Raw genomic sequence first — 62,910 nt, forward strand, 5'->3', positions numbered from 1 at the left:
GTCCGGAGGAACAAGAAACTCAAATGGGCCATGTCGGGAGGCAAAACTCAAAGCTATTTTGGACAGACTGGATCAACGTGTTGGCAATGAAGTAACTGTGAACCCCAATCCACAAGACAATTACCGTGTGGGTGTGTGGCTCTTTCAGCTGTAAGTGTGCCTGTGTGAACGCTCATTTTGGGGTATTAGGAAACTGTATCTACTTTACTCTGAACTCCTCTAAATATTCCAATCTTCTGTTCTATAATATTCTCCAATTCCTAGTTCCTATCGACGAAATACAAGAATTTTTTAGTGAAAGAAGAGCTTGACTGATAAGCCATGATTGAAAGTACTGTTTGCTGATTTATTTTGAGAGAAAAATACTGATGAATGGCAAGCAGACTCGGCAGATAATTTCAAGCGAACACTACTGAGTGCCATAGTTTGCCATCTATCTCGGGGAAACATATCTGTCTCTAGGGTGTTTAAAAACGGTTGGAAAAGATATATACCCTAGGCAAAACTCGTTGATTCTAGTAATGAACAGATGCTGCCGCTCACACCCATGATGCCAGCGGAGGATAAAGGCCGCTGTCGGTAAGGATGAAAACGGTCGAAAAACTCCTAAATTGTTTTCTACTTTTACATTTGAAATACAAAAACGAAAACGGTAAAGTCGGACACGAAAACGAACGCGAACTTACGAAATATCAAGAATTTCGAAAACGAACCAATTCGAACGGATTTATGTCGAACACGGTCGATATACGAAAACTCAATACGAAATACCAATGTGTAGTACTAAGTGCATAACTAAATATATACACGATCAAGTTTAAGTGCATATAATAATTAAAAAGTGCATGATTCTTGGTCTTAGGTATTTAATACAATAGCCCACACATAAATAAGAACAAGTAATTAATAGCTAACAGGAACATAGCTAGCCACTAGTAGAAAGAACACAGATTACGGTGAGTACTCTGTAATTGGGCTGTGTGACCGTGCAGTTGACTAAATTCGGTTTAAACCAAATTTTGAATTCAAAATATTTCAAATTAAAAGTAGAAAAGTAGAAAACGGTCGAAAAATGTCTAAACCGTTTTCTACTTTTACATTTAAAATACGAAACATCTAAAATACGAAAACGAAAACGAAAACGGTAAAGTCGAACAAGAAAATACGAATTCGATCGGATCTAATATAGAAAACGATTCGATTCGGTTCAGAATATTTCCGTTCCGTTTTCATCCTTAGCTGTTGGTGCCGCGATGGAGCCTTCTGTTTGCCCTCGTGTGGCCGTGTGCTGCGGCGTCTCTGGTCGGCTCGCCAGCCACACGAGCATGCATGGCCGATGGCTCCGCTGGTGATGCGCCCCTCAGCAGTATTTGGATAGATTGTGTTAAAGGTAGTCATGTGCTATTGGGCAGGCGCAAGTTTGACGGTTTGATGATTTACTTCTGGTGGAATCTGTGAAAGGAAAGAAATAGAAGAACATTTCAACACAAAAACTTTCAGCCAAGGAAAGTGGTCTTTCTCTGTAAAGAAGACTCAGGGGACGTTGTTTCCTCTTAATTAGTCAGTAACTCTTAGTGTTTTGTTCTTTAGGTTTTTTTCTCTCTCTTTTGGCATCGTAGGGCCTTTAGGGTGCCAGGGTGGTCGTTAGTAGTGGAGTAGAGTTTTCTTTTCTTCTTGGCCCATCTGGTGTTTTCACCTATTTTTTTGTATTTCTCTCGTCTAATAAAATTCTGGCAAAAGTTTTTTGCCGCCTTTCGAAAAAAAGTCATGTGCTATTGGTTATGGTTTATAGATATAACTACTAGGATTATTTTTCAGTTTATTATGCTTTCGGATTGCAGCAGCGTGCTCCCTTGTATGTTCAAGTTAGCCATAGGAATTAAAGGGGTCTCTTGGAAATCAGAATGTAACTATCATATCCTAGATAATTTATGATAGCTATTGATACATCATACGTGTATGTAAAAAAACTAAATTAAGGATGAAGTTAAGAAACAGACAGTAGATGTATAGGGCCCTGGCATCGACGACATTAATAACTTAATAAGGTGTCGAACGGCAGATGCCAATGACTACTTGTCTACTTCCCTCTAGCAAATTGACTGTATTACCCCTCAAGTCAGGGCTATAATTAGTCTAAGAACGTCCTACACTTAGGGAGTAAGTCTGTCTTTAAGAACCTTCTCAGGTGTATAAAGACCTTGAAAAAAGTGAACTCATTCTACTTACTTGCTAGTGTATTTTATCTCTCTACCACCAATATAGTAGGCTCGGTTAGTTACGTAGTCACCACCCTCTATGTAACAATGTGTTGTTGCTTTGTTGGCTTGTTTAGCAATTTGAGCATGAGAGGTGTTGGGACACGAAGAGTTTATAGATTGTAGAGGTTGTGCTGCCATCAAAGGGGCTGACTCTATTTAGCCCTCGGCCCTTGCTGGCTCACCGAAGAGCGGAGGACGCCCACGTGGACGTAGCCGCGCAACACAAGTGGACGACGGCTGGTGGACATCGCACAATCAGAATTTTAGACATTTTTCACTGGTGTCATGGCCGCTGCCGCGGTGCCGCTTGCCGGCGTTGAAGCCAGAAGCGCCGCAATCGCAAGCCGCCAATGCTTGAGTCTGCCACGCCTGCGTGTGGTATCGTCGTTTATCGAAGCTCGAGGCGGAGTTACGTTTACGAGTCCACGTGCATAGAATGGGATGCGGAACCGAGGCATCGACGTGGCCGCGTGGGATGTCTGCGTAGATGGCTAGATTAGATGCAGTATTCTTCAATTTTTTTAACATAAAAATATATATTATGTATCAATGTATGTCGTGGCCTGTGGGTTCTCCCCAAAACACATTTGTGCGCTAGGGGATGCAATTGTCTTCAGACTTGCAAATAAGCCATTCAGCCGAATCTGCCGACTTTAAGTGGACAACGCTCGGACTTATCAGCCGAATCTGCCAGTCATTCAGCAATATTTTTCTCTCACAATAAATCAGCCAAGAGTACTTTCTGTCATGGCTTCTCAGCCAAACAAACAAGTTAGCCTAAACAAACAGGATGAGCACAGAACCTATGTGAAGACTTGGAATAAATGGGCACTTGGGATGGTCAATATCAGTATCAGAAAGACATTGTTGAGTAAACTGAAGATGTTATAGATAGAGCAGAGAATGTAGACCCTTTTGTGGTGTATGTATTCTTCGGCACAGAAAAGTCCTCGGCGACAGTTGCTCCACACACGGCAGACCTGCCCCTATCATCGCCTGTGCAAGCTGTGCCTCCTTAGACGGGACCCGTTGTGATGGTCGAGGTGGCACCCGTGGCGGGCTCTTCACTGCTGATGGATGATCTGATGACGTTGGGTGAGGCCGCCGCCCCATCTCACCCATCGGTGCCAGAGTCGGCATTGCTGACGCCTCCTCGCGGAGGTCAACTTGACGTCGCGTGTGGGGATGAGATGTCAACGCTGCTCGAGGCCGCTCGGCGCCTTGCAAAGTTTCTTGACGAGGTGGGAGTCGAGCGGGAGCCGCCCCTGATCGCCTCCCCACTCGACAGAGGACGCCTGTCAGGAGGCCCTGCCTATCCGGTCTAGGAACAGTCGGATTACCGCCCAACCGCTGGCGCACATTCCGTCCTCTAAACGGGGCGAGGTTCTCCTAAACAAGCGACTAGGGATCGCTCCGCCGACCGCACCAGTTTCGCCCGCGCTAGGGATACTCGACGCCCAACGTTCTGGGACCTTGTCGTCGTGCGAGGTGGAGGGCCTAGATGCGTTGTTCCTAGCGTTCAACGGGTGCACATGTGAGCTCTTCCGAGAGGACTTGTAGGACGCAACGTCGAGCGCATTTTGGTTGATCCATTTATGTAATATCGGTCCACAGAACTCTTTGCTAGGTCGGTCCAGCTGGTGACCACCTAGCGCGCTTGTTACACGTTGGTTATATTGTAAACTCTTTCTTTTTAATACCATGATACACAGATCAGATTTTCACTTGAGTGCGGGCAAGGCCAACAGATTTACTTTCCATTCCTAATTGGGATCATATAAAAATGAGAGATTTATATGCAAGAAACTTGTGTTGTGGAATCCATTACAGAATAGGTCATCATTATTATCAGGAAACCATCAATACCATAGCTAGCAGATGAGAGGCTGAAACATCTTCGGATCAAGCAACCAAGTGCAACATCGCGAAACACAGAACACAATAGGTAGCACGGTTACAATCACAGATAAGCAGCCATCTCATCATTCTCTACGGATCAGAGACAGGTGACCAGGCTCATTTCTTTCCACTTTTCTTTAAACCCGAGCCTCCAAACTCCAACTGCACCCTTCTGTGCCCAACTCCTTTAGTGCCTATTGGTGCAAAAGCCACATACACACACAATAAATGACAGCAAATTAGGATCATCCACCCAAGTAGAATAGTAGGCCCATTTGTCAGGGTAGTCCTAATTCTAGAAATTACATGTAGTTTTTATATCTATTAATTTATATAGACACTATGTACAGAAACTATGGTATCAATGGATAGTTTCTATAGAATAATTTTTTATCCAATCATATATATTCTCTTTCCATTCTCTATCAATCATATTATTTCATGTCTTGGTTCTCATGTAGATATGATTTCTAACTTAAATCCGGTTTCTATAATTTTTACTCTCTCTTTCCAATAATTATCTTGACATATCAGCGAAATATTTAAGTGACTGTACAATTAAACAAGACAACTGGATCGAGCGAGCTGGACCCAAAAACTTAGGTGCCCTAACTATTGGGCGTTAACTCGTTCTATCTTGCATCTATTAGCCCATCTCCTATCCATTGAAGGGGAACAGACGGGCGTGTACGGTGAATTCACGATCGAAACTGAAACGATGCTGTCATAGTGTCACGCATGCACGCGGTGGAGATGGCGGCGAGACCCAATTCGGCAATCCATATGGATTCGTCTCCTTCGAGCAGCGCCTCAGGGGCAGCAGGGCACTTCGTTCTCTCCTAGTGTGCTGGACCATCTGTGGGACTCTGACTGTCTCCAAGTAAATGCAGCTTGCCTTGCATCATGGCAGTCCTAGTGGTTGAGGCCTTGCTTAGTTTCCAAAAGTTTTTAGATTTGACTACTATAGCATTTTGTTTGTATTTGATAATTATTGTCCAATCATAGACCAACTAGGCTCAAAAGATTCGTCTCGCAAATTACAGACAAACTGTGCAATTAGTTTTTGTTTTCATCTACATTTAATGCTTTATACATGTGTCTAAAGATTTGATGTATGTGACAGAGAATCTTGAAAAGTTTTTAGATTTTGGGTAAAACTAAACAAGGCCTGAAAACATAGAAATTACTCCTCACAATGCAAGTGTCTTGGTCTAATAATGTTATCTTTAATTTGTAGTAGTAAGAGTAGATTGTATCAAAGCAAGTCGTGTACTATTTGGTTATGGTTTGGACTTTGGAGATATAACATGCAAGGTCTTGTTCTCTTGAGTTTATGTATAAAACAATGTTTTCTCTTGTAAAAAATCAGCATCAACATCAATCAACAGCAACCACATAAATCATATTATTTCTTTGAGTTTATACTTTCGGATTGATTGACGACTAAGCAGTCCTCCTCGTATTCAAGTTAGGCATATGAATTAAATAAGTGTAAGTATAATTTATGTTAGCTATTGAATCATGTGTGAAAAAAGTAAATTAAGGATAAAATTAAAATGGAAGTAGGAATGCAGGGCTCGACAGTGATGCCATAGTTGTGAATGGTAGGCGTCGATGCCTGCAGTCAGAGCTATAAATGGCCCAAGGAGGCAAGGACTCGCTAGTCGCTACTCTCCAGGGTAAGTCTGTGTCTTTGAGAACCTTCTCAGGTGTATATAAATAAAAACCGAAAACCTTCTCGAGGTGTATAAATAAAAACACTGAAAGGATGAAGTTATTCTACATATATAGTACTATATTTCTTCTCTCCAATATCAATGCACCGGACCACCGGTCACCGCCATGTCGTTGGCTAGTTTGCCAATTTAGGCATGAGAGGTGTTGGGACATGAGGAGCTGCAGAGGGTAGTGGTGATTCTGCCATTGGAAGGGTTAACTCTAATTAGGCCTAGCGTAGAGCCACTAGTAGCTTGCGATCGACTGCCACAAAAAGCTGTCAATCCACTTACAGAGTTACAACTCGTGTACGATGTCCTCCCCGTCTCTGTCTTTTGTGTAAGCTAGCAAAGACTAATTAGCGATGCCGTTGGGGACACCACGGGTGATCCATCCTCGTACTCGCAAATGACCCGTCACCAACAAGGCATGTATGATCCATGGGTAACAGGATAAGAGACGAAGACATTCCTGAACTCGTTGCCACCTCCGCCTCTGTAGTACACCTGAGAGTCCATAGGAAAGTCCGTTCGCTAATAAAGTTATGATTAAAAGTACTATTTGCTGACTTATCTGAGAGAAAAATACTATTAGCTCATTTGGGGTATTAGAAAACTGTATAAATTTACTCAACTCCTCCAAACATTGCAGTTTGGAACCCCAAATTCATGATCTAATCCTTGATTCTACTCTCTCCATCCCTAAATAACTGCCGCTAAATTTGACTTAATTTGTAAAAAAATATATGCAACATTTATATTTTTAAATAAATTTATAAAAAACTAGATTTAAAAAATTTTCTAATAATACTAATTATGTATCATAAATATTAATATTTTTAATATATATTTAGTCAATGTTATTTTTTGAAAAACACAAATGACTGATATTTAGAAATAAAGAGAGTATAGTAATACTCCTATTCTCCAATTTCTAGTCCTTGCTGTGTGCTGACAGATGCTGCCGCTTCTATCCATGATGCCGACGAAGGATAAGGCTAGTCTCAATACAGGTTTTATGAGAGTATCATGCATATTAAATAGGGTACCACATAGGCAAAATTGCTGACTTGGCAGGGTCATTAAATGAAGGAGTTTCATTAGATAAGAGCATGGTTAATAATAGAGCCAAGTGCTTGGCTATAAGCCAAGTGATTAGAGCTAAGTTATACAATAAGTTGTTTCATACTTGTCTCTAAAACACATTCTCTTTCCTATTCCTTCTCACAATACTTGCTATTTAGACCCACTACTACCTATGCATCCGTGCCCAGCTTGGTGCTTATATAAGAGCCAAGCTATCATCTCTCTCCTCTCTTCTCTCCTCCACATCAGTATTAGCTTGACTATAAGCTCATTATTGTACCTGCTCTAAGAGATAAATTTCATCTACATAAAACTCATATGACTCAGTTATCTAATTTCCACGATGGAGCCTGCTGCTTGCCCCCAGGCTGACCGGAGGGCTGCTGCTCTCTGGTCAGCGAGCCAACCGCACGACCAGACGGCCGATGCCGGATGGCTCCACGGACGATGCCCCTCACGAATATTTGGGTAGATTGTATTAAAGGCAGTCATGTACTATCTGGTCAGAGCAAGTATTAGAGCACTTATAATGCAGACTCTATCATAGAGTCTAAAGTTATTTATTAACTCGAACAATGTGGACTTAGAGTTTAAATAAGACTTAGAGTCTTATTTTTTTCTACCTCTTTCTTCAATAAATATGCCGTCATATCAGGAAAATACTATAAATAATATGTAATTGTCTTAGACTCTGTGATAGAGTCTTGCATTGTGAGTGCAAAATACAATTAATTACATATTATTTATGGTATTTTGCTAATGTGGCAGCATATTGATTGAAGAAAGAGGTAGAAAAAATAAGGCCTTGTTTAGTTCCCCACTCAAAAAAATTTCATCCATCTCATCGAATCTTTGGACACATGCATGGAACATTAAATGTAGATAAAAATAAACTAATTACACAGTTTAGTTGAAAATCGCGAGACGAATCTTTTAAGCATATTTACTTCATGATTAGCTTTAAGTGCTACCGTAACCCACATGTGCTAATGACAGATTAATTATGCTTAATAGATTTGTCTTGCAGTTTCCTGACGAGCTATATAATTTGTTTTTTTATTAGTTTCTAAAAACCTCTTCTAACATCCTTCGACACATCCGATATGACACCTAAAATTTTTTTATCTCTAATCTAAACAGGGCCTAAGACTCCAAGTCTTATTTAGACTTTAAGTCCACATTGTTCGAGGTAATAAATAACTTTAGACTCTATGATAGAGTCTGCATTGTGAGTGCCCTTATAGTACTCTCTCTGTCCCTGAAAGCTTCAACTCCTAGAATCCGTACCGGTCAAATTTTTTTAACTTTGATCAACTTTATAGAAAAGAGCATCAATATCTATGACATAAAATGAGTATCTTATAAAAATATATTATATAATAAATCTAATGGTATTAATTTAGTACTATAAATCTTAGCATTTTTTTCTATAAATTTGGTCAAAGTTTTAAAAGTTTGACTTAAGACAACTCTAGAAGGAGGTGCTCCTCTCAGGGATAGGTTTGTCTTTGAAACCTTCTCCAGTTGTATAAATGCTCTAGAAAAGGATGGTGAACTCATTCTACTATAATGGTGTATATATATTTCTTCTATCCACCTCCAATGCAATAGGATCCGTTAGTCGCGATGCATTAACAACAATGTTGTTGGCTAGTTTGCTAGTTTAGGCATGAGAGGTGCTGTGGGACACCTAGAACTATGAAGAGTCTGGGTGTCACTAGCATCAATGAGGCGAGCTATACTAAGGGATAACGTAGAGGTAGAACCACTTGCGGTTTTCGTACTAATGCAAAGAAGTGGTGTGACGTCACTTGTTACAGAGTTACATCTTCTTTCTCATCTTCTGCCCTGGAAAAAGAACGACATGCTTTGGCTGCATAGAGCACATAACAAAACGGAAGGTCGGAAGTAGTGGATCAGCTTGTTAGGATTAAATAAACGCGAACAGAACCTGATCAAACAGTAGTAGAACTAAACACAAAAAAAGAACAAAAGATTTAAATGCAAACATTAGTGCTTTTATCTTCAGAATTGCAAATAAGCCATTTTAACTAGTGCGGTATACTCTCTCATCGCGTCTCGCCTACAATTTATTATGAGCACTCACAATGTCCATGACTCAACGGAGCCCCTACTGGTGTATGTATTCTCACTTAGTGTGGGCCAGGCCAACAGAGTGACTTTCCATTCAGGTAAAACTACCCAGAAAATGATAGATCTAAATTAAAAAAAACATGTGTTGTGGCATCCATCACAGAATATATCATCATTATGCAAGGCTGAAACATCTTCAGATCAAGCAACCAACTGCAACATTGCAGAGCACAGAACACGATAGGTAGCACTATTACAATCAAATATAATGAAGCACAACACAGATAAGCAGCTCCCTTATCATTCTCTAGGTATTAGAGACAGGTGACCAGGCTCATTTCTTTCCACTTTTCTTCAGTCCCGAGCCTCCAATTGCACCTTTCTAGTGCCTTGGTCTTCAGCTCCTTCAGTGCCTGTTGGTGCAAAAACCATACAATAGATGGCAGCAAATTAGGATCGTCCACCCAAGCAGAATAAGAACAAGATACCAGATAAAATTGACCACGTCTCACCTTCTCCTCCTCATTCTTCTTCTGCAGGAATAATTTCAAGTAGAGATCAATTGTGGACGATCACTGAAGTTGCTCAAATGACACCTTGCTCACTAACTAGTTCTCCAAGAAGGAATTGCGATAATTTTGAAGGCATGGCCATCGTCCAAGTCAGATTTCTCGTTCTGCACCATTACAAACTTCTTGCAGCCCACTCATATAAAGTTTCTTTACAACCTTCTCTACTTGCAGTAAAGACTATCACTTGCATAGGCAATTTACTTCTGCACCATTACATTTACTCCGACATTTGAGATGCAAACTCGAGGCAATTAATTCAAGTATATTCCACCCACAGCTTCAGGCAGCAACATTTTAAGCAAACAATCGGTAACTACTACTAGATAGTAAAAACCAATTCATGTCTCCAGAGGAAGTTTGCACCAGTAACTGGAATACGAAAAATCGTGTGACCAGCGCTTTACAGTACGGAAGAATGGAAAGAAGATGAATAGGTGCAGATTTTTGAAGCTGTCTAGTTGTTTTACTTTTACATGATTATAAACCTGTATCTGCTAATATGTCAAAAAGCACATCAGCGCAAGTACACAAGTTCTGACAGCGCAATTACATTTACTTCGACTTCCCTCATTAGACTGTGTGTATGGCTGGCCTCTTCGCGCCGTGTCTTCTTGGCTGCTGCTGGCGACGCGAGGGCGAGGCCAGCCGTGGCTTTGACTCGTGCTTGTGTGCTCGTGCAGGCCCTGCTCCAACTGTTCCTGAGACCTGTGGTTCGGTTCGCGGCGCGCATGCCCGCGCCGGCGCGCTGCCGAGGATCGGAACAGGGGCCTGGAGCGCCTCGTCCGGGAAGACGCGCTACATGGCCACGATGGCCGGGGCGACGGGCGAGCGCTACATGGCCTCGCCAGGCGCCAGCTTCGTCGGCGGCGTCATGCGCTGCCTCTGCGAGGTGGCCCAAGAAAATGCTGGCCAAGGATGACATGATGACATGCACGTCGCCATGACATGAGCAGGTCGATGTATGTAGATTCGGTTGGCTAGCTAGAGCAGTACTCCCTTATGTTCAAGCTAGGCTTCGAGTTAGGCACAGAAATTAAAGAGGTGTGTACATGGAAATCAGAATGTGACCCACATAATCTATGTTATCTATTGAGCCATCATATACATGTATGTAAAAGAAACTAAGGCCTTGTTTAGATGCAACAAAAAACCCAAAACTTTACAAGATTTTCTCATCACATCGAATCTTGCGGCACATGCATGGAACATTAAATATAGTTAAAAAAGATAACTAATTGCACAGTTTGCCTGTAAATTATGAGACGAATCTTTTAAGCCTAGTTACTTCATGATTGGACAATGTTTGTCAAATAAAAATGAAAGTGCTACAGTATCAAAATTCAAAAAGTTTTTGGATCTAAACAAGGCCTAAATTAAGGATGAAATTAAGAAGCAGGTGGTAGGAGTTTATGGCCCCGGTATTGACAGCATAATAAGGTGTTGCTATGGCAGACGTCAATAACTACTTGTTTACTTCCCTCTAGCAAAGTGGCCCTCTTAGAGGCAAGTCTGTCATTGAGAACCTTCTCATGTATATAAATACCCAAACCCTGGAAAGGGGGGAGGGTCAGCTCATTCTACTTACGCACGTATATTTCTTCTCTTCACCACCAATGTAGTAGGCTCTATCAGTCACCACCATCTATGTAACAATGTGTTGTTGGCTAGATTGGCAGGCTAAGCACATAGCAGCGAACGAAAATTTAAGGTATTATTTTATAACGTGGGGAACATGAACATTCACGTTTCCGAAACGTAGACGTTCCCGGAACGTGGAACGTGAGAATAGGAACGTGAGTTATATTTTTATTCTGCGCATAAGAGGTATTAAGACATGTAGACCTACAAAGAGTCGCACTGACTCTTTCTAGGCCTGGCATAGAGCCACAGAAAGGAGCAGTGACTCTTTTTAGGCCTAGCATAGAGGCACTAATAGCACAGATGTTGGTATGAGCAGTTTTTTTGGAATTGTCAATATACTATTTGAATTAGATCAGAGAAAAGAGTCTTTACTATTTTTCTGTTATGCTTTCATAGGATTTTTTTTAGTTGATGGTTAGGTTAATTCACGCATCATTCCTACCTTTTACCGCAATGTATCTTGCCCAAGTCAGTAATAACGTAGGCCCAAATGTAGCAGGCGGCAACAGCGGTAGGCTCACATTGTTTATGCATCAGTGTAAAATAAAGGTTCGCGCTTGTGTACGATGGTGCGTGCAGAGATCAGAGATGAGCAGAGACGGAAACAATTTTTTTATGCTTCTTACCGGACAGTAACACTACTACGATAGCAACTAACGTCTGCTTTCACTAGTACTAAGCCTTGTTTAGTTCACACCAAAAACAAAAAACTTTTCGAGATTCTCCGTCACATCGAATCTTACGGGTCATACATGGAGCACTAAATATAAACGAAAATAAAAACTAATTGCACAGTTTTCTTGTAAATCGCGAGATGAATCTTTTAAGCCTAGTTATTACATGATTGAACAATGTTAGTCAAATAAAAACGAAAGTGTTACAGTCCCGAAAACCAAAAAAATTTCGGAACTAAACAAGGCCCTATATGATGTCTTTTTCATCACTACTCTCTTCTTTGTACACTAGCCCTGAAAGACGTGCTTCATCTGCAGAGTAGTATATAGCAAACGGAAACACCTTGTTAGGATTATTAGGTAAACACGAACAGAAGTAGACCAAGCAGCTGTAAAACTACCACAAAAGGATTCAAAGATCCAGATGCAAACATCTGTGCCAGACTGCCAGGGATGCAAGCAAGTGATTGCCTTGTTCGTATAGGCTTATCAGTCGAATCTGACAGCTATTTAGCAGTGTTTTTTTTCTCATAATAAATCAGTCAATAGTACTTTCTGCCACGACTTATCAGCCAAACGAACAAGGATGTGTATACTTTGTTTAACATCGCCTACAATCACTAGAGTAAATAGATACACAATTGGGACGGTCACTATCAGAAAGAAATTGTTGTGTAAAGTGAAGATGTTATAGATAGAGCACCGAATTTATCTTGCCCCTGCTGGTGTATGTATTCTTCGGCACTACCACACAGAAAATTGATTCTCACTCGAGTGCAGGCCAGGCCAAAGAGTGACTTCCCATTCCTAGTTGGGATCAAGATAAAACTACCCAGAAACTGAAATATCTAAAAGAAAAAAACTTGTGTTGTAGGCTTGTGGCATCCATCACATAATGTCATCATTATTATCAGGGAACCATCAGTTTCATAGATAGCAGATGCGAGGCTGAAACATTTTCGGATCAAGCAACCAACTGCAACATTGCAATTTGCAAAACACAGAACACAATAGGTAGCACGGTTACAATCACATATAGTGAAGCGCAACACAGATAAGCAGCCACCTTATCATTCTCTAAGTATTAGAGACAGGTGACCAGGCTCATTTCTTTCCACTTTTCTTGAGACCCGAGCCTCCAATTGCGCCCTTCTGTGCCTTGGCCTTCAGCTCCTTCAGTGCCTGTTGGTGTAAAAACCATACAATAAATGGCAGCAAATTAGATCCTCCACCCCAAGCAGAATAGAACAGGACCAGATAAATATTGACCACAAAATCTCACCTTTTCCTCATCTTTCTTCTTCTGCAAATAAGCAAGATCACTCTGCACAGAAAGGATACCAGAATAATGTCAAGTAGAGATCAATTGTGGACTGATCACTGAAGCTGCTCAAATGACACCTTATACTAATTGCTCACTAACTAGTTCTCCAAGTAAGAAGGAAAAATTGCTCATAATTTTGAAGGCATGGCCATCGTCTAAGTCAGATGCTCATTCCATCCTCCCTCATTAATATGTGTTGAGACAACATTCATCAAAATACTTGGTATTCATCTATGTTGAACTAGATAACTATACAAACATGCTCATTCCATCCTCCCTCATTCATTAATATGTGTTAAGATGGTATTCATCAAAATACTTAAGGTATCCATCTATGTTGAACTAGACAACCATAAAAACTTGTAAAGCATCCACTGGCATAGCTACCTCTGTACCATTACATTTACTCCGAGGTTCAGAGATGCCAACTCAAGGCAATTTAATTCTGAAAACTATATTCCAACCACAGAACCGGGCAAGCGTCTTTGAAGCAAACAATAGGTCTTTCAGAAGAAGTTCGGGCCAGTAGTTGTAATACGGAGAGTCATGAATACATCAGTGACCAGCGTTTTACAGCATGGCACAAGAAAAAAGATGGTTAGGTGCAGAATTTTGAAGCTGTCCTAGCTGTTTCACATGATGAATCCACAAGAGCACATCTTACATGACAACCAAATCATCACAAGTTCTGACACACCCCATACCGTTCGCCAAATTCCCCTTCTGCAGGATTTTAACTACGAACTAAGCAGGAAACGTGAACCTATCTAAACCACAAGACGGGGTGCTACGCCCCAGTCAACCCCCACCTACCCTGTGGTTAGGCGTTTCACAGGAGCAGATCGCTATTCGGGGCAACGAAGAAATCGAGCAACGAAACGTGAACAAAGTCCAACGCGTAGCAGCATACCTCGTCGTACTCCTTCTTGTCGACCTTGGGCGCCTTCAGCGGCTTGGCCTTCCCTCCTGCAAAGCAAAACCCAGCCGTCGCGTCAGAACCCTCGAGAACGGGGGAAAAAACAACCAATCCGCACGAAACAACAAGAGGGATCCCACCCGATCGCTAGAGGGGGGAAGAGAGGAAACGACGATACGGACGCACCTTGCTTCGACATGGCCGGCGGGGGCGGATCGGCGGGCGAAGGGGGGCGAAACCCTAGACTGGCGAGCGCCGCGACAGGTGGGGAAAGGCAAGCGGGGGAATCGGGTGCGCGTGGGCGAGAGCGAGAGGAGACGGGCGAGGAGGCGAGTGATATGCTCGGCGGCTGCGTGCGCGAGACGCGACGCGAGCCCGTGGGAATCTTTTCGGTCGGGGGAACCCGGGCCGGGCCTTTTCCGGTATGGGCTCATGGGCCATGGATGGATGGATGGATGGATGGTGGAGTCGGACTGTGTGTTGTATAATGGGCTGAGAAGGATCTATTGGTCGTGGCGTGGGCTCTTTCGGCCGTGTGCGTGGAGTGCAGGCAAGAAATTGCTTGTTGTTGTTGTTGTTGTCCAAACCCCAAAGGTGACCTTCATTCTGGAGCATTGATCATGTGACTAATGTATACTTATCCAAAGCTTTTTTTTCCAGACTTCCATTTTGGACGCTCCTGACAAGTCACCGTACGTGCACGGTACACCGTACATGTACATGTATATCTATCCACCAAGTACATGTACACCGTACCCATCCATCCATCCATCTCTTGTTTGTTGATGCGGAAGGGAAGCCGGTACGAAACCTCCAACTCCAAAGAAACAAGTCGACGGGAGACCCACCCCGATGACTGCCCTGCTGCTAGACTACGCAGGCCGCGCGAGGGGTGCCACGCCACGCGGAGCAGACGCACACACGGACGCCGAAATGGGCGGGGCTGCACGCAGAGGCAGAGGTGCAGGCCAAGAGATAGGCTCGCGTGGGCGGCGTGGTGGTTCGATCGGCAGCAGAGCAGCGCAGCCCCATTGTCCGTAGTACTACGCGGCGCGGCTGGCCGGCCGGCCGGCGGGCGGGCACGGTGGGCGCCCCCCGGACCAGTACTGCCGCAGCCAACACCGCCACCCGTTTGCTTTGCGTCGCCACGGGGACACCGCCCGCGCATGCATCTCACTTCTCACGCCTCACGCCACGCATGTACGTATATATCAGCCCCCAGGCTCCTGTGAAGCTCTGACCAAGAGCCGTCGCCGTCAAGCATTCCGAAACACATCTGCAGCCTCCTGCATTCCGGCTGGCGGTGCTCTCCAGGAGTCGGCATCTTCGACTCTTCGTTGCCAATTGGCGACGCCTCCATCCAGCCGCGACATTGCCAGCAGCAGCCATCGCTAGCAGCTCATGGTGAGTGAGGCCTCGTTTAGTTTCAAAATATTTTGCAAAATCGACACTGTAGCTCTTTCGTCTGTATTGGATAAATATTGTCGAATCATGGACTAACTAGGCTCAAAAGATTCGTCTCGTCAATTTCGACCAAACTTTGCAATTAGTTTTTATTTTTGTCTATATTTAATACTCATGTGTCTAAAGATTCGATGTGACGGGGAATCTGAAAAATTTTGCAAAATTTTTTGGGAACTAAACAAGGCCTGATTGTCTGCCTGTCTGTCTGGCCTCTTCGTCGCGCACTCGCGCTGTATGTGTCTTCTTGGTTGCTGCTGACGACGCGAGAGCGAGGCCGGCCGTGGCTTTGACTTGCTGCCGCGCTAACGAGTTTTCCGTCCATATGTTGTCTGACGACGCTCGTGCTTTCATGTGCAGGCCCTGCTCCCGCTGTTCCTGAGGCCGGTGGTTCGGTTCGCGGCGCGCGTGGCGGCCGGCGGCCCGGCGGTCGCGGCGGCGACGATCCTGCACCGCGCCGGCGCGCTGCCGAGGAACAGGGGCCTGGAGCGCCTCGTCCGGGACGACGCGCTCGGCGGCCGCGACGGCAGGGGCGATGACTGCATCGCCAGCTTCGTCGTCGGCGTCATGCGCTGCCTCTGCTAATCTTGTAGTATAGGCGGCGCAGCAAATGCTGGCCATGGAAGGCATGACATGCACGTCGCCATGACATGACCAGGTCGATGTAGATTCGGTTGGCTAGCTAGAGCTAGAGTGTGGAAATGGACTCCATTGTTCGGAGGAAAAATCACCTTGAAATTTGTAACAGGGAACTTGCATTGTAATGCTAATCTTTTATCTTTGGCGTCACCTCTCAACTGAAGACATTGTTACAGCTAAACGACAAAGTTTTAACAATCCGGCAAAATTTCGCAGACAAAGTTGTTCAGAATTACGGATAGATGTAGGAATCAAGTGTACCTCTTGCAAAATATGGTTGTCACATGACAAACAAACGAACGAACAAAAAAGTGTACCTCCTACAAATGACAAAAGAAAAGGACTACGGAGGCCAGTACGGGTGACTACGAATGTAAAAGTAAACTCCCTTGCAGACGGCGCCGCTGTAAAAATCAGAATTCCAGACGTATGTAGTATGCACAAACATACAGCGCTCATAAGTAGTTGAAGAGAAAGTATCCTTGAGAATTTATCATCATTTACACACATCCCATCATGAACTGGTGAATTTAGTACATCTGGCAATGCAATTTGGAGGTACAATATATCCAATCAAATAAAGAATAAGCAATGGAAAATTCCTATCAACTGTACTATATATCGTGTTAACCTGAAACCAGTGCTCCTATTCTACACAAACACCTGGTTCGATGGAAAACCTATAACAAGAGCACTGTAAAAAAAATGTAACGGAAAAAAGAGAGTAAAACACATACACAAATCTGTTTAATCTCTTGAAGGAACTGCACATCAAAGAACGACTCAGTGGTTGTGTCTTGCAAGGAACCGTCAACAAAGGATCAACTCTTCAGCTGAAAGAACGTGTACACAAGCCAAAGACGATCTTATGCCGCCTTCCTCAGAGCCTTGACCCGAGCAGCCAACTCATCAAAGTCTGGCATTTTTGGGTGCACATGCGCACTCTTAGGACCATCTGGCTGAAGTGAGGTGGACCGAGCAGGAACCTTCGCATCTTCACCTGGGCCAACAGATTCAGGCGGTAGCGAGATAGCTCTACCTGGGGGATGCAACGAAACCTTCTGCACAGCATCTATATGTCCTTCATTGTTGGTTGGGTCCGAACCTTTCTTCTTGCTATAGTGCATCAAAAGCTTGTCCATCATCCTGTCCTCCTCATCAAGGTCTCCATTGTGTCCGCTGTTGTGTCTCCTCTGTCCATTTGCATTTTGAGGCAAGAGATTACCGAAATCAATAGCAGTCTCATCTGCTTCAGGTTGCCTACGCTGCATCAACCTGCCGTAGTCATTGATGTGGTTCAAAGTTCCATTCCTCCTGCCTATGTGCTTTGATTGGCTACCTGGAGTTATCTGAGCATTCGTCCCTCTACCAACATCATCAGTCCCATTGCATTTCCGGTTCTGGTCATATTTAGCACCATTCTGCCTGCTTGAGTGGTTTCTGTGACTTTTGGGTGTTTGGCTTGTGACCTTCTCATTGTTAGGCACCTCAACATAAGTATCAACAGGTGCTGGCAGCTTTGCAGTTCTCCTTCTAACAGAAACAGGTCGAAGCACATCTTTGTTCTCCAAGTGGTCAGTTTGTCCAGGGATGTTGGGCTTGCTGTAACCACTTGGAGTTTTCTTTTCAGGATCATCATTCACAGGTTGCATGTTAGATTTTGGTTTAACATAAGGAGGCAGCATAGTACCTGCCCTCTCTGGCACTCCTTGTCCTTTCTGCACTGGATATCCCAGATCAGCTAAATGCTGCGGTTTATCATGCAAGAAACCACTGTTTGCTTGTTTTTCAGTAGGATTCTTCATGTTTGCAACATTCCGCTTAGTGTAAGGAGCCTTATTTCTAGTGTTACCACTAAGAGGACTGACTGGACGTCCTTGATTGTCTGGGCGCTGAACTCTTAGCCCTGAATCTGCATGTCTACCATTGTGTTCAGGACCACCAGGCATGCGTGCATGAAGGACTTTGTTATTCTCTTTTTCAATATGGTAATCTCTCACAGCCTCGTTTGGCTTGACATTTAGTTGAACTGATTTGTTGCCATCTGTTTCAGGAAATTTGACTGCACCAAATCCATTCTTAGGTAGGCCATTGAGATCAAGCTCCACTGCTTCCATCAGCTCCTTTTCCAAAGGGCGGACAGCTCTTCTGTTAAGCTTCTGAACATCTTTTTGGGTGTTCCTTCTGTTAGTGTCCACAGGAGACACTGGTTTCTGCAAATCTTCCTTCTCATCAGACACATCAGGTTGCTGCTTCCTTGAATGCTCATCGATTGTATGGTGTGCATCAGCAACAGCTTGAATATCTTTTTGGATCAACTGTATCTCCACTTTCTCAGTATGGTATGCAGGTTCAGCATCACAGTTTCTTTTACATGGAACATCCTCAGTAACCTTCTGCTTGTTGGATGAAGCAGTTGCTAGTTCTACGGGCTTGATTGAGTAATTCTCAAGCATATCCTTATTTTTTCTTTCACATGGAGCATCCCCTTCACACTTTGTCTTGTCGAATAAAGGCATTGCTAGTTCTGCTGGCTTCCTCGAACTCTTCTCAAGGATATCCTCTTGTTCTTCATATGGAGCATCCTTGACGCATCTCTGCTTGTTGGATAAAGGCATTGATAATTCTGCTGGCTTCCTTGAACCCTTCTCAACCATATCCTAAGGAAGAGTGGAAAACACATCACATGATTTCAAGGACACATTTTTGTGCCTACATCATAGTTCAGTTTTTTTTTTTTTTTGAGAAAACAGGTAATAAATTTGTGTAGCACTTACATGTTCTGTTTCCGGTGTGGCCCATAACTTGAGTTGCAATTCCTTGGCATCAAAACTAACGGATAATTCTTCAGCAACACTTTGCATGACTTGGAACCTTTCCTCATTAGTGAACTCTGTACTGTCAAGTTTCCAAATGAACTGCAGACAGAAGGATTGAATTATAATACTGTGAATATGTAATGCAGAGGACCACAAAAGCAAAACAATTTGATAAAAATAAATTAGCATCATCTTGTGTACCTCCCGGTTAACAAAATGCTCAACAAAATTTCCATATCTCTCTGTGAATATGTGCCTTAGGTCACAAAGTTCAGGTAAATCAGGATACCGAGCAGCAGCAAATATGAGGGTTGATACAGCTTCCCTGAATTCTGGGGGGCATTCCCTGTTTGGAAAGAAAAAACGCAAAACAAATGTGTTAATAGTTTGAGCATCAAGACAGCACTTTTCTGTTTGCACTCTTCGCATACTACTAAAGGGTAGTTGGAAACTTGGAATTCACCAACTGAACTACGGGGAATACTTTTACTAACACCAAACATACAAGCAGAAGTATTATGAATGCTAGCACTACTAAACTACTGTCCTGATTGCTTAACAAAATGCACCACAACTGGCCCCAACAGACATGGGGTGATATGCCATATGGCTCATAACCAACACCCTAGCGCATTAACAATGTGTTCCTGGATTAATTCATCAATGTTACCATGATTGTTAGTAGTTGACAACAGAAATGAGGAAAGAAAACCAAACGTTAGTTGAGCTGATTATATTTACCTCTGCTTCTGAAGGCTTCCCAGTTGCTTCCCAATGTAATCACAGAATCCTTCGATCATATCATAGCAAGAAGCATGGTTCAGCTCAACTATCAGGCCATCCATCTGCATACCAAATAGAAATTAATGCCAGGAAACAGAATACACTACACCAAGTTACCCACAGCTTGACCACCAACCTGTAAAATACATCAATTAAACCCCTCGACAAGACTCCCCTACTCGCTTTTTTCCCAGAACAAAACCCATTCGCGACTCTAGACTCTAGAGCGATGCATACGCGAACATTGAACAACAGAGCGCCCGGCTGAAGAAACAAACCCTTCCGAAGGCGTGGGTGTCGAGGCCATTGGCGAGGAGGTCGGCGACGTCCTTCTTCAGGAACCGGATCATGGCGTGCTTCTTCCGCCGTATCGGAGCCATCCGCGTCCGGATGCATTTGAAGGCGTGCTTACTGCATCCGTCGTGGAACAGACAAACAAATCAAAGATTGGTTAAGCACAAAACAAGAACAGAGGCCGCTTTTCTCGCTCAGGTTAAACAAACGCAACCAAATCGTCGCGAACATGGGGGAGGGAAACCGCATTCAGCATCCCATCCCGGAGAAATAAAGGAAAAGAAAAGGCAGGAAAAAAATCCAGACCCAGCGAAGAAATATCAAGAAACGAAAGAAACCGAGTAGAATCGTTCGAGGAACAGCAGACGCGAGAACGAACGAATCCCACTGGGACCGTGACCAGAGCAAGCCGAGAACCAAGAAACCTGACAAAGAAAAGGCGATCTTTCGGTACCATTTGTTGTAGAACTTGGAGTTGAGCAAGCTGTCGAACATCTTGCCGCTACTCCGGCGACCTCCTCCTTCCTCCTAGCCCTCCTCCCTCTCACTTCCCCTGCGCGCTCCGACCAACAGGCGAAGCTACCAATGGCGTCGCCAAGGCATGAGGTGCGGCCTTGCGGGAAGGAGGTGGGGAGGGGAGAGACGGTTGGGGGAGGCACGAACCACGAAGTGGAGAATGGAGACGGTGGTGGTGGTGGACAGGCTCTGCAGGAGGACAGAACAGAACGGACGTGAGGCGAACGAGCTGGTCGTGGCGGCCGGCGACGCGAGGGCCAGGTGGAGGCGAGAGGGGTTCGGGCAGTTGCTGGCCGTCCGATTGGAGATCGACGAACGGGATCGGGATGGCAACGGCAGAAGCTGCGGAATAAAGCAACCGCCTTTCGAAATTCGTAGCCCTGGCCTTTCCTAAATCTTAGCAGTGGCCCGTTGCGGAATCCTTGCGAGCAGCTGCTGACTTTTTCAACAGTTTTGGAACTCATATCTCGTCATTGCCATAGTTGGGTTATGTCGATGGTCATGAGAACCCTCTCAATAAATTTCATGCTGGTCTGTTTGCTTGGACTGAAAGTACTAGTAAGGTCTTATTTAGTTCTATTTTTTTGGATTTTAACATTATAGCACTTTCGTTTTTATTTGATAAACATTGTCTTCATGTCGTGATTTACATGCAAAATGTGTAATTAGTTTTTGTTTTCATCCATATTTAATGCTCTATACATGTGTCACAAGATTCGATGTGACGGAGAATCTTAAAAAAAATAGTTTTTGAAGTGAACTAAACAAGGCCTAATTGTTAAGATAAAATCACTACTAAATAATTGTCAGATTTAATAGATAATCTTAAGCCAACAGATACCGTTGTGAAACATGTTAGTGTTACGGCCTTGTTGACTTTTTCCCACATCCTGTCCGACATGCTGGTGCTTCATAGAAAGAATCTCTGTTTCAAGCGGATAATGCTATAATAAAACCGTATAGTTTACTACTCCCTCCGTCCACGAAAGAGTCAATTTCTAGAGTTGTCCTAAGTCAAACTTTTTAAACTTTGACTAAATTTCTAGAAAAAAATGCTAAAATTTATAGTATCAAATTAGTATTATTAGATTCATCATAGAATATATTTTCATATAATGTGTATTTTATATTATAGATGTTGTTACTCTTTTCTATAAAGTTAGTCAATTGACTGGCACGGATCCTAGGAATTGATTCTTTCGGGGACGGAGGGAGTAATATAATACAGTAAAACTATATTTTAAAGGTTCTCCGGCACTGTACTCCGGCAAGGCTAATTTCAACGGTTCTCTCTCTAGTACACCGACCTACAGTAAACAACAATGATTTTTAACCTCCCGCATGGGATAACGAAGTGATTACCGCGGATGGTTTCACGTGCTCTGCGAGACAGGAGACGTCCGTCGCCTCACTCACCCTCATCATGCCTGCCTTTTCCCGTTGGACAGGCAAGGGGCGTGCAAAAAAGCTTCCGTTCTGGCATGGCACGCTGGCGTCTATCACACTCTTCCACAAATCTACAAAGAACTGTACGCCAACATGATGATTTAATTGGATGGCTGATCCAGAGAGATTTCTCATTTGTGGCTTCAAGATCAGCAGCAAATCAAATTGATATAGCTTTGGGCATGGACAGGTGCTAATCTGCTGAGTATTAAAATGTTATATTAAAAATCTTGCACAGGTTAAGGCATGTCTGTCTCCCGTGACCGTGACCGGGAATCTTGCTGCTGCAGAGCTATGGCAAGCGCCACGTACAAGCTGAACGGAATCGGCCGTGCCGTCTAGCCTTAGCCGTTGACAAAGCACGACGTGCCAGACAAAGTAGTTCTGACTAAATTTTCCAGTGAATAATGATTATGACTCCAAATTAAATTATTATAAAAATATATTGTATAATCAATCTAATGATATTTCTTTAATATCATAATTATTTATATTTTTTTATTTATAATTGATCAAATGTGATGTACTAAAACTGAATAGGCAACGTATCATATGTAACTCAGTTTCGTGTGCAACCTATACAACCACCAATTAAGGCCACAGGATCTAGATCTAACGTTCCCAACAGAATATTGTGCTCGAATTGCATGTTTTCTTGGTAATAAACAGTAGAGGGTAGGCACGTTAAAGAGAAAAAAAAAACATTTCAATAAAGAGAGAGAGAGAGAAGAAAATTAGCATTACAGAAAAGAAAAAGAAAGATGCCGTGCCTGCCTGCCATTACAATCTCGAAAGAATACACTGATCTAGTCCTTTTATACTCCATGCAAATGCAAGCGTAGGAATGTGAGTAGGAAGTAGGAAGTAGGATGTTGTCGGTAGAGGACGTGGCGACGACTGATATGTTCTCTTCCCAAATCTGAGCAGCAGAGACGAGACATTGGGTGCCAAAATTTAAAAGAAATTTTCTTTATATTTTATATAGAATTATGTGATTTTATAGTTAAATATTTTTGTTTAATGAAAATTGTCAAGGCACCTAAAAACTTGTGGCTTCCAGTATACAGTACCGACAGAAGGGGATTAAGGGTAGCAGATGATTAATTAAGAAACCAGAGATGCTTGTGCCGGCGAAGTGGAATTCCCAAGATTGCCATTTGGACTGTATGCATGGACGGAAGCATAGCACCTTGCTAGCTTGCACAGTCCTATGTAGCACTATTTATTTAAATTTCTCTGTATTTTCTTTGCTATTCTGGACTGTCAACGGAAAAAAAATACGGAGTATAAAAGTTCACTGACCAGAGAGACCAAATGCTGTTCACGATCATTGACAAATCCCACCAAACCGACACCCATAGATATAAAACCCTCCATAAATAATTAAATGGGTTATTAAAATAATATCTCTAAGAAAGACACAAATAACATGAAACAAAGAAAAAACATAATTATAAAAAATAAAAAGAAGAATAGAAACCTGCAGAAAAGAAAAAAAAATAGTACAAGAAAGAGAGGGAAAAAAAAAAAGGAGAATCCTCCGTGAAGACTGAAGACGCGCCACTGCTTTGCAAAGTGCCGGCGCGCGGGCCGGACGGACTCCCTGCTCGCTCGAACGCGGGGGCGCTGGGCTGGGATTTGTTTGTGGGCCGTGCTCGTGGGATTATGGTGGTGGGCTGGAATTGTTTCCGGCTCAGAGCCCAGAGGGGAAGAGTATAACCGAGATCGCCTCTCGCGGTCTCGCCGTGTCTGCCTGCCTTGAATCCCTGATCATCTTCTTCAGTTCTTCCACGAGACGAGAGGCGACCATGGCCCAGCTTTCACCTCCCACCGGCGATTTCGCAAGCTATCTGCCGACGCAGGGCCAACCCACCAAGCCCTGCGTCTGCGTCTGCGTCTGCGGCGGCGCTTCCTCCACGGCCGGCCGCGACGTCGGCATTGGGTTCCTCGGAGCGGTGTTCGGCGCGGTGGCGACACTTCTTGTGGCGTACGTGTATAAGCTCCGCCGCCGGGCCAACTCCTCCGCGCCTCCGCCTCCGCCCCCGGATGCTGCACCTGCCGTCTTCGGCTTTCCGGCGCCATACCCGTGAGACCGTGAGGACTGGAGGAGGAGGAGGAGAGCGAGGAGCTGATGAGGTTAGTTGGTTGGTTAGTTTGCTACTACTCGTTGGCCGGCGGCGATCGATGCCGTTCAGCCGGTGCAGAATGAAGTTGGCCGGTGTGCTTCTGGCCTGGGTGGCTACTACAGCTAGCATCCCTGACGTACTGTAGGCAGTTCCACATTGATTGATCAGTGTAGTACCTTTCTTCGGTGTGTGTTGACTGTTGTTTAAGATTCATGCATGTCATCATGTGCCTCGTGTTTGTGTAAGAACTGTACGTCTTTGTTTTCCAGTCTCTATACTAGTGTCGCTGAACGTTATCAATCTATCTCTGTTTCAACAATGCTCAAATCAGTTTCTTTCGCTGAACGAAGGCGACGGGCACGTATCCTTAAGCGCAAAATAAACTTTACCGGTAAACAACTCATATTCCATTCCTGCAGATTAGTTGTAAACCGATCGCGTACAGTACTGATAAAAAAACAAACTAAGGAAAGGGCAAAGGCATAGGCCCATATACAGCTACTATATATACTGAAGGTCTGAAGCCTGAAGTGGCAACCTTATTATGTGCTGAATGATGAACTAAATATGTATGTGCATCGACCTGCTAGTAATACGAATGCATGCTCTGTATCGGCATGCTTTCTTTTGAGAAGCGAACCATCGCGGGTCCAGCACATGGTGTGCGTGCTTCATTCGATCCCAGGCCTTGTTTAGTTCCGAAAACATTTCGGATTTCGATACTGTAGCATTTTTATTTGTTTGTGACAAATATTATCCAATTATAGACTAACTAGGATCAAAAGATTCGTCTCGCGAATTCCAGCTAAACTGTGTAAGTAGTTTTTGTTTTCGTCTATATTTAATGCTTCATGCATGTGCCGTAAGATTCGATGTGACGGAAAATCTTGAAAACTTTTTGCTTTTTGGGTGAACTAAACAAGGCCCCAATCGGTTGCTGATAAACTGTACGTACGCGTCCCCTCTCCGATCCCCTGTACTGTCAGTGTCACCAGCATCATCGAGCTAGTCAGGTGTGCCGTACGCGTAGTCTTGCCGCAGCGGATCCGTGGTCGTTGAACAAAGGACGACGGTTGTGTGGAGGAAGGATGTAGGCCTCGTTTAGTTCACCCCGAAATCTAAAAAGTTTTCAAAATTTTCCGTCACATTGAATCTTACGGCACATGCATGAAGCATTAAATATAGACGAAAATAAAAACTAATTACACAGTTTGTCTGTAAATCGCGAGACGAATCTTTTGATCCTAGTTAGTTAATGATTGGACAATATTTGTCAAACAAAAACGAAAGTGCTACAGTAGCGCAATGCGAAATTTTTTTGAAACTCTACAAGGACATAGAGAGAGATGGTGACAAAAGACAGCACCGGAAGAAAAGTGGCGACGTGATCGAGGTCGTCGGAGGCGACCATGGGCCCAACGCTGGACGATGAAGAGGAGAAAGAAGAAAAAGAGGCATGAAGCCATGGACGACGGGTGGTGTTTTGTCGGTGAGGCGGCAGGGGTGCGCAGGAGTGGGCGGCAAAATGTTACGTTACAGGCCAATTTTCCGTCACATCAAATCTTACGGTACATGTATGGAGTATTAAATACATATAAAAAATAACTACTGTAATTTATGAGATGAATCTTTTAAGCCTAGTTAGTCCAGATTTGACAATAATTGTCAAATAAAAAAAATACTATAGTAGCCAAAACCAAAAAATTTCGTGAACTAAACAAGGCCACAATATAAAACAACTAAGGTGGTTTGTGCAAATAGCTGGGTTCCTAGTTTTGTTGTGGTATATTTTGGTTTTTATTATACTTGAAAAACCATTTTACAAATAGTTTTTTATTTGATTATACTTGTCTTCTATCGATCTATCCTTACTGTATACATCAATACAAAAATCCAACATTGGCTTAGCCATTGTTATCTTCTTTGTCACTCTCTCTCTTTTCTTTCCATTCCTATCTCATGATTCCACAATTTTAGTCGTGGCCAAATCAAAATAGTCTTTTAATTTGGTCTCATTTTGGTGAGCTCCATTACTCGGTAAAACCATTTTTCAAGTCACATAAATTTGTAATTCTATTTTGCCCTTTAGTACTGTTGATTCATCGTGATAGTTTTATTGTCTGTTGGATCGAGTGCTTTATTTGCCTCAAGCTGGCACTGGCCAGTTCCGTCATTGGTGCTTCAAGATTCCCCATTCCCAAATAGAACCATCACTAACGCTAATGATATCATGATTTCAGCTTGGTACCCATGCCACCGTACATACTATGTCACAATGTGACAACATTTGTTTTGGCTTGTGATCGACCAAGTTTTCACATTGGGGAATTAGTGAGCCAATTATTGCATATAGGTATGAAAGTTAACATATGCCTTTCGTGATTTTCTCACATTCTCAGCAGCAAGGCCTTGTATATTTTCAATAGGCTAGCTGCTACTATGAAAGCAGATTTCAGTCATTAGAATTTTTTGAGGAAACATTTCAGTCATTAGAATTGACATGTTTTGTTTGGTTCTCTACCCCTCCCCCGCGTAACATGGTGATGTCAAAATTTTCCAGAGATAGAGGAAAAGAATGACTCGGCAAATTTAGAGCTAGCTATGGGGAAAAGAGCGGCACATGGATTGAATGTGAGTTGATAACTGAAAAGCAACGTTTAATTTCTTGGTGAATTAATAGCTTCATATGGGAAGTACACCATGCCACACGAATGATTTTCCTTTCTCCTCACGCTCTTCAACTGCCAAGAAGCACACAATCTCTAGTTAGGCCCTGTTTAGATTGGAGGTGAAAAATTTTTGGGTGTCACATCGGATGTGTCGGAAGTATGTCGGAAGAGGTTTTTAAAAACTAATAAAAAAACAAATTACGTCGCTCGTCTAGAAACTGCAAGACAAATCTATTAAGCATAATTAATCTGTCATTAGCACATGTGGGTTACTGTAGCACTTAAGGCTAATCATGGGCTCTAGGCTTAAAAGATTCGTCTCGCGATTTTTAACCAAACTGTGTAATTAGTTTATTTTTTTATCTACATTTAATGTTCTATGTATGTGTCCAAAGATTCGATGGGATGGATGAAAATTTTTTAGGTGGGGAACTAAACAGGGTCTTAGGGCTTGTGTGCCGCTTCAGATTATTCATAACACAAGGTTTCAAACTATTAATGACTCTTACAACTGTTTATTTACGTATATATATAGTGATGAAAAGCCTATGCATGCATGCATCTTCATGGCACCACCGGTGGTTGCTGGTGTCCCCCGTAGAAGAACTGCCCGTTGACGATGGGGCTGACGGCGTAGGCACTCGGGTTGGTCTCGACCTTGGGCAGGTCCCCAGTGACAGGCCATGCCCGGCCATCTTGGTCGATGAGCTGAATGTTGCTGATGGACGCAGCGCTCTTGACGTCCGTCGGCAGGTACCCACTCCCCATCGGCGCCGGATTCGTTAGGGGCGCCGCCGCCACGCCGCCAAACAGCACGCCGACGGCTTTATCTGCAAAGCCTCCGGTGAAGAGCGATCTAGGGAAACGGCCGATCAGTTGAGGGTCACGATCCAGACCGGTGTGCACAAGCCAGTCACCTGATGTGCCGTTCTGTACATGCATGCACCATACCATGAAAAGGGTTGTCGGTTAATAATATACTACTGACTCCATCCAAAAAAAAAAAGAATGAAATTTTATGTGTATTTATGGTTAACGCGTCTAAAATTTGACCATGCAGAATCTTGGAGAGTCAAATCATTTTAAATTTGACCAAAATTATAAAAAAATTTAAAAGATTTACGACATCAAATAGATACACTATGAAAAAATAGTTAATAAAGAATCTAATGAAAATAGATACACTATCAAATAGATACACTATCATAAATGTTATTATCTTATCACATATGTTAGGTCAAATTTGAGATGGTTTGACTCTTTAAGATTCTTAGAATGACTTATAATTTGGGATGAAGAAAGTAATAATATTTATGACACCAATTAAGCATAGCCAAACATATATGTCATGACAAATTTAATAATAGGTATTTAGAAATATTATTTTTTAAAAAATTTATAGTTAGTAAAACTTAAGATATTTAGACATAATGTTGTGCTAGAGTTTTTTTTTTTGGATTGAGGGAGTATATGGGAAGGCATCCTTTTATGATTATCAATCGGAAGTACAAAATACAAATAGAAGAATCTCTTCTATAGTATGCACTCTATTCATCATTCTAAATTATAAGATGTTTTGTTGTTTCTAAATACATGACTTTTTTTATATACTTAGATATATGGAACATAGCGAGTATACATATATACATACCTTGATGATTTTAAGGTTGAGATTTCGCTTGGCTCCCTTGGGAGATGATACGCGATCGATGACATCTCCAGGGGCGATGGCTGCACCTTTTTCAGGCACAAAACCATTGCACTTCGTGTTGAAGCAACCTGTGCTTTGATACCCATCATTCTGCAGTGACATTAGAGGAGAAAACACAAACACTATGTTGTTAATTAGTACTACAACTTAAAGCAAAAACATGCTGTAGCTGCTATATATCGATCGGTCCTTTGTGAATTCAGGGAGAAAGAGAAAAAAACTCACGGTCCACTTGGTGTAAAAATGGGTCTTGGAATCGCCGTACAGGTCGGGTAAAACCTACATATACGATGATGAGTCAAATGGAAGCATCATCCAATTTCACAGTGTTACAGATATATAAGCTCGTGCTAGATATATATACTTACATCCCAACCAATCATAATGTTTTTCAGGCCTGATCTTGCACCATCTCCTTCGTCGGAAATCCAAACCGCGGCTGCACTCCCTTGTCCTTGTGACAAGGGGAAGCCATACACGTCCATTGTTCCGATGAACCCGTAGTAACCATTTGGTGCCGTTGCAACACCATGATATGCAAACTATAAGTTGTCATAACAGTTAATATTTGATCTCTAGTCAGTAGCAAAGTTAAGTGGGTGTGTTCGGCTTAAGGAACACCGCCCTATCCTACAATGTTTGATAGAATTGCTCATTCCTCACGGTGCTAACTACTATTAGCTTATGATGAGGGATTTTTTTTTTTAAAAAAAAAGAGTAAACTGTATTTCATCTATGCAAGAGTTTTACGCACAACCATCACACACAGCAGAGTGAACAGATAGCCAGGATAGATCAGGTTGAACATATATTATAGCTAAGATCAAACATGAACATGATTGTCTTAAATTAAAAACAAGAAAACCATGAGGAAGTAAAAAATGGATCAAGAAAAGCACATAGCTAGATGAACTCACGTAGATGATATTAGCGTCAGAAGCCTTATCGTGATGAGGTGAAACATGGTCGATCAATCCTCGAATCGAATTTGTTTCGTTGTTGATGATCGCATGGAGCTTTTGATCTGCCTCTTCACCTGTTGGATAGCTCCGAGATGCATAAGCTGCAGGGGGCAAAAGCAGCGCGAACAGAGCCCCAGCAACAACCACAAGGATACCCATCTTCACTTAATTTGTATGAGCCTATCAGGTTTTGCATAAGACTGAAAACACACGCGTTTGCCAACGCACTTATGTCACTGTGTGTGTATACCACGTACCCTCCAGCGCTTGAGAGATTTTGAACAATATATACACGGAAGATCTTGATATTAATTCCCCCATCATTTCCTCCATTTTTTTTGAATGGACACTATTTCCTTCATTATTAGAAAGATTATATCGACCAGATGAAAATAGTGATATGATTTACTTCATTATTAGAAATTAATAGCACCGGACGAAGATCTTGATGTCCATATGGACATGCATGTGTCACGTCTAAAGGAATTGACTAATACCTGGGTAATATAATATATATATGTACTACCTCTGTCTTGAAAAATACTCCTAAGTTTGGTTTCATTCCTGTTATCCTGTTTACTAAGTGTCCCTTTAGCCTGAATATAACGGCTAAACGGCAACCGATCGATTTGAATAGCGCAGTGACTGACGAGGAATTACAGTACACAAACACTTAAAAAATTTAACAATCCCAGAAGCCAAAAAAGACATAACCTAACTAACAGTCAGAACTCAGACTCCCACGGCACCTACCGGCTCGTCATGCTCGACCACCTAGTTCCTTGTACCTATCCCCTACGCGCTGAACAGATGCAACAACAACCTTGCAGGAAGAAAACAGCTAGCAGACATTCCTTAACCTCACCGCTCGTATCATCTGCCGCCCGCCCGCCGGCCGGGCACAATCTCGTCGTCGATGGGGAGCAGCGCCATCATCCAGGCCAAGCTGGTGAGTGCAAATGTGCAATACACACACATACACATACACTAGACATGCAAATGTGCCATCATATCCAGCGCCATGGATCTTGTTTGCAGGTGCTTCTCGGGGACCTGGGAGCCGGGAAGACGAGCATCGTGGTTCGGTTCGCCAAAGGGCTCTACTACGAGTGCCAGGCACGCACTACCACATCGTGTGATCGTGATGTGCTACGATACTTGTGGTTTGGTTTTCCCGGTCTCGATCGTTTTTGTATATATTCTGACGTGTTATAATTAGTTTCCACCAGGAGTCGACGATCGGAGCCGCCTTCTTCTCGCAGGTGCTGTCCCTGGACGAGGCCACCGTGAAGCTCGACATCTGGGACACCGCCGGCCAGGAACGCTACCACAGCCTCGCCCCCATGTACTACCGCGGCGCCGCCGCCGCCATCGTCGTCTTCGACATCACGAGCACGGTAGGTGACTGCCAGACTGACTGGCCTCCAACTCCCCACACCTGATGAGCTAGAGAAAGCTCCTGCTCCTGCATGCCCTGTTTTGATGGTGTCCGTGCAGGACTCGTACGTGCGAGCAAAGAGATGGGTGGACGAGCTTCAGAGACAAGGTAGTAAGTACTTGCGACTACATGACTACATTTCATTTCGTCACTTTTATATTTTCAGTACTTCTCAAAATCGATCACCTCCTCCAAGAGTTGCTGTTGTTGTTGGCTTCTTGCATATGCTGACCAAAAGCAGGGAATCCACATCTGGTGATGGCGTTAGTGGCCAACAAGGTCGATTTGCAAGAAAGGCGGCAGGTTGGGACTCAGGTAATCACGACTGTATATATATATATAACAGTGATTAGAGCCAGCTTTTCACTATATGTACACTCTCATGTTAAAATTCCTTGCACCCGCAAGACAAACACACCTAGCTCTGACCTTGCCTGCAATCCCTTCTCTCCCTTTCTCCTTCAGGAAGCCATGGACTACGCGGAAGCAAACGGCCTCTTCTTCACAGAGACCTCGGCCAAGACAGCGCAGAACGTCACCGAGCTGTTCTACGAGCTTGGCAAGTGCTTGCTGTCTCAGCTTCAGTATCTTCAGTCTTGCTGGTTAGCTAAGCTAACCATGTATGTGCTGTGCTTGTGCATTGCCAGCTGAAAGGCTGGTGAAATTGAGGCCTAATCGCCCCGCTGGAATGATCCTGCACGACGCCCAGCGTAGCGGCGACGGCAGCAGGTGGCGCTTCTGCTGCTCCGGCTGAACCAAGCAACAGAATTTGTGATGATACATATATGTTGTGGAAACGTTCTATTGGCCAAAGTCATGCATGGAAGAATGTACCCAGGTCAATCTTACTGTTCGGTTTCATGATATACAGACTGATTATATGGAGTATATGGAATTTCAAAAGTTCACTAACCAAAAATTTGTGGTTGATATGATGAAAAACTACATACATATTTACGCATCAAGAAGATCTCCAAGGGGAAAGATAGCAGAGGATTCTGCATGAACTGAGCTTTGCTTTGTTAAAATTTGTACAGCGCAAGTGGTAAAAAAACACAAAAAATTGCAGTTTGCATATCAGCCTATCAACAAAGAATAACTATGCACCATCACTCGTAGTCTATAATTTAAGCCCTACACATGCAAGGGGTGAGAGGGTTCTCCCATAGGTCATAGTGCGGGAAGGTGGGTTCGGGGAGGCCCGTTCGTGTCTGATGGGTGATCATCACGTCCTCCACGAAAGTCGCCCACGGCATGTAAGGGTCACCAAAGAACTTGGACATGAGACCCTTGTCTGGCTTGATTGACTTGAGCCTGTGGCGGCCCATGTAGCGACGGTAGCCAATGATCAGCTTGGCGAAATTGCCACCGTGGGTCATGACGAACACATCTGACTTCAAGCATACCAGGAAGTCCAACGCAGCAAGGCTGGTTACATGCTTCTTGAAAGGCTCCATCTCTTCCTTGCTTGCAAGATCTTCTTTGCTAACCTGCAGTTAGCAAAGACTAGGTCAGTTGTATGTACCTTGGTTAGCTGTTTCTTGGGCAGATTCTATAAATATTCATTGGTAACAAGAAGGTAACCATCTCAATTATACATATTCCTTTGAGAATCATTTGCATCCTGGATATATTTTAAATAGCAAAGGCAGGAAAAGAAAAACCTGCTAGATAAAGTAAACTTCAGAAGCACCTACCAGATTGGGGAACATATTCCTCAAGGGTGCCATTCTGTTGTTTCCACCATACACCTGCCCTGATGCAACATATATCTGAGTTTCCTTCGTATACCCCATCGCACGCAAAATAATTCCTATTTCCCCAGGCTCAAGGGGGCAGCGACCTTCTTTTCTCTTTTCTAGTGCTAGTGACCATAAGTGAGATCCATTCTGCAAGCAACAAGAGACCAGTATATTCAAACAGTGCATTCTCCAGTGAAGAAAGACCCACCATTCTTTCATAAAGCTGAAGAAAAACTGAAAAAATTATGGTATTAAAGAAAAACTGAAAGTTGACATCACCTTGTACCGCCTTGGCCATTGCTGCTGTCTGTAAGTAGCCATCATAGCTTTCTCCTCCCTAGTTCCAGCAAAATCACAAAATGAAAGGCCCACCATTCCTTTCTCAAATCGCAAATGAAGAGCCCTTCAGAAGCAGGTGTGATCGAGCATGAGATATCAATTTGTCAACTGCAGATAGCCAATTCTCAATAGAAGAGAGTGAACTAAGCTTACATGTATGGATTTAAACTTCCTGTTCGATTCCTCATCCTTGTTGCTAGCTTGTCAGCCATTTCTTCAATGTCAGGTAGAAACTTCAAAGCATGATAATTAACTCGGCACCTCAGTCGGTTAATCTCCGTTGGAACATTATCATATCTGAAACAGAATGCTTATACATAACTAACAAATCTAAAGATGTATCCAAAGGGTAGGACAATGGTTTACTCAATACTTATATTGCCATCTTGATGCTGTGATACACTTACCCTAACCTATCAACAAACGGCTTGATAGACATTATCTTTTTCTCTTTGATCCTTGGAAGCACATTGTCAATATAAAATTGTGCTGATGCATACTTTGGGACATTTTTCACAGTGCGCCTGTTACAACAAACATACAAAACCTTAGAGGCGAGAGTTACAAACAAAATCTCTAGCTGCATCAACTTTGCGTAAGCATAATAACTCTTGCAAAAACAAAGTGAACAATACAAGTCCAGCAGCAATTTCCAGTCAGGTTGCCCTTCTGGTTCATGAGGTTGAGGTGTAATAATCCTCACTAGCAATCATAATGCTTATACAATGACAAAAGGCAGTATCACCAATATCAGTATAAATCCTGTGTGTAATTTTTAGCAACAAGCTATTCAGTAGATAACAGTTAAGACACAATGGATAACTGAAAATGAAGCAACTAACTTTATACTAGTGAAAAGCTCATCCTTTTCTGTAAACCAGTCAGGAATATCTCGAACAATGCGCACATCCTCCTTCAAATAATTTATAAAATGGTCTACATCAAAGATGTCTTCGAATTTCCTGCACAAAGAGATAGAAGTTCTTAACTACTACAGGAATCACAAAAGAGAACACATAATGTAAACAAAAAGGGTAACCATAAGCTGTTTAAAAGGAAATCATAGTTCAGCACTTACGTTTGATCTTTCCATATCTGGTCCTGCTTTAGCACTGGTAGAATAAGTGTAGCATTCATTATCTTAGCAATTGCAACAGCATTACATATCTGTAAACAAATAAAATATCCCAACAAAATTAATAAATGTGCAATGCTACTAAAGATAACATGAAGACAAAAAATTCTGGCAACAGAACGAATGAATGATGATCTTCTGAAACTCATATTAAGAACGAAACATCATAAAGACAAAATTATAGAGTAGAAAGAAGTTTAGTTAGGTCAACATTTTCCATTTTAAGTCTAATAGCGACATAAGTCAGGAATTTACTCTTTCAAGGAAACTACTCAAGGGGAAAAATTGTGAAAGGCACATACGTACAGCTATACGTTGCTGGTTTAATCCACCCTCAGCGTGAATAAATATAAACCCAGAAGTTTCATTCTCTGACACGAGGTCTGCAAAATACAAATCAATCTGCTTGTTGTCAGGTTTGAACCATAGCTTCAAGTGAATGTGTCTTGTGCAGTTGTGCTAAGTTGCAGATTGATAAACAAAAACAATAAGGAGGAACTAACACAATAACACGATTTGGAAAGTCATAACTTGCAAAGTTAAAGTTCTTTCCCAAGACCAAGAGGGCGTGTATCCATGTATAATGGAGATCCTTAGACATGGTGCTTTCGTAAGAAAACCGGCAGGTGCTTATAAGGTCAATAAGGTGCTTAAGTTTGCTCTACAAGCTTAAGATGTGCTGAGAAGGTGGTTGAGCCTATTTAGACTCCAATTTGCTTCAGATAGATTAACTTCTATACGTATGTTTAATGCCATGGCAACATCATGTCTTTAACAGGAATTATTAGTATTTTGCAACTTTTTTCTCAGGATAATTGTTCTATTTAAAATTAACTCTGCCGTTATACAGATTGCTCATCCATGATTACTTTTGTCCAACCAGTGTAATTCCAGATGAAGAGTGGAGTGTCATCAACTATCATGGCTCACATCCAAGTCAATAGAAACAAATCAGGGTGATAAATACGGCAAACTAGGATATAACCAAAGCAGTCACCATATTAGCATATTCTTTTTAGCTAGAACACTCTGATTTTGTACTTGCCTGAGACCTCATGGCTCTGACGCTCAGCACACGGCTTCCACGAAGTTGCTGCTGCATGAGGATTCTCCCACAGAGAGTCCCGCTGGCTGACCTACAGCATAAATATACCAAGCCAAACAAAATCGCATTCAGGCTCCAATCACATTGCATGCACAATCAGGTTCCCCTGAATGAATGCATTGCTCAAGTGAAGGCCTCTTTACCCTGGGGCAATGGAGCCGAATCCCCTCCTTGCGGCACAGGTACGGCGCGTTCTAGGGTCCAGAACCAAGACGAGCGTAAGCAGCGAGTTAGAGATCTCGATGAAACCTAACGAATATGATATGAGAGGAAGAAGCGATCAAGGAACCAGGAACTGACGAGGCGTGCCCAGACGGAAGGTGCGGAGAAGAGCGCAGCGAGCGCGAAGCAGGCGATTGCGGCGACGAGGATCCGGTAGGAGGCGGAGGCGGCGGGGGACCTGGGGTCCTCGAGCGCGAGGAGGGAGCGGACAGGGGGCGGGAGTGACCACCTCTGGTGGGGGCGGAGCCCGTCCTTGCCGCCGCCGCCGCCGACGCGGGGGGACGCGACCAAGGGCGAGGACGCCGACGCCGCCTCGGCGTCGCGCTTGGATGGAGAGCTGGTGGCGCGGGTCGCCGCCGCCGCCGCCGCCGTGGCGTGCCGCAGCTCGGCCATGGCCCCGCCGCGCGGCGGGTGCCGCCGCTTCTTCTTTTCCCTTGCTCCTTCCGCGGCGGCGGCGCTAGTGTGTGTAGTGTCGCGGTGGCGGTCTGGCGGAGGCGACGGCAGCGAACTGTTGGGATCTCCCGACTCACGAGTGAAGTGTGGCGAGGTCGGGTCGGGTTCGTTGGCCTGGGCCTGGCTGCGCTACCCGAACAGGTGTGTGCCACGGTCACCGACGCACCGGCTCGCCGCCTTCCAGTTCCAGATGTGTTCACTGTTTGCTCGCAGTTCAGGACGGCTTGAGCCTGCACAGGAAGCTCTTTTCTCGTGGAGGAATCCTTCTGAATTTGAACTGATTTATGCAAAATTTTCGCTGCCTAGAGCTTCAACATAGATTCGACAAGATGTACTCGTTGGTGCAGTGCTGCACCTCTGCTCGCCACATCTCCCGTGGCACGGTATAGTTTGTAGAGATCTCTTGTTTGTACCAGCCCAAAGAGGCAAAGGCACTAAACATTTGAGTCATCGCAAAATCTGGGAGTGACAGTTGAGGCACTGACAAAGTGACAATATTAACGCAATGATTTTGCGAAACAAATTATTCACAAACAAAGCGGAGCATCGGAGCAGATAGGGAAAAAAAAAGGAACTCGATTGACTATGTAATATGTATATGAGCGGTTGAAGCCTGCATCTGATTCTGATGCTAATCTACAGTTAACATTTCATCACACGGGAAACAAAAACGTCGAAGACTATATTACACTAGAGGATTAGGACAACGCCGGTGCCCACTAGTCAGCTACAGCTAGGATCAGAACAAGAGGTACGGCTGCTACGACGGATCTTGCAACGACTGATTCCAGAGCTTTTTCCTCGCGATCAAGACTCGTTCATCACCTGTTGTGAGCGCATCTTTCTTAGGTCTCACCTCAAATGTCCAGTCATCCCATCTTAGCACTGGTAAAAGCTTCTTGATGTAGTTTATGACAGCAGCTTTGTCTCTGATGATGGCGTACCCATAAGGCCTAAGGATGCGGTCCATCTCGATCAGAAGATCCTCCAGGCTACATCCCTGTTTCTCTATCTCCGAAAATAGGAGCCAGGCGTGAAGGAGGTCGTAGGTGCGTGGGTACGTCGAGAATGATTCACACCTTCAGTTAAACAAATCGTAAATAAAGAAACTTCATCAACCATATGTAACAGCAAGTAAGGAAGAAGACACGGGACAATGCACAAGAAATTTCTTTCAGTGTTATCACCATATCAGGAAAAAAAATAACTACGGGAGAGGTTACAAATGGAAAGAAGCGTCTTTAAAAAAATGGAAAGAAGCAACAGAACAGGGCACCTGGATCAGATGTGTTGATAGGCCTCATGTTTTTTTCTTTTTTCTTTTTTTTTTGAGAGGAGGCCTCACGTTTCCAGTTTTGTGTAATCATAATAACGATCCAGGTAATTTTCTAATGGATAGAACTATGGCCTCATCAAGGCTCAAACACTCCATCCACACGTTCCAAAATATGACAGCCAAACTACCTCAATTTCTGAGGACCATGTTTATAACTGCAGCCACTATGCTAGTTGCAGAAATTAAAAACTACACACGGTTGCATCTTAGAAATCAAACAAGATAATATCACCCCTTTCTACACATGAAAACGAATTTATATGGACAACCATGAGAAAACAAGTTGACAATTTATATTTACGGCTAATTAATTGCAGACTAGTCATGCAATCAAACTGTTATCTGTATGCCACAAGACAAGACAGCACAAATGTAACAGTTCTAATTTCTAGATGAGCAAATTCCACCTTGAAACAATTAAATAAATAGATGGGAAGTAGTAGGCAAAAAAATCTTACCAATTGTGGATAGTCCCCATTAAACCACGATCATATATAACCTTCAGCTTTCCAGATTCCGTGAAAGGAACTACATTCATTACCCAGACATCCTTTTTCTTCAGAGATGCTGCAAACCCACCAAGGTTAGCACTCATATCCATAACATTTCTGAAGGAATCCTTCCGTATCTCAGACTTCATGTGCTTCCAGTACTGAATTACTCTAGAATGCCAAATAGCCTGCAAATAATATTTCAAGGTCAAATAGATCGCCATCAGAAAGGGGTATATGTACCCATGTTGGAAAACACTGGTGTTTCATACTAACTCACATTGTCTTCAGAAAAATTGTTTGAACTGATTCCAAGCTCTTTCAGGCAAGGTGGTGGTGCTGTGAGCCTTTGTGGCCAGGGAAGTAATTCGCTGCCTTTAGCCTTGTTAACTCCTGTTTAGGTGAAAAAACATGCCAAGATCAGATTTCCAGTGTGCTAAACTAAATAACCAATAGGGCCTGACACATGATTGATACCTGAGCTATTTGTATAGAATGACAACTAGGTTAACCATTTGCATACAAAAATATGCAAGGAAATACAATTTGTAGTTCCAAAACCAGAAGAACATGCCCGTTGAAACTTTTTTTTGAAAGGAACATGCCCGTTGAAACTCAACCAAATACAGAAATACAATGCTATGATTTTCAGATTACATATGGTTATGGTGGTTCGACACGAAAGATGTACAGAGTTTTGGAAAAATGGTACTGCAGGTTATATTGTAACAGTAAAAGTTCGAAAAAGTTAAAGGATGATCATTTCACCAACGGTGACCAGTAACTATGTGTTGTGACTGTGCTATTACAAATTTTAAGGTATTTTAAGGAAAGGCGCCAAAATAGGGCCCGTGGTGTGTCCCAAAAATAGTAGAAGGTAACCACCACACGTGAGTGGGCATCACCAACAAAACTTAAAAAATGGAGTAATCTATGAGATGTACTCATCTATATTTGCACAATAAAGGGGGAGAGAGCAAACCAACTTGGGTTTGAACCTATTGGTAGTTGGATGGGCAACCCGAGCAATGACATTTTGGCACCATGTATTTTTCTTCACATATAATTGATATAAAATTCAAACTCCACAAGGCAGTATAAACTATTATGGTACTTGGTGATCTGAGGGGAAATGAAGGGAGTGAACTTACTCTCAGAGTATGGAGTTTGGCATGCTTTCATGGGTACATTCCAAGCAGCATCTGGATCATCATCATGTTCGCACATGGGGGGGAGTGTTCCAGGCTCTCTCCTCATAAAGCATCCATTAGTCAATGGTTTAGCCCATATCACTGTCTGGTTCTTCTTAGATGCAACGCGCCAGCACATCCTTCGAGCAAGGTCACTCATCTGTCTCCATATCTTCCTGTTGAAGGGGTCCAAAGCATAGGCCTCCGGTGATGAATACACAAAATATCCTCCAGGCCTTAATACCCTATCCACTTCCAGCAACAAGACCCCATCCCTCTGCAGCCAGTCAATCCGACAACGCGAGCAATGTGCCATTTCGAATGAGCGGCTTGGGTATGGCAGCCTCCTTGTACCCAACACACCAAGGGTTGCCGGGATCCCTCTCTCAAGGGCAAACTGAATTTGATTTTCATGCACGTCATTGGGAGCGAGAGACATCGCAAGTATATCATGCGAAAGAAGGTAAGCGCCAAAGCTGGCAACCCCACAGCCGACATCAAGCACATTCCTGATGTTCCCTCCATTGTTGAGCTTGCCATTTGGAAAATTCAGCATCTATCACGATTCACGACAAATAAAAAACATTGGTCACATTAGCCTACGATAGCAACCGTGTGCAGGAGATTAGCCTCAGGAATATCTCAAACCTGCGCAAGGTGCACAATATACTTGTCAGCGCCAGTGTGGAAGTGGGTGCCCCCACCAGGGAAGTTGATCTTATCGCCATTGACGACCATCCACCGCTGGTCTGACTTCTCAGCAGCAAGGTGCGGGTGGGGTATGTTGGCCTTCCAGACCTCGTCCCTGCTCCTCGGCCACCTGATGGGCACCTAGGCAAGCATCGTGCGCACATCACATCACATCAGCGTGAGCATGAGAGCAACACAGACAAGGTGCAAGTGCAACACAGCACTCTGCAATGTAAATACGCGGTGGCTTCTGCCTCACCTGGTAGCCGTGGGGCGGTGGGATGAGGCAGTTGAGGCGGCGCGACGCCGGCGGGCAGTGGCGCTCGTAGTGCTCCATGAGGGAGAGGTTGAGGCGGAGCCGGAGCTCGTAGTGGAGGCGCCGGTCCAAGCACGGGATCAGCTCCGAGTGCCGCGCGTCGCACACCTGTTCGATTTCGAACCCCCCACGACACACGCACGCGGGGTCAGCACACTCAGCCAAGCACAGAGACCGCCATCACGACTCCGTTAACGAAACAAGCAGAGAGGCGCGGGGGGTGGGCGGCCGCGGTGCGCACCGGGATGGAGGAGACGACGAGGTCCGCTGGGAGCGCTTCCGTCCCCTGGGCCCGGAACCGCAGCCGGAGGGGAAGGCGAGGGTGCGCGCGGCGGATGGAAGGGGCGAACGCGGCTCCGTAGAAGAGGCAGAGGAGCGCGAGCGCGACGACAGCCGCCGCGAGGAGGGACGCGAACGCGCGCCTGCCGAGCGCGCCACCCCCGCCTGCTCCCCTGCCCTGCGGCAGCGGCGGTGGCCTCATTGCCGTTCCCGTTCCCGCTCGCGCCGCGCGGCGTGATGTATTTTACCTCACTGGTCGCCGCGCGGCGTCGGCATGGGTGGTAGCGGCGGCGGAGCGGGGCAGCGTTCTGGGGCTCACCTCACGCACGCGGGCGCGGAAGGCGAAAACGCGTATTGGCGCCGTAGGGACCAGTATAGGGAAGCAAATGAGAGCGGCGGATTGGTGGGAGCAGGATGGCAGGAGGCGCGGCAGCCGGCAGGGAAGCCGGAAGCGGGTGGGGCCCGGGCCGCGGTCCCGTCGTCACCCGTGTGTGAATGCGTGGCCGTGTCCTCCTCGGCTCCTCGTGAGGCGGGCCGCTCAACCCGCTTCGGCTGCTCGCACCAGCCACGAAACGCTGGGAGCCCACTGGGCCAATCGAGAATCCGCATTCCCAAGCCCACTTTAGGCATTACTCTCCTCCTCGTCTCAGGCACCGGCACCGCTCCCTCAGCGTCCCTCACAAGCCGCTCCCAAAAGCCCAGAACCCTCTCCTCTCGAGAAGCGCCGCGGCGGAGAGAAGCCGCCGGCCGCCGGTCGAGGACCCCGTCGCGTGCCTTGCTTCCTCGACGAGCCATGCCCATGGTGAACGGAATATTTGAGTACTGGGGTTCGTGTCGTACGCCGAGATCTTCCCTTTTGTTCTCTTATTCTCCGATCGCGCCTGCTTTACTGGATATCATATTAGGGTGCATCGCCCTGCTTGTATTGTGTGTCTGTCTCGTCGTCTGCTAGTTTGTGCTGGTAATCGGGGATGCTGGATCCAATGTAGAAAGAGCGAGAGGTTCGATCAACTTGTTCATCCCCTAGGGTTCGTAGATGACCTTTGTGTGATTTTTCTTTTGCCGTGTTTGTCTCGGTCTGTTGATTGGGGAAAGGTTTTGGTTGTTTCCTAGGTGGGTCTGGTTCAGGTTAAGACGACGTGTCTGCTAGCCTGCTACTGCTATTCAGTAGTATGCATTGCTGCTTCCTTCTGTAAATTTCCTTGATTGGTGTGGTGTGATTCAAAGTCTCGTAAAAGCATGAATTAGGGATGGGTGATTATTAGTTTATGCAGCCATTGCAGCAGCCATTACATTGTGCTTTTGTGGGCTTAACATTACATTTACTCCAATGCTCCTATTCAATAAACTTTGGTTACATTCTCTTTGACGATATATTATATAAATGCAATTGATGTTATAATTGGATATTAGCACTGTCAATGGCCTTGCTCCCTTAGAAGAAATCTCTTACTTCCTGCAATTTGCGATCTCAATAGTTTACCTTATTGTGGATACTAAAAGGTATGCTAACATTTCCAGGAGTTGTGGTCAGACCTGGAGCGACAGTGAAGTGTGACCCAGGAGAGTTCTATTGCCATGTTTCACAGGTTGGTTTCTACTGGTAATAATCACTCTTGCTCTATCTTGTTTTTGGGCGGTTCCTGTTTTTTTTTTTTTTGACTTTTCAGTTGTTGGTCTTTTTTTAAGATAGCATTACAGGATAGCAAGGGGAATGAGGATGTCAGAGTTTTTGTGAAGGCTGATGGCAAAAAGTTTCTAATTGGAACACTATCAGTTGACAAATACCCTCAGTATACAACTAGTTTGGTGTTCGAGAAGGAGTTTGAGTTACTACACACCTCAAAAACCAGCACCATCTCTGCCCTTGGCTACAAATTTAGGCATTGCAACAGAAAATATCCTTTCTTTTTACTTTCTTCAATATTTTCAAAGAAGCTTGAACACAAATTTCTGTTCCTTAACCGCTTCTCTGTCTTTTATCACATATGACAGCGAAACAAGTACTGAAGAGGGTAATGCTCTTGTTCTTTCGATATTGGACATCCCTTTTCTTTTATCACTTGGTATAAGCAGCATAGTGATTGATGTTTCAGGTGATGAATCTAATGAGGAGGTTCCACAGGCTATTCCATTATACCCTAACGCAGATGGTACATCCTTGTTCTACATTAGCAATTTTATTTTTGAAAGTTAAGATTGTGTTTCTTCTCTCTGCGTTATGACTGCACACTTATACATGTTTAGCACATTTATCCACTATCCTCATTGTATATGTGACAGAATCCACTAAATTAGATAATATGGGCTCATATTTCTATCCTGGAAGCACTGACTTGCTTAACAATTGTTTACGTTCAGATGATAAAAGCAAAGAAAGTAAATGTGGTGTGGAGAAGCCTGCTGCTACTGAATCCTCTAAATCAAAGGTTAGCTTGGAGGAAGCAAAGGTTCCTGACAAGCATAAAGCTGATGTTGGTGGCGATGACAATGATGAAAGTGACGAAGATGTTGATTCAGAAGATGGTGAATCGGGTGATGATGAGGTTGGTATAAGTGAGATATCATTTCCTCCATGTTTCAGTGTTTTCTCTCATTTCTCTAGATTGTTTTGTTGTGATACCAGTATAAAGAATTGAGTAAACAGCCAAAGTATAAGTCATTTTGTTGTATCACTGAAGATAACCTAGGTATTCATCTATTGTGAACCAAATTTCTTATGTATACGATTATACTTTTTTTACTATGTTTATTATATACTACTATTGGTTTGGGTCTGTTATCCACTTCCTGAACCATTTCTACCAGCACTGGATATCACGTGTATTCTGACCATATTATTCTTTTGCTGACATGGTTGATGCTCAGAGTTCCAGTGATGAGGATGATGGTGAGAGCTCAAATGAAGATGATGATGAAGACTCTCCAAAGGTGTGATCTTCTTAAGCTGATTTTTTTTACATTCTCCTTAATCTTTATTTTGTATGATATCCTGATATTGGTTTTTTTATGCAGAGTACTAAACGCAATAATAGGCCAGCAGAAACACCCTTGAAGACACCTCCAGGGAAGAAGGCAAGGATCACAACACCATCTATGGGCAAAAAATCTGGTGAGAAGTGTTACATTGGATCGCAAACTTGTATAGCTGTATAGCTCATAGTTCTTTTGCATGGCACCGGAATCTCACTTTGTGATACTTTGCAGTCAGTGATGATGCTAAGAGAAGTAACCACGTCCATGTTGCAACCCCTTATCCATCATCGAAGCAGGTGAAGACGGCTCGCTCGATCATTGACAACTCTAAGCAATCCACTGGCTATGCCTGCAAGTCGTGCAGCAAGTAATTTCGCGCCTCTTCTATCAGAAATTTTTCCAACTAAATGTAGTCATTCATTCTCATACATGGACGTCCTTTTCTGTTGTGTTCAGGACTTTCTACTCCTCTGTCGGTCTGGAAACTCATTGCAAGGTGAAGCACAGTGCGTGTAAATGAATAGCATTCATGGACTAGGGTGTTAAGGAAGTTCGTTATCTGGCAACTGAATTGTGGGTTGGAAAGTGTGTTTCATTCGTTTACTGCTATGGCAGGATCACAATGTCTGATGCCTATTGGTCTTCTAGAACATGTTAGTGTACTGCTAAGCTACTGTTTTATCTGCCCAGATTTTTCTGCCGAATGGCTAATTGAGATTTTCTGGACGAATGATGTCTGGTTGCACTTGCACCTTGCGTGTTCTAGCTTGTAGCGGGTGTTGAGAATTTTAAGATAGAATCCCTCAGGCCTTGTTTAGTTTGCAAAAAAATTGGTTTTTGGCTACTGTAGCACTTTCGTTTTTATTTGACAAATATTGTCCAATCATGGAGTAACTAGGCTCGAAAGATTCATCTCATAAATTACAGATAAACTGTGCAATTAGTTTTTATTTTCGTTTATATTTAATGCTCCATGCATACGACCAAAGATTCAATGTGACAGGGAATTTTGAAAATTTTTGCGAACTCACCTCAGTTCCTTACGTAGGGCATACTAGCATTTGAAAGAACAAAAGGTAAAACTTTTTGACTAATAATTAGTCAAAACTAGCGTTGAAAGTCGAACTATAGATCGGCATCCCCCATTATTTTATTCTAACTGCTAAAAAGAAGAATCGATGGTCGAAAGCTTCCTGTACTTCACATATTGGAGATTCCGAGCGTCTGATAAATCCATTCGGGCTGTCAGTTATCGCTGCGTGTCTGATAAATCCATTCAGGTTGTCAGTGATCACTGCGTTTTTATCTTAGAGCTGCTCCACGACTCCATTGGCCATTGGTGACGGAACAGATGATAAATAAAGTCACACTCATATGGCTACAATTTCCTAGCGTTGGACTCCTTTTTCTCACAACCACATTATAATTTATAGCATGCTTCTTAAAACTGCACTTCAAGAATCATATAAAACTTCATACATTTAAAATGATAACTATAGCCTATAGGGATACATTACATCGGAAATGGAACAGTTGTTTCAATGACAATACGTCTCAAATGCAATACTCGTCTCTTTTGTATACAAGAGAACTATCCAAAGTAGCCTAAGATTCTCCCGCATCAACTCTGATCAGCGGTGCTTTGCTCGCATGTTCTTGGCGTTGGCGTTGCTAATCCTTCCTTCTACCATGCTTGCGTCCTCATTCTGGGCGCGGATTGTGATGTTCGAACCCTGCAAGTAACTTGTAGATGGATAGCCAAGGTGAGGCATCCGAATCCGAACCGTGTGCAGTGTGCACAGTGCAGTGCAAACCTTTGGCTCGCGGAGTCTTGCGTTTTTGTTACGAGGGCTCCGATTTTTTGTTAGCACGGTAGTACTTTTGTTTTTATTTAACAAATATTGTTCAATTATGGAGTAACAAGGCTTAAAAAATTCATCTCATGATTTACAGACAAACTGTACAATTAGTTTTTGTTTTCATCTGTATTTAATGTTTCATACATGTGATACAAGATTTGATGTGACGTGAAATCTTGAAAAGTGTTTGGTTTGTTTAGGTGAACTAAACAAGGCCTTATTGTGGGGACCGAATAGAAATCCAGTAAGGCCTTGTTTGATTTCAAAATTTTTTACAAAATGGACGCTATAGCACTTTCATTTGTATTTAACAAATATTGTCCAATTATAGACAACTAGGTTCAAAAGATTCGTCTTGCAAATTACAGGTAATTAAACGGTGTAATTAGTTATTTTTTTTATTTATATTTCATGCTCCATGCATGTGCCACAAGATTTAATGTGATGGAGAATCTGAAAAATTTTGCAAAATGTTTTGAGTTCCGTCGAAATTTCTAGTCATAACCAAGAAATCATATATAGGAAACACAGGTAAATAAAAGAGACATATTACCATATGCTATGGGCACTATTTCACTATGGTGTAAGCACACACTATTTAACTCTTTTTTGACATGGTGGTGTTGTAAATTATTAGTGAGCATAATACCACTAGATCTGGTCCATTCAATGGAAAATTGAACATCCAAGATTACATGCAGTGCTTAAGCTGTAGGAGCGGTGGCCACTACACTGAATCTGGATCCCGTCCATTCCAAAGAACGCTGATAAAGCGTGACCCACGTCACATCATGTGTCGCGGCTGCCCACTGCCACGTGGCGGTGTATTAGTGTCTAGTTGGAGCTTCGTGGTTCTACCCGCAGCCCCGAAGGTCCGGCAAGACCCTACTACGCCCGTGGTGACCTTATTCTTTCCCTCCTCCCGCCGCCGCCATGGCTATAAGTGCCCTCTGCCCCACTCTGCCTCATCGCCTCCTCCTCTGCCCACTTTTGGTGGTGCCAATATTACCTTCACCTGGTCGCTATCTCTCCCTTCCCCATCACTAGACCAACCTTACTTCTCTTAACCCCCTTTTGTAGCCCACTAGAAAATAGAGAAAATGAGAGGAAGAGCATAGTAGAGGACACACATTTGCGTGAGCGTCACATATCATTTGTTAGAGTTTGCGTCTTCCAAATGCCTCATACAACAACGACAGGAGGCACACACTTATGCTAAGAGCATCACTAGTCATTGGTTAGAGTTTGCGCATTCCAAACACCTTATACAACAGCACAAATATATTGAATTTCTTCTGTAATTTTTCTTTGAAAATCCTATAAATTCATCAAACATGTCTAAAAAGGAAACTTTACCTGAAGATACCAAACCTGACTCCAAAACCATCCCTCGGTATAGATTTCCAAACGGACGGCACGGCCCTAACCTGGCCCAAGCACTATTCGGCCCGACCCTATCGTGTCGTGCCTTGTTGGGCCATCGTGCCAGCCGTGCCGTACCGAATAGGGCCGTCGTGCCCAACCCTCGGCCCAGGCACGGCCCTATGGTGACTTGGTCGTGCCGTGCCGTGCCGAAGGCCTGTCGGGTCTCCCAGGTCCGTCGTGCCGCCACCGCTCGCAGACGCTGATGGAGGCGCGCCGTCGCTGCTCGCCGAGGACGCGCCACCGCCTTAGCCATGGATCCCCATCGCGCGCGCCTACACGAGGATGCGCAGCCGCCTTAGCCGCGTCTCGTTGTCTCCACGCCGCTGAGCCACTCCTTGCGTCGTCATCGTCGCTGCAGGTGAAAAGAATGAGAGAAAGTTGCTTTTATACCTAGGTTTGAGATGTTCTAAGTCAATCCAACGGTCAGGAATAGTAGAAATCAATCTAACGAATAAAAGTAATCGGATCACTATCGTGCCGGTCTATTAACCGTGTCGTGCCCGTGCCGTGCTGTCGGGCCAGATCTTCGGCCCAGGCACGGCACTACGTCGTGCCCGTGCCGGCACGGGCACTATGAGTTTCGTGCCCGTGCCGTGTCGTGTTTTTTCGGACCGTACCCGTGCCGGCCCAACGTGTCTGGCCCATTTGAAATCTATACCCACGGTAGCACCGAAAAAGCACCCCCAGCTCCGTCGGCCGCACCCTCACCAGTCACCACCGCACGGCGCCCCCCTGGAGGCCTGGACCACCCACCGTGACACTCCCCACCACCACCACCCACGCCGGCGCTGAGGCAGCCCATAACCGCCGTCACCGCCTGCCCGGCCCCTCGCTATCCGCGCCGCATGGCCGCCTCGTACTTCAACCACTCCTCATCCTCCTACCCGCCGCCGCCTCCCCCGCCGGGCACCTCCCCGTACGGCGCGTACCGCCACGCCTACCCGCCGGCGCCGGCGCCGGCACCCCCGGCCTTTTACGGCGCCTACTACGACCGCGCGGAGCAGGCTCTCCCCGCGCGGGACGAGCTCCGCACCCTCTTCATCGCTGGCCTCCCCGCCGACGCCAAGCCGCGCGAAGTCTACAACCTCTTCCGCGATTTCCCCGGATACGTCTCCTCCCACCTCCGCACGGGCAAATCCTCCCAGGTTTTCTCCTCCCCTTACCCCAACCACGCTAGGGCTTGCACTTGTGGCATGGAGGCCTTCTGTTTGTTGTTCCTCTTTCGTAAGCTATACTTAACCTAACCGACCTGTTTTTTTTTTCGTTGCAGGCGTATGCGTTTGCTGTGTTTGCAGATCAACAGTCTGCACTAACTGCCTTGAGTGGCACAAATGTAAGTGCTGCATTACTGCATACGACATCGCTGAATAGTTATACTGAGTGCAGCTAAACTATTGGTCCTACACCCATACAATTTTCGATTCACCTTGCTTCTGAAGTGATTCTTTTCGCGTCAGAAGTTATGGATGCTAGTAATATGTTATAAAGTTGCCAGCGGTGTTGTTGAGCTGTTTCTTGCTGCAGGGAATGGTGTTTGATCTTGAGAAGAATTGTTCTCTTCATGTCGATCTCGCAAAATCCAATTCCAGATCGAAGCGCTTGAGATCAGGTAGGCAGTTGCCCTTCAGTTCGGAAACATATTTCTTTCATATGTTCCTTCTCTTATTGACATTGACCCCACTTTTGTTATCATTCAGATGATACTTCACCATATTCTCCTGAAAAAAGAACTAGGAAACCAAGGGGATTTCCTGATTCAGGTATCAATCAAGTAACTTCTCGGGCAGCATGCCATGAAAGAAAACCATCTGTACTTTTACACCACGACGATGTTAGTGCTTACAGCTTATTGCAGCTCCACTACAATCACTTGAACAATATATAAGCTGTTCCAAATCCACAGCTCTTCTCCCTCCTAGCAGCCACGATTGATTTCTAACTTTCAGGGGGATTAGTTTATCTTGAGTTCCTATAATATATATTCCACTATTTTCTTTGTGTTCATACGCTACTAAATGTGTTACCAGTGACTTCATATCCTCAATGAAGTGCCTCTTTACTCACATAGCTGAAAATTCTTACAAAGCACTCACCTTGCACGTCTTTGGCACACTTTGCGCCCTATCAGGTGCTGGAAGCAATATTTACATATCTGGAATGGGTAGTTCTTCACACAGCTTGAGTGGTTATCCTTCTGCACAAAGGTTACGGCACACTACTCGAGCACAGTTTTATCATGTGATTTTGTTGGAGGGACCAGCTTAAGCTACCCTCGAGCTCATACTTGAATGTAGATCACCAATCTAGATTGAAGCTATGTTTTTAGGAAATTATAATTGACATTGTTCCATTTTGCAGTTACACAAGCCTTGAGTCTAGTGCTTCTCTCAGCAAGGTAAGTCATGGCCTCATACCTTGTTCCTTGATATGCGTGTGTAGGACATGCTTTAGTCTATACCTATCTATAAAGAGCTAAAATTTCAGTCTGCCAATAGATTTTTTTTCTGCCACCATGTCTCCGAGTCATGTCCGTTCTGTCCACCCAGTTGAAATCCAGTCCATCGTATCCGGTCCGTATATGACTATCCCATTAGCTAGAGAAAACGCATAAAGATCCATAATCAGAGGCATAGAATCCGCATCAAGTCCAACTACATCTAAAATCAAATCCAAATACAGAGGAAAGCGTATAAAGATAGATAATTAGAGGCACTACAACATGGAATCGTAAATTTCCCAAAATATAAAAAGAGCAAATCTGGGCCCTAATATTTAATCGCAACCAAATTGAATCCAAAAAAAATCTCTCAGTCAAATTAGAAAGCAGCAGAGTTGGAGCCAACACGGCAAAAAATTCCCAAATCCGTAACACAAGGTGCATGTGATAAAAAAAGAAATTGTAGGTAATAAATACTCTATATGAGAAGCAATGTACAATCGCATAAATCTAGGAAGAAACAAGCCGTGCTCAACCAATTTTATTTGCTAACATCAGATCTAGCAGTAAAGACAGGGAAAGCTAACCAGCTAACTTAGATATAGCACCAAGGAAGAGACGAAGGTTCTGGTTCCAGCCTTGGCGAGAGTAGCAGCAGCTAGCCGTTAGAGAATAGGTTGGCTTCACAAGACATTGTGTTGGAGTCGCCGCCTGCGGATGGAAACACGAGAGGCAACAGGCCATGTGTGTCTTGATTCCCGACTGGTGGTGTGAACTGTGAACTGTGAAGCAGCGCGCGGCGGCTACCAGGAGGAGTGGGAGGACGGGAAGATCTGAATGAGATTAGGGTTTAGTTTCCCAATATATATTGCTTGGTAGATGGGCTGGGCCAAGAGTGTTTTGGGGCTGAAATGATATAAAATGCATACAGAGTTGCTGGGTAAAATTTACCTTCAGGTATGGATATTATGCATTCGTTCCTACAGTGCCCACTGTAGATATGCGGGTATGGGTACTATGTAGTCATACCCGCACCCGCTTATCTAATAGGTAGAGATTTTTGCCCATTATAAGACCCATGGGTGATGATATCATTCTATACCCGCGTTCTTATTGGGTAAAATCTATCCGTTACTCGGGTTTCAGGTGTGTATTGCCATCTTGAGCAGGGAGGCTCGCTGCCCGTGCGGCCACCAGGGACGCAGGCCACGCGGTTGCCAGAGCACTTGAGCTCCTTGCTCGCGACCGCGGGATTCCTAATTGCCACTTGTAGGGTGCCTTGATGGAGCCGCATGTGACCATCGCTACACGCGAGCTGGCATGGATCGGCAGGGACACTGCTGCGCGTGAGCTGGCATGGATCCGTGGGGTGCATGCGACCATGAGAGACGCGGCCACTCGATCGCCAGGACGCTTGAGCGCCATTGTAGGGCAGCTCGACGAAGCCTCCTGTGTGGCCACCAAGGATGCGAGCCACATGGCCGCTGAAGCACCCGGTCTCGCCACTCCCGACCGCCGAGAGGCCCGAATGCCACTCCGGTCCCACGTGCCTCGAAGCCGACAGTGACCACCAGCGTCGGCGCTCCTCTCTCCGGCGACTGGTGCGAGAAACACGAAGGAAAAGGAAAAGAAATGAGCTAAGATTTTGGGGAGCCTAAAGTTTTGTTCTGCACAGGCGTGTCCTCGACCATCAAATGGATTAGATGGCTCAGATTGAGCCAAGCCTTATCAGACCGGTGGACCTACGTGACCCAGTGCGGGTGTATGGCCCAGGCCCTGGTAACCATGCTTAAGACCTTTGCAGCCGTTCTGCAGGCTGAAAGGCCATAAAGATCTATTTTCAAGATTCAAATTAAAATAAGCAAACAAAGTCTCAATTTAATTTATTTTCAGTGCTTATAATTTCCTATTATAGTTAAATATTTGTTTAAACACTGTTAAAGTAAGTAATATTGTCCGGTATATAAATTAACTCATCTCCAAATTTTAAGAGAAAACAATAAATTATATGTCTCATGCTCCCGTTGCAACGCACGGGCATTTTTACTAGTGTTTTAAAATTAGACTTTGAAGAAATGAAACAAAGATATTGGATTTGAGAGGGGGGGCACTCCACCAGTGCAATCGATGTAGTTACTTTGAGATTTTGATATAAAAGGTTTTCTTTTTTGTGATATTCATCCTTGATTGTTCTGTATGAAGAATTATATGCCATTTCAACAGATAATTCTTGTATTTAAGATGGAAGATGTAAACACTTGCCACAAAGCTTGCTACCTTTTACCAAGTTGTATCATTATATGAATGGGGGACACATTTGGTTGGTTCCAGTCACAACACGTCATAGTCACAACACGTCATATTTTTCTTTAAAAATAGAAGAAAAGTTGTCCATGTCAGTCGGCCAGTAACATGTTTTTGATCGTATGTTCAAACGATGATGAATGTAACCTTTGATGTTGACCAGCTAAGTGAGCCATATATTACAAACTGAACTTGTTCAATGGAACTCTGAATAAAGATCCATGTCTCTACAAACAAGAACTGCAAAGCTTTGGATTTAAGAAACAAAAATGTTTTGATGATGTTAGCTTTTAGTTTATTTTCTCCTGTTTTTGGACGAGATCTTTATTTGAAGAGATGTAAGCCTTATGTAGTATTTGTCAAATGCACTTGCCTGCAGGACCCATCCACATTTGCCCCTCAAATTAATCCTCCATGTCCTACTCTCTTTGTTGCGAACCTTGGTCCAGCTTGTTCGGAGCAAGAGCTGATAGATGTTTTCTCAAGGTATTTCCAATAAACTGGTGCTTCATGAGATGAGTTACCATCATATGAAATTTTTTATTTGGTTTGACACATATTTTTGTGATTAGTTGTGCGGGATTTGTGAAGCTCAAGATGCAAAACAAGCTTGGAGCTCCAGTTGCATTTGTTGATTTCAAGGTATATGTGGAGAAAAGCACCATTCTTCCTGTGCCCCTGATTTCCATTTTAATTTATTTTCTTTGAATCAGTGATGTGAACTATCATTGCCTATTCTCAATGTCCAGCCACTATGCTGGACTTAAGGGTGAAAACTCTGGTATTGGTATAAATACCGTTCTGTTCTGTCCAGATTTCTACATTTGACCCACTCGAATTCTTATTGATGGTCATTCCAATCGTTTTTTATTTTTCTGTTTTTGGTAAATCTGAAAACGGGACAAAAATGTTATTACTATTTTCGCTTTTCCGTTTTTTCCTGGGATATCCCGCTTTTGTCCGCATAGAATATCCCGTTTTAGCAAGTGCAATTATGCAGCAGTCATCTATGACACATCCTAGTAGCCTTGTCATCTTATGGTCTTGCACTCTTATACTCTTGTCATCTTATATGAACCTTATATGGTATGAATTAGAATTATTTATGTGTTGGCAGTGTTGCCATGCTAGGTCGGTAGGTAAGTTTGTGATGTTTCTTGGTTCTATGCTTTCCGTTTTGTCTGTCTGTATCCTCACCGTTATCGATACGTTCCTGTTCAAATTGATCCGTTTTCAATTTCCATTAAACCCCATTTCTGGCCTTTCCCATTTCAATTTCGTTTCCGTATTAAAATGTAAAAGTGAAAACAGGAGAGGGTTTATCCTGACCGATCCTGTTCATTTTCATCCCTAGTTGGACTAATGTTTTTTTTGGTTAGGTGACTTTAATATACAGGTTTAAACTTGTATGATGGTTAACTGTTCAATTAATGTGAAATATAGAAGCTTTAATTAGAGCTGACACAAGAATTGCACACTTGATTTCATCAGTAGGCAGATATGGGAAATGCAATTTCCTAAAATGAAGCCAAGAAGACATCTTAAACCTTCAGAGTACCTAATCATATTCCTTCCTAACGATTGAATTCTTCAGTGATTCTCTGTTTAATGTGTTTTGTAGTCCAAGAAATTGAAACTGAATTGCAGTTATGCCGTTTTGGTATTTGCTCTAGTGAAGCAGGTTATGAAAGGACAACATGTATTACAATATCACTGGATCATTATACATAGCTAGTTCCAATTATCTCAGTTTGGCATGTTAAATATTTAAGATGAACTCAATCAATTAAGGTTAGGTTATTATTTCTTTGTTTGAATGTTTTGTATACTTTCAGGTTTATCTTACTGTATAATGTACATGAATCTCATTGGCTTGCTGCATACACAGTTGCTGATACATACAATGCCCCATTTAGTATTTATAATAATCTACTGTGTACAGAGTTTTGAATGCAAAGCTGTTGTGATGTGATGCCATTATATAGTGGGTAGCAACCTTAAATAGCTGAAACTAGAACTATGTCTCTTACAATATAATTACTCCTTAAGATTTTTGTACACTACTGAACTACTGTTATCTATGTGTTTGAAATTCTTTCCAAACTTCAAAGTAAACCCTAAACCTAAGTCCTTATGTCTGCAGGATTCAATCAGTTCAACTGAAGCCATAAATCGTCTCCAAGGAGTTATCCTGTACTCATCACTTGGTGAGGGAATGCGTTTGGAGTATCCTACAATTAAGAAACTTATACTATTATTATATTTTGCTGCAATTTTTATCTTAGGGTTTATTTGATTTCAAATTAATCTGAAACATCTAGTCTGAGATTAGTTCATGCCTGTTCAGTCTCACCTCAATTCTTGAGAGATTGGCATTGCAAGTTACAGATTACCTTTAACAATCATTGTAAAGTAACTATTGTATCAGATTGCCAACGGGTGCTAGACCAAGTGGTCAAGCACTTTCCTGCGGCACCCCAGGTCCCAAGTTCGATTCCTGGGTGGGACGAATTTAGGAACCGGCTGGTGTGTGTGTGTGTGTGCGCACTTCGGTGCCGCATCGTTCACTGTGCCGGCTGGGTAAAAAATCCCCCTCGCTGCTGTGGCAAGCTTGGGGGGTTTCTCGGTCGGGGACTGAGGTCTTCTTCTTAAGAGTCTAGTCCAGCCTATGTGATCGTTGTGGGAGCGCTATAAGTGCCGCACGGCCATAGGATCTGGCAGGCGTTTAATACTGTGAGGGGGTCTTCCCCTCACCGGCCGAGTTTTAACTATTGTATCAGATTAAACTAGCTTGAAACTCTGAATAGCGATGATTGCAATACTTTCCATTCATCTTTCTTGTACTTTCAATCTAGTTCCTTAACATGTTTTAGATATGCAAAATCACGGATGGGCCTTTGGAAGCGTGATAAGCACCCCTAAGTGCAGCTGAAAGACGATACAGCAGTTGTTCTCCATTCAGCACAAGCGGCAGCTGAGCATACTCAAGGATGTTTGATGTTCGCAGGCGACTTGTCCTGACACCCGAGTTCAATGACATCTTCATGCAGCGAATGTTCTGCCCATGAGTTAGGCTATGAGGTCCTTCAGACGCGTGACATTATGTAACAGGGTTTGGTTGTATCTCAACAGTTATTATTACCTGTACACCTCTTCTTTTAAATTTCCTTCTCTGGATCTTGCCTCCTAGTCCTCTTCGGATTTTAAGCTAGGATTGCCCCCCCTGTTTACAGTTGAATTATTATAAGAAAATCAGTTGTGCAGTATGAAATCTGTTGTACCTGTCGACGGGTGACAATAAGATCCAAGTGGGATTGTGGGGCAATGGTATAATAATGTGGGGCGATGAGTGTACTGTGAATAGTGTGTCTGCTGTTCGCATCCCTTGTCTCATGTGAAAACAGAAATTAGGGGGTGTTTGGTTTGCCCTGTTATATTTTACCGTTCGTCATATCAAATGCTTGGATACATACATGGAGTATTAATATAGACTATTTATGAAACTAAAAACACAGCTGAAGAGTAATTTAAGAGACGAATCTTTTAAGCCTAATTTGTCTATAATTGGATACTAATTGTTAAATAAAACAAAACTGCTACAATTTCTGTTAAACTTTACCACCCAAACCAAACATATGAGATTGTGCAGTTTGTCGCTGAAGTTACTCATAAGAGCCTTCGATCAGGTTTATTGTGCTTAAACTAGATGGTGTATGGTCACTGTCACGTTTTTTAATTATTATTACTATATATTATATTTACCTCTGCTAAGTTTGATCAAATCTATTCTTTTATAGCTAATTTTGTAGAAGACAATAAAATTCAGCATACACGCAACCTAAAAGATTGCCACCTGTCTCTCCACCTCAAAAATGCTCAGAAAAAATGCACTTGAAAAGAAAATGCAAGAAATTAGCATTATCTTGTCATACTTTCTGCATGAAAGTACTGTATCTAAAAAATGATGGTTCTGCTGAACAATAGCAGCTCTTTTGTTCTTCTATCTGAATATAATGATTGTTCACGCCTTCCGTTAACAGGAAAAGTTTATGGTCATTGAAAGGTGCTCACTGTACTAAAGACAGAAGCTGCGAGTGCTTGCTTTGATAATCCACGGATAATTGCACATCATTTCGTTGAAAATAATCCTCTGCATGCCTGCCAAATATCTGAGAGAGACTTGTCATTGGACCTGACAGGATAGAGCGATTATCTCAACTCACTGTCAAATTCAGCTGCAGTCACCACCAACCGACCCCTTTGCTGTTGGCTGTTGCAACAGAACACCTAGGCAACCTGAACTTCTTGTACTGTACCTCTAGCGAGTGGTTGGGTTTGCCGCCCTTTTTGTTTAGAACAACACACTGGATTATCCCTCAGTCATTGCCTTGCCTTGTCCCCACTTAACTTCAAAAGCCATCACGTCCTCCAACAAAGAGAGATCAAAATACCGGAGCCATTTATCTATAAGCGGAGAGACAAGTACAATACCTTTTGGTTTTCGTCAGATATGATACACTAATTCAGGTGCTGTTCATCAGAGCGCTACTACTACTAAGGCCTTGTTTAGTTCGGGTGCACCTTTCTGAAGCACTAGTGCAGTCAGACCCCAACAGCTCCCGTTAATTGCACCAATAGCAATGTGATAGTGCCCTGTCAGAAAATTGAAGCTAGTTCTATGGTACACTAAAATGGTGTCTGCCTTGCATTATGCCACACTGTTTGCTAGCCTGCTGTTAAAAGTGACAGCTGACGTTGTTTGTTTCTCCTATCAATGTTTTGAGTTCAGAGAGGTACCTGCCTAGCTGACATTTTTATGTTTGGAATACAAGGTCAAAAATACATTGTCCCTCCAATGCGGCAGTCACATTATTAACACATTGGAGCTGACTTGTTTGAATCTATTTGTATTTTGCCTGAGAACCAATTGCCACTTTGTTCTCTTTTATTTTAAGCGTGAGTCCTTAAGCATCCGTCAAGTGTAAGGCTCTCAGAGGCTTTGGCCTTCTGATCCCAGCTGGATCGCTAAGCTTTCCAGCCTCCCATATCCATATCCATTCTCTGTACCTCCAAACTCACCTTTTTTTTAAAAAAGAAAAGAAAAGAAAAGAAGAACCTCCAAACTGCATAAAACATGAAAAGAGCAGTGACCTGCATACTACTACTAGCATTAGACTAATGACAACCCATCCCAAACCTTTCAGCAAGATTCGGATCCTGGGAGCAAGAAAGAGCAATCACACAGCTTCCCTGACCATGAGCTAGCACTGCAGATCTGAAAAGAAGGCGAGACTTTGCTTTCGATGATTCCATTAAGTGTTGACACCATTATCGAATCGACCTAATATTTTAATTGTCTGGTGGAGGAGCAGCATCAGATGATGAGTAGCCCTCCTTTTCAGTTTTCACCTCGCAAGGGGGAGCGGCTCCTGCCACGGCATGGAATCTTGGCGCATGCCAAACATTCTTGGGAAGCCACCTAAAGTTTATGAATTGTGGGCGTCAGTTTTAAGAGACCAAGACAGCCTGCTTGCTTTCACCTTTCTTCAGATACACTGACCATATCTTGCTCTTGATTGATGATACCTGAAATGTCTCTACTCCCTTGTGTCACTGAAGTGTAACCAGTATTTGCTGGTAAAGAAATGCATTTGTAATAATAGTACTAACACTACTGTCCTATTTGGTATCCAGTATATATTTATGCATTGGGACTTTGGTGACGACAGTACAAAGATTCTGTAGGATAATATACACCGGGTTGCTGTACTTTGCTGGGTGCAACATCACTGCATTGTTTACCAGCAAGACAAATCTTTCAGGCGCTAATTGCCGAGCTAACTCTAATAATATAAGGGTAGCTTACAGTTGCATCATTCTGGGTCGCACAATAAACTAATGCCAGTGGTTCAGAAATCCTAGGTGAAAGAGTGGGGGGAAAGCTGGCAAACGCTTCAGGTTCAGGACAGCAGCAGCACGGGCATGGCCGCATATCAGCTCGCCAGTGTGTTGGCAGCTAGCTAGCTTGCGCTCCTGGAGGCGTCAGTGAAACGGCGATGGATGCATTGTAGGACACTGACTGAAGACATGGACGGACGGGCGTCGACGGATGGGAAGATTGGGTCACACACACACGTGTCAGGCCCGTGACTTAAATTCCAAGCGTATTCTGATAACATATCCCCATCTAACTCATTTATGGATGAAGATATCACCTCTCTTTTCTTTTTTTCTTTTTTGGTCAAAACAAACATTTTGTGGCACCAAACTTTGGTAGTATATCTCATGACATTTCTTGGTGACTTTGCTACATCTTAGGTGAAGAAAACAAACAAACATCTATGCGTTGGTCGTCCATGGCTTCTCTCAAGTCTCAACCCATGCTGATTTTTGAGGGAGTGATGAAGTGTGCGTTCTGAAACTGATTGTGCTCCTTCCTCTAGCTGCTCTTGTGTGCAGTTTTTTTTGCTCTCTTTTGTCACTGGTATTCCCAGTTTTGTATCCAAACTACTTGTCTTAAAAGCAGAGGTTTTCCTCTTTTTTTTTTTTGAAAAAAGCTGCTCTTGTGTGTGCCCACTGTTTCAGAGCTGATATATGCAAAATGTACCTCCATAAATCGACTGCTCTCTCGAGGTGCAGGGTGACCATTCTAGCCGTTCCGATGCCAAGCCGGGACTGACATTTTGCAGGGGAGAAAAAGGTGGGAGGGGCCGGGCCGGGGCGGCAGGTTCATTTCATCATGCTGTGTTTCCCTCCGATCTCGTGCAAAAACTGGGATTAAATCGGTCGAGGGCAGAAACAGAAAGCGATGGCTGTCGTGCCTCACATACGCCTTTCGAACTATATAGTTTTCCAAACGTTTCGTCCGTTCAAAGGAGCGTTGACGGCCTAACAACGTGGATTGTTTTTCCACGTGGACAAAACTCGTGCCTTACGTTGACGCAACCAGGGTATCACTAGTATAGTAGGAGCAGCTAAGAATCATCATTTGTTTTAAATACATTATACTCCTACTAGTACGTTGCAACCAGTCACACGAGATTCTCCAAACCAATTCCACGGCAATAGTTCAAACAAGATTTGGCATCTCCATCGACCAAACCAAACCAAACTCCCCGAGTGTTTAAGATAAGCTGCAGTAGCATTATACTCCTACTATTTCAGTCAACAAACAGTTTTTTTACACGCAATTCTACTAGTTTGCAGCAACCTTGCCAAATCCTCCCCTCCATGCCATGCCAATTGCCAGAGCCCAGAGAGGCGGTCACGAAAACGGAGAGCGCCACCCACCGCAAATCCCGGCGGGACTGAACCTGAACGGAACTAACTCTTTCGTTTCCACCGCAATTCCAATTCCAACCACCTCCCCGAGTCCGGATTCCCGACCGAACGAACCCATCTTCTTCATCTCGCACGCACGCCGCGGCCTCCCTCCACCTCCTCCTCCTCCTCCTCCACTTGAGCCGACACTTCATCCATTCCCCATCCCCATCCCACGCGGCCACCACCACCACCTCCTCCCCCCTCCTCCATATCTCTCCGGGCCAAGGAGGAGGAACAGGAGGAAGAGTATATCAGTCCTCATACCAATAAATTCGTCACGCCGGCTCCGCCTCGCCATTGCCTTGCCCCAAGGCCCAAGCTGGTAGCAGCAGGCCGGGGAGCAGTCGAGCAGGAGGAGGAGATGAAGGGGCTGAGCGGGCCGAAGCTGCTGGTGGTGCACCCGTCGTCCAACAAGTCGCCCGGCGGGGCCGGGTCGCCCGGGGCGGTTCTTGGCGCGCGCCGCCGGGTGTGCGCCGCCGTCTTCCTGGCCTGCTTCGCCTGCGTCTCCCTGGCCACCACGCTGCTGTCGGCCGCGCGGGACCCCGGTGGGGCCGCGGCCGGGAGGGCGGCGGCGGCGTTCGCGGTGCCAGCGAGGGTTGGCGCCGGCACCGCCGCCGTGGCCGCAACGGGGGAGGGGCTGCCGGGGCACGTGTTCGACGCGCTGGTGCAGTACGCGTCGGCGGGGGGGAACTCGACGGCGAGCATGCCGGGTGCCGACGTGCGCGCCATCGCGGCCGTGCTCAAGCGCCGCGCGCCGTGCAACCTGCTCGTGTTCGGGCTCGGCGGGGAGACGCCGCTGTGGCGCGCGCTCAACCACGGCGGGCGCACCGTGTTCCTGGACGAGAACCAGTACTACGTGTCCCACCTGGAAGGCCGGCATCCGGGGCTGGAGGCCTACGACGTCGCCTACACCACCACCGTCCGCGAGTTCCCCGACCTCCTCGACGCCGCACGCGCCGCGCGCGCCGCCGAGTGCCGGCCTGTCCAGAACCTCCTCTTCTCTGACTGCCGACTCGCCATCAACGACCTCCCCAACCAGCTCTACGATGTCTCCTGGGACGTCATCCTCGTCGACGGCCCGCGCGGGTAACCCATCTGAGTCATCTCCATTTCCAAGATCCATTCATCCAGCTTCTTTTCTTCTTTCCCCAAAAAGAAGAAGAAAGATCCAATCTTTTTTTTCAGCTCCGTCCATTAATTTCTCGCCCTAGATAGCTAACGCTAACGCTAACGCCCTCTCCAATGCGGCTCGGACAGGTACACGGCGACGTCGCCGGGGAGGATGTCGGCGATATTCACGGCGGGGGTGCTGGCACGGACGCGGGCCGGGGAAGGCGCGACGACGGATGTGCTGGTGCACGACTACGAGCGGGAGGTGGAGCGGGCGTGCTCGAGGGAGTTCCTGTGCGAGGAGAACCGCGTGGCCGAGACCAGCACGCGGTCGCTCGCCCACTTCGTCGTGCGCGGCGGCGGCTCCGCCCGCCGCGACGCCTTCTGCTCCGGACCGGGAACGGCGGCGGCGGCCCACTAGTAGTTTTACTCCTGTCTGTCCCTCACCTCACCTCTTCTTCTACCTTTTTTTTTAGGATTTAACCTCTCGAGATCTCGATGACGGTTAATGATGATGATGTTGTTTGTCATGTGAGTGGGGGGCGAAAAAAGGATGGAAAAGAGAAAAGGTGAATGAAGCCTGTAAAAATTCGGTGTGACGGAAAAAAAAAAAGATGCAGAGGAATGTGTCTCTGTCCTTGGCGACTCCATCATCCATGCCATGGTGCTGGTTCTCATTCTGCGTGACAACACGGGTTCATTTTCTCATTTTCTCGCGTTTCGTCGACTTAAGTACGACAATGGCGGCAGACCGGACCCGAGGGCGGCATCATCAATGTTGCGACTGCAATGAAGGAGCAGCATGGAGCGCCGAATTGGCAGCAATGAAGGCCTTGTTTAGTTCGAAAAAATTTGGGAAATCGATACGGTAGCACTTTCGTTTGTATTTGACAAATATTATCTAATTATAGACTAACTAGGTTTAAAAGATTCGTCTCGTCAATTTCGACCAAACTGTGCAATTAGTTTTTATTTTCATCTATATTTAATACTTTATGCATACGTCTAAAGATTCGATGTGACGAGAAATATGAAAAATTTTGCAAAATTTTCTGAGAACTAAACAAGGGCCGAAGACGCTGCCATTTTTGGTTCTCCCAAGCCTGGTCACTGACGCGGGGCCTGCCTGGCTGCCTGCCCACGGCCGGCCGGCCAGCCAGCGAGTCCCCACTGTTTCCCTCGTGGACCGTGGCGGGGGCCGGGTCTGGGAAGACGGGGAAGAGGACGGGCCGGTGGGGGTGGAGCGGTGGACTGTGGAGTGGAGCGTGCCTCGCCGTCGCCGGTCGCCCCCGCGCCCGCGCCCGCGCCGACGACTGTTGCCTCGTCTCATCTCCCATTGACGGCCTCGCTCGCCTGAGCCTGACGCGACGCGAGGTTGTGCTGTGCCGGGTCGCGCGGGGCACGGCGGTGTTGTGTGTGCACTGTGCTGTGCTGCTGTTAAACTCGAGGTCAGATTGGAGGCCGACCTCCACTCTCCACTCGCCGTCGGCGTCGGCGTCTCCCTCGCGGCGCGGACGGCTCATCAGCGTGCTTTTTCTGCCACGGATTCATGCATCCATCCAGCTTCATCCGTGAGGTTTGGGTTTGAGTTCGTGGGGGCTCAATGTACATCGTCTTCGCCGGGGCAATGTTACTAGAGGTGCACCGCAACGCCGGTGTTAGAGGGGAGGATGACGGCGATCGGCCCTGGCGTGGATGTTGGTTGTAAAAGGGTGATCGGCAGACGAACAAGAGGGCGTGGAGTATTGTGAGGCGGCCGACAGAGAGGGTTGATATAAAGAGAAATGAATTGACTACCTGTGCCTACTCTCCCTCGCTCTCTGCCTCAACAGTTTGGCTACCGGAATGCAATGTGCTGTTACCCCCACAATCAAGTCAACACATATACATAATTTCAAAAAAAAAAGAAGTCAACACTTAAACATTATTTCTTGGTGGGAGGAAGCAAAGAAAGGATTCTCAAAAGAGCAATGAGACAATGACATAAGGTCATCTATATCATGTGCGACGTAGGAGGTTTAAAAAGTGAAGGATGACATTGACCGGAAAATGGCTATTATAAGACTCCAATCATAATGGTTTCTCCCAAATAGTTTCTCCCAAATAGTACTCTAATTGTTTTCTTCTCCCAAATAGAACTTCAATCAACTACCATAAGCTATAATAGGATTTTGCTTCATTTAACCATTTTTTATATCCCAAATCATGTATTTTCTAATAATAATGTCCATATTACCCTTTTGTACTATACAGGACACCGATTCAACTTATCGTACTCGATCTCTCGCACGACGTATTCACGAGGCCGCCTCACTCTCTTCTCCAACCTCGGCAGCATGCTCAGTTTCCAAGACAGCAAGCAGACGCCCCTCGACGGCTCAGGGCATCAGTGCATCAAGCATGCAGATGAACACGCTACGGCCGCCAGCCAGCTACAACTACTACTACATCGACATGCATCCATCCGTCATCGCTGGATCGGTTTCGGTGGTTCTGAGCCACCCCTGAGCAGCATGATTGGAGGAGGCGACACGGCCACCACCATGGGCACGTGACGACGCTCGTGAGCTAGTCACTGTACCAGCACGCCGCCAAGCAGCAGGGGGATGCGGCGTTCGTGGACCCTGGCGTGCGTCACGCGCTGGTGTACGGCGTCACGATGCAGGTAGGCCTGGGGCAAAAATAACCGAGAACCGAAACCGAAACCGAAATAACCGGAATCGAAACCGAAATAATCGAAACCGAAAAATTCAGGTAGCTGTTCGATTCTCAAACCGAACTAACCGATCAAATTTCGGTTCCCAGGCTCGGTTAACCGAAAGAACCGAAAAAACCGAAACTCATAAAACAAGCCCAATAAACCTTACAACATAGGCCTAATACCACCTTAACCCTAAATATAAAAGGTGAATGACATCCTCTCATAGCCTCACATCCTCACATTTTTTAAAATAACGACATCTTGTTTTTTAAAAAATATTTTTTTTCTATTTTTCTATTCTTTTTTTATGCTTGTGTAAATTTTCGGTTAGTTCGGTCGGAATCGGAACCGAACCGAACTAACCGAAACCGATTTTACTCGGTTCCAAGATTTGTGAAGAACCGATCGGTTCCTATTTGTAGAGAACCGAA

At 44.5% G+C, this 62,910-nt stretch overlaps 9 protein-coding genes and 2 long non-coding RNA genes across 12 annotated transcripts; 5 read left to right on the forward strand and 6 right to left on the reverse strand.

Moving 5' to 3' along the window:
- Positions 12,819–14,536, reverse strand: LOC8065094. Its single transcript, XR_002448889.1, has 4 exons — positions 14,369–14,536; positions 14,177–14,232; positions 13,225–13,266; positions 12,819–13,124 (listed from the first exon to the last, which is right to left on the reverse strand). It is a non-coding gene; the product is annotated as an uncharacterized LOC8065094 (long non-coding RNA).
- On the forward strand, positions 15,285–16,440 carry LOC8065095. Its single transcript, XM_002437433.2, has 2 exons — positions 15,285–15,586; positions 16,004–16,440. The coding sequence occupies exons 1-2, from the start codon at positions 15,584–15,586 to the stop codon at positions 16,226–16,228; spliced, it is 228 nt and encodes a 75-aa protein (XP_002437478.2). The 5' UTR covers positions 15,285–15,583; the 3' UTR covers positions 16,229–16,440.
- On the reverse strand, positions 16,872–20,871 carry LOC8063773. The gene is made up of 6 exons (XM_021449132.1): positions 20,633–20,871; positions 20,163–20,295; positions 19,843–19,946; positions 19,303–19,447; positions 19,060–19,200; positions 16,872–18,942 (listed from the first exon to the last, which is right to left on the reverse strand). The coding sequence occupies exons 1-6, from the start codon at positions 20,671–20,673 to the stop codon at positions 17,149–17,151; spliced, it is 2,358 nt and encodes a 785-aa protein (XP_021304807.1). The 5' UTR covers positions 20,674–20,871; the 3' UTR covers positions 16,872–17,148.
- LOC8065096 lies at positions 27,500–29,767 on the reverse strand. Its single transcript, XM_002438854.1, has 5 exons — positions 29,564–29,767; positions 29,015–29,188; positions 28,872–28,925; positions 28,587–28,736; positions 27,500–27,865 (listed from the first exon to the last, which is right to left on the reverse strand). The coding sequence occupies exons 1-5, from the start codon at positions 29,765–29,767 to the stop codon at positions 27,500–27,502; spliced, it is 948 nt and encodes a 315-aa protein (XP_002438899.1).
- On the forward strand, positions 30,439–32,100 carry LOC8065097 (ras-related protein RHN1). The gene is made up of 7 exons (XM_021450588.1): positions 30,439–30,557; positions 30,647–30,724; positions 30,838–31,005; positions 31,106–31,154; positions 31,288–31,361; positions 31,512–31,605; positions 31,694–32,100. The coding sequence occupies exons 1-7, from the start codon at positions 30,525–30,527 to the stop codon at positions 31,798–31,800; spliced, it is 603 nt and encodes a 200-aa protein (XP_021306263.1). The 5' UTR covers positions 30,439–30,524; the 3' UTR covers positions 31,801–32,100.
- On the reverse strand, positions 32,027–36,168 carry LOC8063774 (uncharacterized protein At1g04910). The gene is made up of 11 exons (XM_002438855.2): positions 35,668–36,168; positions 35,511–35,561; positions 35,308–35,398; positions 34,569–34,645; positions 34,206–34,294; positions 33,970–34,089; positions 33,535–33,651; positions 33,281–33,424; positions 33,068–33,191; positions 32,744–32,935; positions 32,027–32,536 (listed from the first exon to the last, which is right to left on the reverse strand). Exons 1-11 carry the CDS (start codon positions 35,980–35,982, stop codon positions 32,174–32,176), a joined length of 1,683 nt encoding a protein of 560 aa, XP_002438900.1. The 5' UTR covers positions 35,983–36,168; the 3' UTR covers positions 32,027–32,173.
- LOC8065098 (probable methyltransferase PMT9) lies at positions 36,524–40,562 on the reverse strand. The gene is made up of 7 exons (XM_002438856.2): positions 40,307–40,562; positions 40,009–40,173; positions 39,708–39,890; positions 39,021–39,615; positions 38,150–38,262; positions 37,837–38,057; positions 36,524–37,121 (listed from the first exon to the last, which is right to left on the reverse strand). Exons 1-7 carry the CDS (start codon positions 40,544–40,546, stop codon positions 36,803–36,805), a joined length of 1,836 nt encoding a protein of 611 aa, XP_002438901.1. The 5' UTR covers positions 40,547–40,562; the 3' UTR covers positions 36,524–36,802.
- LOC8065099 (histone deacetylase HDT2) lies at positions 40,599–44,071 on the forward strand. Of its 2 annotated transcripts, none has more exons than XM_002437435.2 (10): positions 40,599–41,171; positions 41,866–41,933; positions 42,034–42,242; positions 42,331–42,359; positions 42,441–42,497; positions 42,706–42,890; positions 43,213–43,275; positions 43,360–43,456; positions 43,552–43,687; positions 43,777–44,071. In XM_002437435.2, exons 1-10 carry the CDS (start codon positions 40,619–40,621, stop codon positions 43,838–43,840), a joined length of 1,461 nt encoding a protein of 486 aa, XP_002437480.2. In that variant the 5' UTR covers positions 40,599–40,618; the 3' UTR covers positions 43,841–44,071. The 2 variants fall into 2 exon arrangements, with proteins under 2 accessions (XP_002437480.2, XP_021305986.1); XM_021450311.1 differs by having other exon boundaries at positions 42,034–42,227; positions 42,340–42,359.
- Positions 47,280–54,779, forward strand: LOC8063776 (U2 small nuclear ribonucleoprotein B''). Its single transcript, XM_002437437.2, has 10 exons — positions 47,280–47,749; positions 47,875–47,937; positions 48,129–48,213; positions 48,302–48,364; positions 48,733–48,808; positions 48,963–48,999; positions 51,725–51,831; positions 51,918–51,987; positions 53,489–53,571; positions 54,219–54,779. Exons 1-10 carry the CDS (start codon positions 47,450–47,452, stop codon positions 54,265–54,267), a joined length of 933 nt encoding a protein of 310 aa, XP_002437482.1. The 5' UTR covers positions 47,280–47,449; the 3' UTR covers positions 54,268–54,779.
- LOC110431259 lies at positions 49,101–49,749 on the reverse strand. The gene is made up of 2 exons (XR_002448696.1): positions 49,629–49,749; positions 49,101–49,198 (listed from the first exon to the last, which is right to left on the reverse strand). It is a non-coding gene; the product is annotated as an uncharacterized LOC110431259 (long non-coding RNA).
- Positions 58,540–60,426, forward strand: LOC8063777 (protein IRX15-LIKE). Its single transcript, XM_002437438.2, has 2 exons — positions 58,540–59,754; positions 59,926–60,426. The coding sequence occupies exons 1-2, from the start codon at positions 59,030–59,032 to the stop codon at positions 60,197–60,199; spliced, it is 999 nt and encodes a 332-aa protein (XP_002437483.1). The 5' UTR covers positions 58,540–59,029; the 3' UTR covers positions 60,200–60,426.

Source organism: Sorghum bicolor, chromosome 10 (assembly GCF_000003195.3).
Source record: "Sorghum bicolor cultivar BTx623 chromosome 10, Sorghum_bicolor_NCBIv3, whole genome shotgun sequence".
Taxonomy (NCBI): domain Eukaryota; kingdom Viridiplantae; phylum Streptophyta; class Magnoliopsida; order Poales; family Poaceae; genus Sorghum; species Sorghum bicolor.

Coding starts and splice junctions, on each gene's coding strand:
- LOC8063773 (XM_021449132.1), bottom strand. CDS start 20,673: ATGTTCGACAGCTTGCTCAACTCCAAGTTCTACAACAAATG. Junction 19,947..20,162: donor ACACCCACGCCTTCGGAAGG/GTTTGTTTCTTC, acceptor TTTGGTATGCAG/ATGGATGGCCTGATAGTTGA. Junction 19,448..19,842: donor GGAAGCCTTCAGAAGCAGAG/GTAAATATAATC, acceptor CTTTCCAAACAG/GGAATGCCCCCCAGAATTCA.
- LOC8065096 (XM_002438854.1), bottom strand. CDS start 29,767: ATGGGTATCCTTGTGGTTGTTGCTGGGGCTCTGTTCGCGCTGCTTTTG. Junction 29,189..29,563: donor CTGACGCTAATATCATCTAC/GTGAGTTCATCT, acceptor GACAACTTATAG/TTTGCATATCATGGTGTTGC. Junction 27,866..28,586: donor TCAACCTTAAAATCATCAAG/GTATGTATATAT, acceptor ATGCATGTACAG/AACGGCACATCAGGTGACTG.
- LOC8065097 (XM_021450588.1), top strand. CDS start 30,525: ATGGGGAGCAGCGCCATCATCCAGGCCAAGCTG. Junction 31,006..31,105: donor TCTTCGACATCACGAGCACG/GTAGGTGACTGC, acceptor GTGTCCGTGCAG/GACTCGTACGTGCGAGCAAA. Junction 31,606..31,693: donor CGAGCTGTTCTACGAGCTTG/GCAAGTGCTTGC, acceptor GTGCATTGCCAG/CTGAAAGGCTGGTGAAATTG.
- LOC8063774 (XM_002438855.2), bottom strand. CDS start 35,982: ATGGCCGAGCTGCGGCACGCCACGGCGGCGGCGGCGGCGGCGACCCGC. Junction 35,399..35,510: donor TTCGGCTCCATTGCCCCAGG/GTAAAGAGGCCT, acceptor TTTATGCTGTAG/GTCAGCCAGCGGGACTCTCT. Junction 33,425..33,534: donor CCGTTTGTTGATAGGTTAGG/GTAAGTGTATCA, acceptor ATTCTGTTTCAG/ATATGATAATGTTCCAACGG.
- LOC8065098 (XM_002438856.2), bottom strand. CDS start 40,546: ATGAGGCCACCGCCGCTGCCGCAGGGCAGGGGAGCAGGCGGGGGTGGC. Junction 39,616..39,707: donor ATATTGTGCACCTTGCGCAG/GTTTGAGATATT, acceptor GAATCGTGATAG/ATGCTGAATTTTCCAAATGG. Junction 38,058..38,149: donor ACAATTTTTCTGAAGACAAT/GTGAGTTAGTAT, acceptor TATTATTTGCAG/GCTATTTGGCATTCTAGAGT.
- LOC8065099 (XM_002437435.2), top strand. CDS start 40,619: ATGGGTGGTAGCGGCGGCGGAGCGGGGCAGCGTTCTGGGGCTCACCTC. Junction 42,243..42,330: donor TTTAGGCATTGCAACAGAAA/ATATCCTTTCTT, acceptor GTCTTTTATCAC/ATATGACAGCGAAACAAGTA. Junction 43,457..43,551: donor ATCTATGGGCAAAAAATCTG/GTGAGAAGTGTT, acceptor GATACTTTGCAG/TCAGTGATGATGCTAAGAGA.
- LOC8063776 (XM_002437437.2), top strand. CDS start 47,450: ATGGCCGCCTCGTACTTCAACCACTCCTCATCCTCCTACCCGCCGCCG. Junction 48,214..48,301: donor ATCGAAGCGCTTGAGATCAG/GTAGGCAGTTGC, acceptor GTTATCATTCAG/ATGATACTTCACCATATTCT. Junction 49,000..51,724: donor CTAGTGCTTCTCTCAGCAAG/GTAAGTCATGGC, acceptor ACTTGCCTGCAG/GACCCATCCACATTTGCCCC.
- LOC8063777 (XM_002437438.2), top strand. CDS start 59,030: ATGAAGGGGCTGAGCGGGCCGAAGCTGCTGGTGGTGCACCCGTCGTCC. Junction 59,755..59,925: donor CTCGTCGACGGCCCGCGCGG/GTAACCCATCTG, acceptor CGGCTCGGACAG/GTACACGGCGACGTCGCCGG.